Genomic DNA, 72,089 nt, shown 5'->3' on the forward strand with positions numbered 1-72,089 from the left:
ACACGAAATCCATAACTATTAGTCGGCACAGTCTGGAGATGATACGATTCGATTTTGGTGAAAATCGGACAAACAGTCTAGGAGGAGTTCGAAAAAGTAGGTTTTGAATGAAAATCAAGATGGCGGACAGGAAGTTTGGCCAAATAAGGAAAACTTGGTATCTATGTTCTCGGCTTGACCCAGGGAATCTATTAAGACCAGTGGGATTTCAATAGCCAGATGTATTCAAAAGTTATTATCAGTTTTCTAAATTTTGTTATAACTTTTGACCAATAGGTGGCGCTGTCTCGAAATATTTTGAGTACTTTCAGGGGATGGTGCTGATGGCACATTCTGAGTTTCGTAATATTACACCAATGCATTTGTTTAGTATAGCATTTTATTTCACAAAACTGTATTGAAGTCAATGGGAATTGCATGTTTTGTTCTATTATAGCACCACCAAGAGGCTGAGTCCCACCATTTTTTTTACGTGTCCTCAGAGTGAGCCCATACATATGTGTGTCGATTTTGGTGAAAATATCTCAATTCGCTTCGGAGTTATAGACATTTATATGAAAAAACACGTAAAAAATGACTGACACATGACTTTGATTGGAATTTACTACCCCTAAACATCAATATTTTTGCATTTGGGCATTGGCGTATAGCTATCGACCTATGTTTCCAAACTTCTGACGGTGGTTTCGTCTTGATCGGACTAGCGGTTTCAAAGATATAGCCAAATGTTTTTTAAGCGCTAAATCACAACACTACACAAACCGTAAGGCGAAACCTAGCATGTTTGGTATCGTGGGACTCGGCAATGATTCAGGACTCTAATGAGATGAGTCTCGTGAAAATAAGTCGACCACACCCAAAGTTATAAGCATTTGGAAGCATTTGGTGAAAAAAATTCACCACTAGGAGGCACTGTTTCGAAACTTCTCAGGCTCCTTCAGGGCATCGTGCTGATGATCCATTCCGAGTTTTGTAACGATACGTTCACGCGTTCATAAAATACAGCATTTTAGCACATAATTTAAAATGGCCGACAGCCAAAATGGCTGATCAGGGAAAATTGGATATCAGTCGACTCAGCATGACGCCCTGAATCTAACGAGACCACTTTTATGATTTTTGGACAAACCATTCAGAAGTTATAAGCAAAAATAGCCATTTTTCATATCTCCGGACCAGTAGGTGGCACTGCGCCGAAACGCAGCATGTTGCCTCAGGTCATGCTTGTGATGAGATGTACCAAGTTTGGTCTGAATACGATAAACCGTTGCGGAGATACTGGCTTGTGTCTGTTTTCGCAAGCGCTACATAAAATTTGTTTGCGCGGTATTCGAGAACGGTTTGACGAATCAACACGAATTGCATAACTTTTTGTCGGCATGGTCTGAAGATGATCTGATTCAATTTTCGTGGAAATTGGAGCAACGGCCTAGGAGGAGTTCGAAAAAGTAGCTTTTTCGGAAAATTCAAAATGGCGGAAAAATTATAATGACGGAAAATGACGTCATATGGTGCAATCGAATCGCCATGAGCTCACGAATCAGAGGAAAAAAGAATTTTGTTTCTAGCCCTTGTGGTTCAAAAGTTATTAGCAGAAACATGAGTGAAACTTTGGACAGTTGGTGGCGCTAGAGGGAATGACTTAGACACACCAAAATTGGTGTATTTAATGTTGGGACTGTCCTCTATCAGAATGTCAAACCATTACAACTTTCCCGCAATCGGTTCTATGGGCTGCCATAGACTCCCAGTCGGAACAATGAAGAATAATAATAATAATAAGAAGAACGCGAACGAAAACAATAGGTGCCTCCGCACCTTCGGTGCTTGGCCCCTAATAAGAACGCGAACGGATACAATAGGTGCCTCCGCACCTTCGGTGCTTGGCCCCTAATAAATATAGCTGCAAGCAGCCATTATCGGGGCCAAGCGCAAGCAGATGACAGGATATGCCAACATGGCTGAAGGTGTCAGACCATCTGCAACAATGAGCAATTAAAGAAATTTAAAGAGGATTTTAGGCGAAATGGCTGAAAAATCATATAAAAAGTCATTCAAAATATGATTTAATGGATTATCACTTTCGACCAATAGGTGGCGCAGTTACAAATGTGATGTGATGTGGTCAGAGTGAAGTGACAATGACACATACAAAGTTTGGTGTCAATATGTCAAGGCATTGCAGAGATAAAGCCTGAATAGTGCTTTTAGCATCATGCCTCAAGTTTGCTGCTACGCTATACGAAAACGGTTTCGTCTATAGACAAGAAATCCATAACTTTTAGTCAGCACAGTCTGGAGATGATACGATTCGATTTTGGTGAAAATCGGACAAACGGTCTAGGAGGAGTTCGAAAAAGTAGGTTTTGAATGAAAATCAAGATGGCGGACAGGAAGTTTGGCCAAATAAGGAAAACTTGGTATCTATGTTCTCGGCTTGACCCAAGGAATCTATTAAGACCAGTGGCATTTCAGTAGCCAGATTTATTCAAAAGTTATTAGCCTTTTTGGAAATGTTGTTATAACTTTTGACCACTAGGTGGCACTGTCTTGAAATATTTTGGGTACCTTCAGGGAATGGTGCTGATGGCACATTTTGAGTTTCGTAATATTACACCAATGCATTTGTTTAGTATAGCATTTTATTTCACAAAACTGTATTGAAGTCAATGGGAATTTCATGTTTTGTTCTATTATAGCGCTACCAAGAGGCTGAGTCCCACCATTTTTTTTACATGTCCTCAGAGTGAGCTCGTACATATGTGTGTCGATTTTGGTGAAAATATCTCAATTCGCTTCGGAGTTATAGACATTTATATGAAAAAACACGTAAAAAATGACTGACACATGACTTTGATTGGAATTTACTACCCCTAAACATCAATATTTTCGCATTTGGGCATTGGCGTATAGCTATCGACCTATGTTTCCAAACTTCTGAAGGTGGTTTCGTCTCGATCGGACTAGCGGTTTCGAAGATATAGCCAAATGTTTTTTAAGCGCTAAATCACAACGCTACACAAACCGTAAGGCAAAACCTAGCATGTTTGGTATCGTGGGACTCGGCAACGATTCAGGACTCTAATGAGATGAGTCTCGTGAAAATAAGTCGACCACACCCAAAGTTATAAGCATTTGGAAGCATTTGGGAAAAAAAATTCACCACTAGGTGGCACTGTTTCGAAACTTCTCAGGCTCCTTCAGGACATCGTGCTGATGACCCATACCGAGTTTCGTAACGATAGGTTCATGCATTCCTAAAATACAGCATTTTAGCACATAATTCAAAATGGCCGACAGCCAAAATGGCTGATCTGGGAAAATTGGATATCAGTCGACTCAGCATGATGCCCTGAATCTAACAAGACCACTGTTATGATTTTTGGACAAACCATTCAGAAGTTATAAGCAAAAACAGCCATTTTTCATATCTCCGGACCAGTAGGTGGCACTGCGCCGAAACGCAGCATGTAGGCTCAGGTCATGCTTGTGATGATATGTGCTTAGTTTGGTGTGAATACGATAAAGCGTTGCGGAGATACAGGCTTGTGTCTGTTTTCGCAAGCGCTACATAAAATTTGTTTGCGCGGTATTCGAGAACGGTTTGACGAATCAACACGAATTGCATAACTTTTTGTCGGCATGGTCTGAAGATGATCTGATTCAATTTTCGTGGAAATTGGAGCAACGGCCTAGGAGGAGTTCGAAAAAGTAGCTTTTTCGGAAAATTCAAAATGGCGGAAAAATTATAATGACGGAAAATGACGTCATATGGTGCAATCGAATCGCCATGAGCTCACGAATCAGAGGACAAAAGAATTTTGTTTCTAGCCCTTGTGGTTCAAAAGTTATTAGCAGAAACATGAGTGAAACTTTGGACAGTTGGTGGCGCTAGAGGGAATGACTTAGACACACCAAAATTGGTGTATTTAATGTTGGGACTGTCCTCTATCAGAATGTCAAACCATTACAACTTTCCCGCAATCGGTTCTATGGGCTGCCATAGACTCCCAGTCGGAACAATGAAGAATAATAATAATAAATATAGCTGCAAGCAGCAATTACCGGGGCCAAGCAGAATAAGACGACAAGACATTTCGACATGTTTGAAAGTGTCAGACCAACTGCAACAATGAGCAATTAAAGACATTTAAAGAGGATTTTAGGCAAAATGGCTGAAAAATCATAGAAACAATAATTAAAAATAATTTGTAATGGATTATCACTTTCAACCAATAGGTGGTGCAGTTTCAAAACTGATGTGATGTGGTCAGAGTGAAGTGACAATGACACATGCAAAGTTTGGTGTCAATATGTCAAGGCATTGCAGACATAAAGCCTGAATAATGCTTTTAGCATCATGCCTCAAATTTGCTGCTGCGCTATACGAAAACGGTTTCGTCAATTGACACGAAATCCATAACTTTTAGTCGGCACAGTCTGGAGATGATACAATTCGATTTTGGTGAAAATCGGACAAACGGTGTGGGAGGAGTTCGAAAAAGTAGATTTTGAATGAAAATAGCATTTTATATCACAAAACTGTATTGAAGTCAATGGGAATTTCATGTTTTGTTCTATTATAGCGCCACCAAGAGGCTCAGTCCCACAATTTTTTTTACGTGTCCTCAGAGTGAGCCCATACATATGTGTGTCAGTTTTGGTGAAAATATCTCAATTTGCTTTAGAGTTATAGACATTTATATGAAAAAACACGTAAAAAATGACTGACACAAGACTTTGTTTGAATTTTACTACCCCTAAACATCAATATTTTCGCATTTGGGCATTGGCGTATAGCTATCGACCTATGTTTCCAAACTTCTGACGGAGGTTTCGTCTCGATCGGACAATCGGTTTCGAAGATATAGCCAAATGTTTTTTAAGCGCTAAATCACAACGCTACACAAACCGTAAGGCGAAACCTAGCATGTTTGGTATCGTAGGACTCGGCAAGGTTTCAGGATACTAATTAGATGAGTCTCGTGAAAATAAGTCGACCACACCCAAAGTTATAAGCGTTTGAAAAAAAAAATTCACCACTAGGTGGCGCTGTTTCGAAACTTCTCAGGCTCATTCAGGGCATTGTGCTGATGACCCATACCACGTTTCGTAACAATCTGTTCATGCGTTCATAAAATACAGAATTTTAGCACAAAATTCAAAATGGCCGACAGCCAAAATGACCGATATGGTCAAATTGGATATCAGTCGACTCGGCATGTTGCCCTGAATCTAACGAGACCAATTGTATGATTTTTGGACAAACTGTTCAGAAGTTATAAGCAAAAATAGCCATTTTTCATAACTCCGGACCAGTAGGTGGCGCTGCGCCGAAACACAGCATGTAGCCTCAGGTCATGCTTGTGAGTACAAGTACCAAGTTTGGTCTGAATACGATAAACCGTTGCGGAGATACGGCCTTACGACTGTTTTTGCTAGCGCTACGTAAAATGTATTTGTGCGTTTATTGAAAACGGTTTGACGAATCCATTTGAATTCCATAACTTTTTGTCAGCACTACCTGAAGATGATCTGGTTCAATTTTCGTGCAAATCGGACAAACCGTCTAGGACGAGTTCGAAAAAGTAGCTTTTTTTGAAAATTCAAGATGGCGGCCATATTTTTATGACGTCAAATGACGTCATAGGGTGCAATCGAATCGGCATGAGCTCAGAAATAAGAGGAAAAAAGAATTTTGTTGATTGGCCTTACGGTTCAAAAGTTATTAGCAAAATAAAAGTGAAACTTTGGACAGGTGGTGGCGCTAGAGGGAATGACTTAGAAACACCAAAATTGGTGTATTTAATGTTGGGACTGTCCTCTATCAGAACGTCAAACCAAAACAACTTTCCCGCAATCGGTTCTATGGGCTGCCATAGACGCCCAGTCGGAAGAAGAATAATAATAATAATAATAATAATAATAAGAACCGGAACAAACACAATAGGTGCCTCCGCACCTTCGGTGCTTGGCCCCTAATAAATATAGCTGCAAGCAGCAATTATCGGGGCCAAGCGCAAGCAGATGACAGGATATGCCAACATGGCTGAAGGTGTCAGACCAACTGGAACAATGAGCAATTAAATACATTTAAAGAGGATTTTAGATGAAATGGCTGAAAAATCATATAAAAAGTCATTTAAAATATGATTTAATGGATTATCACTTTCGACCAATAGGTGGCGCAGTTAAAAAAGTGATGTGATGTGGTCAGAGTGAAGTGACAATGACACATACAAAGATTGGTGTCAATATATCAAGGCATTGCAGAGATAAAGCCTTAATTATTGCTATTAGCATCATGCCTCAACTTTGCTGCTGCGCTATACGAAAACGGTTTCGTCTATCGACACGAAATCCATAACTTTTAGTCGGCACAGTCTGGAGATGATACGATTCGATTTTGGTGAAAATCGGACAAACAGTCTAGGAGGAGTTCGAAAAAGTAGGTTTTGACTGAAAATCAAGATGGCGGACAGGAAGTTTGGCCAAATAAGGAAACCTTGGTATCTATGTTCTCGGCTTGACCCAGGGAATCTATTAAGACCAGTGGCATTTCAATAGCCAGATTTATTCAAAAGTTATTAGCCTTTTTGGAAATTTTGTTATAACTTTTGACCACTAGGTGGCGCTGTCTCGAAATATTTTGGGTACCTTTAGGGGATGGAGCTGATTGCACATTCTGAGTTTCGTAATATTACACCAATGCATTTGTTTACTATAGCATTTTATTTCACAAAACTGTATTGAAGTCAATGGGAATTTCATGTTTTGTTCTGTTATAGCGCCACCAAGAGGCTCAGTCCCACCATTTTTTTTATGTGTCCTCAGAGTGAGCCCATGCATATTTGTGTCGATTTTGGTGAAAATATCTCAATTCGCTTCGGAGTTATAGACATTTATATGAAAAAACACGTAAAAATTGACTGACACATGACTTTGATTGGATTTTACTACCCCTAAACATCAATATTTTCGCATTTGGGCATTGGCGTATAGCTATCGACCTATGTTTCCAAACTTCTGAAGGTGGTTTCGTCTCGATCGGACAAGCGGTTTCAAAGATATAGCCAAATGTTTTTTAAGCGCTAAATCACAACGCTACACAAACCATAAGGCGAAACCTAACATGTTTGGTATCGTTGGACTCGGCAACGATTCAGGAGTCTAAAGAGATGAGTCCTGTGAAAATAAGTTGACCACAACCAAAGTTATAAGCATTTGGAAGCATTTGGGGAAAAAAATTCACCACTAGATGGCACTGTTTCAAAACTTCTCAGGCTCCTTCAGGACATCGTGCTGATGACCCATACCGAGTTTCGTAACGATAGGTTCATGCATTCCTAAAATACAGCATTTTAGCACATAATTCAAAATGGCCGACAGCCAAAATGGCTGATCTGGGAAAATTGGATATCAGTCGACTCAGCATGATGCCCTGAATCTAACAAGACCACTTTTATGATTTTTGGACAAACCATTCAGAAGTTATAAGCAAAAACAGCCATTTTTCATATCTCCGGACCAGTAGGTGGCACTGCGCCGAAACGCAGCATGTAGGCTCAGGTCATGCTTGTGATGATATGTGCTTAGTTTGGTGTGAATACGATAAAGCGTTGCGGAGATACAGGCTTGTGTCTGTTTTCGCAAGCGCTACATAAAATTTGTTTGCGCGGTATTCGAGAACGGTTTGACGAATCAACACGAATTGCATAACTTTTTGTCGGCATGGTCTGAAGATGATCTGATTCAATTTTCGTGGAAATTGGAGCAACGGCCTAGGAGGAGTTCGAAAAAGTAGCTTTTTCGGAAAATTCAAAATGGCGGAAAAATTATAATGACGGAAAATGACGTCATATGGTGCAATCGAATCGCCATGAGCTCACGAATCAGAGGAAAAAAGAATTTTGTTTCTAGCCCTTGTGGTTCAAAAGTTATTAGCAGAAACATGAGTGAAACTTTGGACAGTTGGTGGCGCTAGAGGGAATGACTTAGACACACCAAAATTGGTGTATTTAATGTTGGGACTGTCCTCTATCAGAATGTCAAACCATTACAACTTTCCCGCAATCGGTTCTATGGGCTGCCATAGACTCCCAGTCGGAACAATGAAGAATAATAATAATAATAATAAGAACGCGAACGAAAACAATAGGTGCCTCCGCACCTTCGGTGCTTGGCCCCTAATAAGAACGCGAACGAAAACAATAGGTGCCTCCGCACCTTCGGTGCTTGGCCCCTAATAATAATAAGAACGGGAACGAAAACAATAGGTGCCTCCGCACCTTCGGTGCTTGGCCCCTAATAAGAACGCGAACGGATACAATAGGTGCCTCCGCACCTTCGGTGCTTGGCCCCTAAATATAGCTGCGAGCAGCGATTGCGGGCCCAAGCCGGTGGCACCGCAACCCCGGTGCCTTTAGTTACCTAAAGGCACCGGGGATGGCGGTGCCGCCGGCTTTGGCCCTCCATCGCTGCTCGCAGCTATATTTTTATATATATATATATATATATATATATATATATATATATATATATATATGTATGTATATATATATATATATATATATATGTATATAAATATCTATCTATCTATCTATATCTATATCTAACTATCTATCTATATATATATATATATAAGACAGAAAATATTACTTGTCTTACCTTATTCTGATTTCATGATACACTCAAAATATTCCACAACAAATCCTTTAAATTTAATGTAAAAATAAAAACGAAAGTAAGCAGTGTTGGTCTCACGTAACCCTCTCATTAGAATCAAAATGTTTCAATATTTGCGATGTATTTGGATGCTAAACTATTCTTTATTATAGGCTTTGTACTTCACTCGTGTTCCAATATCGATGGAAAAAATCATCCTCTTCACACGCGCAAAAATGTTCTTGGAAACATCACAGTGGAGCTCTGCTTACTGTGAATGGTACAGATTGTACTACTGACTATTTAAACAGAGCAGTGTAATTCGTTTATGTTAGGTTGACTATTTTTATTATTATATTGTATTAGGGCTATAATGAACAGGCTGCGATGTCAAGATTGCAATTCTGGAATGTGTGTGTGTGTGTGACGCGGTTGCGGTTGAACAGTGGACACAAAAACATAAATAAAATGTTTTAGTTAATTCCTACATCCATAGGAATAAATTGAAAATGCTCGCTCTACTCCGCACCATTATCAATGTCTGTGCGGACGTCTGTATTTTACTAGTATATAGTATACTATAGTTAGCGATTTAAAAGCGCTCAGTGGTGTCACACGTCGATTAACCGGTGGGAAAATGTTATCACAGTCACATCCCTAATATATTTATATATAAATACAATAGGCCTACCTGAAAGAGAATTTTACTTGCCCGACCAGAGTATAGCCTGATTAGAACGTCAATAACAAAAAAATAACTTGGGAATCACTAAAACGAGAGATTATTCTAATTTCATTACATTCATTTTAAGTTGCAATCATCAGTTAATAATAAATGTATTACTGATCAATGGTAACAAGGTTGCACTGCTGAGGCTCATGCTGCTTCTCCAGGAGAATTGTAAACAAATGAGCGCAGCACACAAAAAAGCAACCCAGTTAACAACATACTGACTATAAAAATGACAAATATGGAGTTTTTATATATTTTATAACATATGATAGAGTTAAGCAACCTCACTTGACGAGTAGGCAACTATTTCCTGAATACAATCACGATTGAAACTGTGACATTGATTTCATACAACAGGTTAATAAACAGTTACAATTAAGTCACTTACATTTTAGATGCAATATTGACTGTTTTTGTTCTGTTTCAGCAGCAAAAATAGTTAAACAAAGATCACAGCAACTTGTTTTCTCATTACTGAATGATTCAGCATTTTGAAACGAATCACTTGACTCAAAGATTCAATGGTCAATCCATAAACATCTGTCTCAATCATGAATGACTCAGTCATTGGAACAAATCATTTGAACGAATGAATCAATGACTCGCTCATTAAGATGGTCGCCTGGCGACACCTAATGGCGGTTTAGTGTTATGTTTAAAAGTATCATTCTTTCCAACGTGCACCATTATCAATGTCCGTGCGGACGTCCGTTTTTTTACTTTCACTTTTATATTAGCGATTTAAAAGCACCCACTCGTGTCACACGTCGATTAACCGGTGGGAAAATATCCTCAGACACATACCTAATAAATGTATATTTAAATACAATATTGGCCTACCTGGTAAAAAGTTTTATATACTATTTTGATGTCCTTTTGGACACAAGAGGGCAGTATAGCCCTATGTTTGCTTTTTTGTTGAACCAAATAGCACTAAATAGCCTGTTTTTAACTTTTTCATTCTTCTTGAATTGCAAAAACAGAATAAAATGGGTTTAGTTGTGATATTTGTATACTTTTATATAGAAATAAATGGTATATAATTACATTTTTAGAAGATTTTTAGTGTTTCCTTTTTGGACATTAATCCCTCGCCATAGCAAAACCGTTTGAGATATTTATTATCCATTCACAACTTAGCATATTTAATGTAGTTTCATCATGTTGAAAAAGTTTGGTACGAATAAAATAAATAGTTTAAGAGGAGTGGCTAAAAATTCAGAGGCTGATTTTGCAAAAAAAATCACATTCAGACCAAAATATCTGACTTCCTGATGGCCAGAGCTATTGAATGTAAATTAGAAAGTTGTCCGGCTTGATGAGAACAATATAAAAACTATTTTTTCTTTACTGTAGTTAAAACTAACCCCCCCACTTTTGTCTAAAGCATGTTGAAAGTGACACACTTCCTGCTGCCAGTTGGTGGCGCTATAACTTTGACTCACAATAGCTACATCCATCTGATCGGCCTCTTACCACGAACACACTGCTGAAGTTTCATCAAGATCAGTTAATGTATGCAGAAGTTATTCCACTTCCGTGTTTCTCTTTTCTCGCCATAAATTCGATTCCTCGCCACAGCCAAACCGTTCGAGATATCAAAAATCCGTCCGCAATTTAGCATCCTCAAAGTCTTGACTACATGCACACCGAGTTTGAAGGGGACACGGTGAATTTTCTAGGAGGAGTATTTCACATTCCACAGCAAGCGTTTTCCAAACAACCCATAATAGCCGACTTCCTGTTGGGCTGGCGTAAAACTTGACCGGGGTAAAGTTGTTCGGCCCGATGAGATCTATATGTGTACCGAGTTTCATATTAATTCATGCGAGCGTGTTTGATATATGGATCAAGTTTTAGAACCCCGTTCAAGGGGGCGCTGTTGAGCCCCCCAGCCACGCCCGGGTACCAGCTTCAGCCCGGCCCTGATGGCCGTGGGTTTTGACCTGTGTGCAAAGTTTCAAGAGTTTTTGAGCACGTTAAGGACCCCAAAAGCCCCTGAAACCTTGATTAACAATATAAAAGCAAGAGTCAAATCCCCCCCTCCCCTCACACACACACAGACACAGAGAGAGGGAGAGAAAATTCTTCAGAAAATCCACATTCAAACCAAAATATCTCTCTTCCTGTTGGTCGGAGATGGTTCATGTAAATTAGAAAGTTGTCCGTCTTGATGAGAACAATACACATACCAAGTTTTGTGATTCTAGGAAAAACTAAGCCCCCATTTTTGACTAAAGGTGGCGCTACTGAGCCATTCCACCACGCCCGTTTCTGAAACTTTGCACATGTCTACTGGCTAAAAAAATGTGATGTGTCTGTTGAGTTTCATGCAATTTCAAGTATGTTAAGAGTCTCAAAAGCATCAAAAAAGAATATTAAAGTTTGATGCGTTGCCACGGTAACAGTATCTAAGATATCAATAATCCTTTCACAGGTTTACATCTGCCATGTGTCTACATTGTACACATAAAGTTTGAAGCAAATCGGGTAAAAATAAGACACTGATTTCAAAGCATTTTGAAAGTGACATATTCCTGCTGCCAGTTGGTGGCGCTATAACTTTGACTCACAATAGTCACATCCATGTGATCGGCCTCTTACCACGAACACACTGCTGAAGTTTCATCAAGATCAGTTAATGTATGCAGAAGTTATAACACACTTCCTGTTTCATTTTTTCGCCATAAATTTGTTTCCTCGCCACGGCCAAACCGTTCGAGATATCAAAAATCCGTCCGCAATTTAGCATCCTCAATGTCTTAACTTCATGCACACCGAGTTTGAAGGCGAATCGATGAATTCCCTAGGAGGAGTACATTAAATTCCACAGCATGCGTTTCCAAACAACGCTAAATAGCCAACTTCCTGTTTGGCTGGCGTAAAACTTAGAGCACGAAAGTTGTTCGGCCCGATGAGATCTATATGTGTACCGAGTTTCATATTATTACATGCAAGCGTGTTTGATTTATGGACACGTGTTCGGATCCCGTTCCAGGGGGCGCTGTCGAGCCCCCCTGCCACGCCCGGGTACCAGCTTCAGTCCGGACCTGATGGCCGCGGGTTCTGACGTGTGTGCAAAATTGCAAGAGTTTTCGAGCATGTTAAGAGCCCCAAAAGTGCCCGAAAGGTTGACAAAATAATAATAATAATAATAAATATAGCTGCGAGCAGCGATTACGGGCCCAAGCCGGTGGCACCGCAACCCCGGTGCCTTTAGTTACCTAAAGGCACCGGGGTGGCGGTACCGCCGGCTTTGGCCCTCCATCGCTGCTCGCAGCTATATTTATATATATATATATATATATATATATATATATATACATACATACATACATACACATACATATATATATATATATATATATATATATATATATATATATATTATTGTTCAAAAGTTTGGGGTCAGTAAGATTTTTAATGTTTTTAGGAGAAGTCTCTTCTGCTCACCAAGGCTGCATTTATTGATTAAAAATACAAACAAAAACAGTAATATTGTGAAATATTATTCCAATTTAAAACAGCTGTTTTCAATTTTAAATATTTTACATAGTAATTCATTTCTGTGATCAAAGTTGAGTTTTCAGCATCATTACTCAAGTCTTCAGTGTCACATGATCCTTCAGAAATCATACTAATATGATGATTGATGCTCAATAAATATTCATTATTATTTTCAATGTTGAAAACAGTTGTGTACAGATTTTTTTTTTTTCAAAATGCTTTGATGAATGTAAAGTTCAAAAGAACAGCATATATTTCAAATATATATATTTTTAACATTATAAATGTCTTTACTGTAACTGTTGATCAGTTTAACTCATCCTTCATAAATAAAAGTACTGATTTATTTTATTTCTTTCCCCCAAAAATAAAATTTTAATTATTACTAACCACAAACTTTTGAGCGGTAGTGTTTAACGTTACAAAAGCTTTAGATTTCAGATAAATGCTGTTCTTTTGAACTTTCTATTCATCAAAGACTGTAAACAACTGTTTTCGACATTTAAAATAATAATGAATGTTTCTTGAGTATCAATCATCATATTAGAATAATTTCTGAAGGATCATGTGACAGTGACGACTGGAGTAATGATGCTGAAAACTCAGCTTTGATCACAGGAATAAATAACAGTTTAAAATATATTAAAATAGAAAGCAGCTGTTTTAAATTGGAATACTATTTTACAATATTACTGTTTTTGTTTGTATTTTTAATCAAATAAATGCAGCCTTGGTGAGCAGAAGAAACTTCTCTGTTATGTGCGCGCCACAGACTGCACGCACTCCCGCTTAGAGTTCCGCCTTTTGCCTTCCGTCAATATTACGTTATTAGAAAAATATTTTTTTAGAGAATCGATTTTTTGACATTTGTGAATCGATTCAGAATCGTCCACGTCCGCATCGCGATGCATCTAAGAATCAATTTTTTCTCCCACCCCTAGATTTCATACAACAGGTTAATAAACAGTTACAATTAAGTCACTTACATTTTAGATGCAATGTTGACTGTTTTTGTTCTGTTTCAGCAGCGAAAATAGTTAAACAAAGATCACGGCAGAACCATCACGCATCACGTGTTTTCTCATAACTGAACGATTCAGCATTTTTAACGAATCGGTTGACTCAAAGATTGAATGATCAATCCATAAACATCTGTCTTAATCATGATCGACTCATTCGAACGAATCGTTTGAACGAATGAATCAATGACTCGCTTATTAAGATGGATGCCTGGCGACACCTAATGGCGGTTTAGTGTTGTTTAAAAGCATCATTCTTTCCCACATGTGTGTGATTTGTGTGTGCAACATTATCATTATTTTTCTTTTACCCCCAGCCACGCCCGGGTACCAGCTTCAGCCCGGCCCTGATGGCCGTGGGTTCTGACCTGTGTGCAAAGTTTCAAGAGTTTTTGAGCACGTTAAGGACCCCAAAAGCCCCTGAAACCTTGATTAACAATATAAAAGCAATAGTCAAATCCCCCCCTCCCCTCACACACACACAGACACAGAGAGAGGGAGAGAAAATTCTTCAGAAAATCCACATTAAAACCAAAATATCTCTCTTCCTGTTGGTCGGAGATGGTTCATGTAAATTAGAAAGTTGTCCGTCTTGATGAGAACAATACACATACCAAGTTTTGTGATTCTAGGAAAAACTAAACCCCCATTTTTGACTAAAGGTGGCGCTACTGAGCCATTCCACCACCCCCGTTTCTGAAACTTTGCACATGTCTACTGGCTAATAAATGTGATGTGTCTGTTGAGTTTCATGCAATTTCAAGTATGTTAAGAGTCTCAAAAGCATCAAAAAAGAATATTAAAGTTTGATGCGTTGCCACGGCAACAGTATCTAAGATATCAATAATCCTTTCACAGGTTTACATCTGCCGTGTGTCTACATTGTACACATAAAGTTTGAAGCAAATCGGGTAAAAATAAGACACTGATTTCAAAGCATTTTGAAAGTGATGTACTTCCTGCTGCCTGTTGGTGGCGCTATAACTTTGACTCACAATAGTCACATCTGTGCGATCGGCCTCTTACAACGAACACACTGCTGAAGTTTCATCAAGATCAGTTAATGTATGCAGAAGTTATAACACACTTCCTGTTTCATTTTTTCGCCATAAATTTGTTTCCTCGCCACGGCCAAACCGTTCGAGATATCAAAAATCCGTCCGCAATTTAGCATCCTCAATGTCTTGACTTCATGCACACCGAGTTTGGAGGCGAATCGATGAATTCCCTAGGAGGAGTACATTAAATTCCACAGCATGCGTTTCCAAACAACGCTAAATAGCCAACTTCCTGTTTGGCTGGCGTAAAACTTAGAGCACGAAAGTTGTTCGGCCGGATGAGATCTATATGTGTACCGAGTTTCATATTATTACATGCAAGCGTGTTTGATTTATGGACACGTGTTCGGATCCCGTTCCAGGGGGCGCTGTCGAGCCCCCCTGCCACGCCCGGGTACCAGCTTCAGTCCGGCCCTGATGGCCGCGGGTTCTGACGTGTGTGCAAAATTTCAAGAGTTTTCGAGCATGTTAAGAGCCCCAAAAGTGCCCGAAAGGTTGACAAAATAATAATAATAATAATAATTAAAGCTGCAAGCAGCATTTAGCGGGGTTCAAGCATTTAGGGTCTTTAAGCACATAAGTTTGGTGAAGATATCTAATTTCATTCTCGAGTTATAGCCATTTTAGTAAAATAGGCTCCTCCTACAACATTAATTTATCACCCCCTGGCGATCAGGAATCGAAATTTCGACTTTTTTTCGATAATTATTGATATTCAGACTCCAGAGAACATTTCTGCACTGTTTTGGATCCGATTGGACAAAAAACCTAGGACTAGTTCGCAAAAGTAGGTTTTTAACTAAATTCAAAATGGCGGACAATTTACATACCGGAAATGAAATCGGAGATATACGTTTTGACCTTCAGGTGTCCAGCTTTCCAGTGATATAAGACACTTGAGTCTACGTCATACGGTCTAGGAGTTATGAGCAGTTTCGCGCTTTTGGTTGCTATAGCGCCACCTATGGGCCAATTGGGGTCATATTCTCTGAACCTCTCCTCGATTTTTGTACTACCATCTGGCAAAGTTTCAAAGCTCCAGCTCTTACGGTTTGGGCTGCACGATGAGTTTTACGGCAGAAGAAAAATAATAATAATAATAATAATAATAATAATAATAATAATAATAAAAATCAGTACAATTACAATAGGGTTTCAGCACTTCGTGCTTGAACCCCTAATAATAATAATAATAAAATATAGCTGCGAGCAGCGATGGCGGGCCCAAGCCGGTGGCACCGCCATCCTGGTGCCTTTAGTTACACTAAAGCCACCGGGGTGGTGGTGTCACCGGCTTGGCCCCTCCATCGGTGCTCGCAGCTATATTTATATATATATTTATATATATATATATATATATATATATATATATATATATATATATATATATATATATATATAACAAAAAATATATAATATATACATTATATATATGTAACAAAAAATAAATAAATAAATATATATATATATATATATATATATATATATATATATATATATATATATATATATATATATATATATATATATATATATATATATATATATATATATATATATATATATATATATATATATGGCGAGGCGAGGAACGGGCAGAGAAGAGCGAACGTTTTTGGACATTCATCATATTGCATTGGTTTTCATTTCTTGTCCTCAAACCGAGCACTAATCTGTTTATTTTTAAGTCACACATTCTCCATTGATTAAAAAAGACAATCAAATGTATTTTTTAATGGTAGTATTATTTTATACAGAAATAAATTATTTATAATTCAGATGAGAATAAAGTTAGTGTTAATTAAAATTGTAAGGAAAACAAATATATTGATCTAAAATCTACTATCATTTGCTGCAAATAGGTTGACTATTTATATTTATTATTATATTTTATCACGGCTGTAATGAACCGGCTGCGATGTCAAGATTGCAATGCTGGAATGCACAGTGTGTGTGTGTGTGTGTGTGTGTGTGTGTGTGTGTGTGTGTGTGTGTGTGTGTGTGTGTGTGTGTGTGTGTGTGTGTGTGTGTGTGTGTGTGTGTGTGTGTGTGTGTGTGTGTGTGTGTGTGTGTGTGTGTGTGTGTGTGTGAGGCGTGGGCACGATTGAACAGTGGAAACATAAAAACATAGGCTACTCCGTCGGTTTGTTCATACAGGACATCATTTAAACTGCACTGTGTTTACTTATATTTATGTACACTCGCAATAAAACACAACATTGTGCTTTTGTAAAAAAAACATTCAAGCAATCCCACCCCCGAAATGGCGCTATTTTTTAAATGAAACTAAAATGCTCACGGCTGCATGGGCAATAACGCGTCTACAGCGAGGAACGAGCAGAACAGAGTGAATGTTTTTTAGTTCATTCCTACTGGACGACCGTATTTCACTTTCGCTTTTAAAGGGATACTCCACTTTAAAATGAAAATTCTGTCACCATATACTCACCCTCATGTTGTTTTAATCCTTTATGAATTTCTTTCTTCTGCTGAACAGAAAGGAAGATATTTAGGAGAATGTCAGTAACCAGACAGTTTCTGATCCCATTGACTTCCATAGTAGGAAAAAAATGTATACTATGGAAGTCAATGAGACCAGAAACTGTCTGGTTACTGACATTCTTCTAAATATCTTCCTTTCTGTTCAGCAGAAGAAAGAAATTAATAAAGGATTGAAACAACATGAGGGTGAGTATATGATGACAGAATTTTCAATTTAAAGTGGAGTATCCCTTTAAGTTAGCGATTTAAAAGCCCCCGCCGCGGTGTCACACATCGATTAACCAGTGGGAAAAAATTCTCAGTCACATCGCTATTATATTTATATATAAATACAATATACAATGGGCCTACCTGATTTTGAACACAAGAGGGCAGTATAGCCCTATGTATGACTTTTTTTTTTTACTAAATAGCGCATTCTGGCTGATTTTAAACTTGTACATAATTCTTGAATTGAAAAAAACTGAATAAACCCAAAACTAGTTCTGTTTCAGTTTAGTTCTGATATTTGTATAATTTTATATAAAAATAAATGGTGTATAATTAAATTTTAAGAAGATATGAGATGTTTTCTGATTCCTTTTTTGACATTATTTTAATCCCTCGCCATGTCAAAACCGTTTGAAATATTTAATATCCGTTCACAATTTAGCATCTTTAATGTATTTTCATCGTGTTAAAAAAGTTTGGTGTGAATAAAAAAAAAATCACTTAGCAGGAGTGGGTAAAAAGCAGAGGCTGAATTTGCAAATTAATCCACATTCAAACCAAAATATCTGACTTCCTATTGGTCGAAGCTAATAACTGTATATTAGAAAGTTGTCCGGCTCGATGAGACCAATGTACGTACTGATTTTTGTAACTGTGGGTAAAACTAACCCCCCCACTTTTGTCAAAAGCATTTTGAAAGTGACACACTTCCTGCTGCCAGTTGGTGGCGCTATAACTTTGACTTACAATAGTTACATCCATCTGATCGGCCTCTTACCACGAACACACTGGTGAAGTTTCATCAAGATCAGTTAATGTATGCAGAAGTTATACCACTTCGTGTTTCTCTTTTCTCGCCATAAATTCGTTTCCTCGCCACGGCCAAACCGTTCGAGATATCAAAAATCCGTCCGCAATTTAGAATCCTCAATGTCTTGACTTCATGCACACCGAGTTTGGTGGGGATTGGATGAATTCTCTAGGAGGAGTACTTCGCATTCCACAGCAAGCGTTTTCCAAACAACCCATAATAGCCGACTTCCTGTTGGGCTGGCGTAAAACTTGACCGGGGGAAAGTTGTTCGGCCCGATGAGATCTATATGTGTACCAAGTTTCATATTAATTAATGCAAGCGTGTTTGATCTATGGACCAAGTTTTGGGACCCCGTTCAAGGGGGCGCTGTTGAGCCCCCCTGCCACGCCCGGGTACCAGCTTCAGCCCGTCCCTGATGGCAGGGGGTTCTGACTTGTGTGCAAAGTTTCAAGAGTTTTTGAGCACGTTAAGGACCCCAAAAGCCCCTGAAACCTTGATTAACAATATAAAAGCAATAGTCAAATTCCCCCCTCCCCTCTCACACACAGAGACACAGAGAGAGGGAGAGAAAATTCTTCAGAAAATCCACATTCAAACCAAAATATCTCTCTTCCTGTTGGTCGGAGGTAGTTAATGTCAATTAGAAAGTTGTCCGTCTTGATGAGAACAATACACATACCAAGTTTTGTTGCTGTTGATAAAACTAACCCCCCCACTTATGACTAAAGGTGGCGCTACTGAGCCCCTCACCACGCCCGTTTCTGAAACTTTGCACATGTCTACTGGCTAATAAATGTGATGTGTCTGTCGAGTTTCATCCAATTTCAAGTATGTTAAGAGTCTCAAAAGCATCAAAAAAGAATATTAAAGTTTGAAGCGTTGCCACGGCAACAGTATTAAAGATATCAAAAATCCTTTCACAGGTCTACATCTGCCGTGTGTTTACATTATACACATAAAGTTTGAAGCAAATCGGGTAAAAATAAGAGGGTGATTTCAAAGCATTTTGAAAGTGACACACTTCCTGCTGCCAGTTGGTGGCGCTATAACTTTGACTCACAATAGTCACATCCATGTGATCGGCCTCTTACAACGAACACACTGCGGAAGTTTCATCAAGATCAGTTAATGTATGCAGAAGTTATAACACACTTCCTGTTTATCTTTTCTCGCTATAAATTCGTTTCATCGCCACGGCCAAACCGTTCGAGATATTAAAAATCCGTCCGCAATTTAGCATCCTCAATGTCTTGACTTCATGCTGACCGAATTTGGTGTGGATCGGATCAATTCCCTAGGAGGAGTACATTAAATTCCACAGCATGCGTTTTTCAAACAACCCATAATAGCTGACTTCCTGTTGGGCAGAGCTAATAACTTAGAGTGCAAAAGTTGTTCGGCCCAATGAGATCTATATGTGTACCGAGTTTCATACTAATACGTTCTTGTATGTGTCCAAGATTTAAGATTGTGTTCTAGGGGGCGCTGTTGAGCCCCCCTGCCACGCCCGGGTACCAGCTTCAGCCCGGCCCTAATGGCCACGGGTTCTGACCTGCGTGCAAAGTTTCATGAGTTTTTGAGCACGTTAAAGGCCCCAAAAGCCCCCGAACCCTTGAAGAACAATAATAATAATAATAATCCTAACGAAAACAATAGGGCCTTCGCCCCTTCAGGGCTTGGGCCCTAATAATCCTACCGGAAACAATAGGGCCTTCGCCCTTTCAGGGCTTGGGCCCTAATTAAAGCTGCAAGCAGCATTTATCGGGGTTCAAGCAGTTAAGGCCTTTAAGCACAAAAGCATCAAAAGTGATTAAGTTTTATTTACCAAGAATGTAACTACTGACATAATAGATGAAAAAGACCATTTACAGGAAATACCATAGGAAATATATGGTTTTAAAGCTTTTTAGCAGTTATAGCGCCACCTATCCTCCGATCTCCATAAAAATTGGCATGCTTGTTAATGATGTTATGTCACATATGCTCACCAATTTTTGTGAAGTTCTGAGTTTTCATTTAGGATTTATAGGCTTTTTAATGTTTTTTTTTGCCACGCCCATTTTCTAAATGACCCTATTACAGCCATCTACATGCAAAAGTTCAACTTTTTTTTGATAATTATTCATCTAGAGCACATGTGTCATACTCAAGGCCCGCGGGCCTAATCCGGCCCGCCACATTATTTTATATGCCCCGCGAGAGCATATGGGTGTCTTAAAATTAGGGATGCAACGAAATTTAGGCTGCCAAAATTTTTTGGCCGAAAATAACATTTTCGGTTTTTGGCCGAAAGATACTAAAAAGCCGCCGCGCCCCTACGTGTTCGGCGATGGTTTGACTCTGGCTCAGCGTGTTTTATGACTTTGCGTGCGAGTCCGCTTCCGAAGAAGCATAACTTCAAAGCGCGTTCTGTGTGTGCGCGCTGTGCTCTCCGCTCCGTGTTCACAGCGCGTTCTGCTCAATGTCCCGCAAGCAACCTCCGTGTGTGTGTGTGTGTGTGTGTGTTTGTGTTGCGAGCTCTGCTCACGCTCACCGGAAAGGCAAAGTCCACTGAAAAAAACGTGCCGACATGAAATTTATTTGGACTTGTTTCTTTTTGCAATAGCACTACTGTGCTGTAACATGGTGTGTATAGCCGTGCTGGTGCTGGGCAACACTGGTAAAATTACACGAATCACGATCCTCTCGTTCACTGGTCCTCTCCCTGCTCTGCTCATGCTCTGATAAAAAATAGCTTTGTAGGACTATACTTATTTTGACAATTGGTCAAAAAATAAATCTGTTAAATGTGATTCTGCTGCATAGAACTGATTGAAGAATAATATATTGATATTTTATATTATTTTAATATAGGTACCAGTATTAGCCTTTTCACCATTTGTATCACTCCGCTTGTCTGTGTTTGCGCCACTTGCATCATTAAGCCAGTAGGTGGCGACAAGTGACTGTTTTTATGAGTGAACAATTGAACTTTAAGCTGATTAGTGCCAAAAACATTGATTAACTTTCATTGATTAAATCTTTAATGCTAATATAAATTGCTCATTTGCCTCTGGACACAAAAAGATTGCACTGGTTTTTGATTGAAATGTAACATCTATGCAAAATAATCCTTGAAAGATTTCTCATTTAAGGCCGTTCCTGTTTGGAATATGTGATTGTGTCCACAATAAGCAGAAACATTCTGCATTTCCATTTTGTAGTGTGGATAATTCATTGCAACATTTATCCTCATTCTCATTTTTAAGAATCTGTTATCTTGACAAATAATTTATGCTACTGCCCACTGACATAGCTTTTAAAGCTATTGTTAGACAAATTTTTTGGACTTTAAACACCTTAAAATGCACATATGTAGGTCCGAGAAATCCAAATTTTATCGGGGGAGCATGTCCCCGATCCCCCTAAGTACCTCACATTTGAATACGCGTGACTGTGTGGTAATGTGTGCTGGTGTGGCTACAGTGCCAAGGCTGAATTTTTGAGCCAGTCTGCCCCCCTGCATATATACAATATACATTATTCTCTGTATCAAATCATTATTACCCAGCTCCTGATGTTTCGGGCTCATCCCCTGATGTTTTTAAAACCTAGAAACACCCCTGCAAATGCATATACAATATTTGTAACTTAAATAAGTAATAATCAAATAAAGAGACAATATATAATTAAAAATGTTAAAAGTCTTACAGTTACAACCGGCCCTTTGAGGGCAGCCATAATGCTGAAGTGGCCCTCAATGAAAATGAGTTTGACACCCCTGATCTAGAGTGTCCAGAGAATTGTCCTAGACTGGTCTGGTTTCGATCGGGTGAAAAACCTAGGACTAGTTTGCAAAAGTAGGTTTATAACATAATTACGAATATTTAATAACCGGTTTAATTGACAGCATTAGTTCTTGAGGCAAAGTTGTTCAGCATGAGCAGATCTATCAGATGATATGCATTTTGTGACGATAAGTGTAACACCACGTGATTACAGAGCCATAAAACTCGTTAGCGCCAACTAGTGGCCGATTTCTTTCAAAACTCTTACAGACCTCTAGGGCCATGAGTCGAACATGCCCATCGAGTTTCGTTCCGATCGGCCTCCGTTAACCTTGTCTAATAGGTGCTCAAATTTCATTGGTCGATGGCGGCCATGTTTTTCGAGATACGCCAATGTCCTCATAGACATACATGGCACCTTGGACCAAGACACTGCATACCAATTTTCAAGTCAATCGGACTAACGGTCACGTGGTCATAGCCGTTTTCATGTTTTTTTCCTGTTATAGCGCCACCTAGTGTTCAATCGTCGCGATTTTTTTTACTGTGACCCCAGATTGAACTCATACACATGTGCACCAAGTTTGGTGAAGATGTCTAATTTCCTTCTCGAGTTATAGCCATTTTAGTAAAATAGGCTCCTCCCACAACATTAATTTATCACCCCCTGGCGATCAGGAATCGAAATTTCGACTTTTTTTCGATAATTATTGATATTCAGACTCCAGAGAACATTTCTGCACTGGTTTGGATCCAATTGGACAAAAAACCTAGGACTAGTTCACAAAAGTAGGTTTTTAACAAAATTCAAAATGGCGGACAATTTGCATACAGGAAATGAAATCGGAGATATACGTTTTGACCATCAGGTTTCCAGCTTTCCAGTGATATAAGACACTTGAGTCTACGTCATACGGTCTAGGAGTTATGAGCAGTTTCGCGCTTTTGGTTGCTATAGCGCCACCTATGGGCCAATTGGGGTCATATTCTCTGAACCTCTCCTCGATTTTTGTACTACCATCTGGCAAAGTTTCAAGGTTCCAGCTCTTACGGTTTGGGCTGCACGATGCGTTTTACGGCAGAATAATAATAATAATTAAAGCTGCAAGCAGCATTTATCGGGGTTCAAGCAGTTAAGGCCGTTAAGGACTTTAAGCACAAAAGCATCAAAAGTTATAAAGTTTTATTTAGGAAGCATGTAACCATTGACATCATAGATGGAAAAGACCATGTTCTAGCATCATTTACCATGATATACCACATTCTAGCATGATTTACCATAGTTTATCATGATTTACCATGGCTTACCATGATTTACCTTGTTCTAACATAGTTTACCATGAATTTATCTGTTTACCTTGATTTACCATGTTCTAGCATGATTTACCATGATATACCACATTCTAGCATGATTTACCATAGTTTATCTTGATTTACCATGGTTTACCATGATTTACCCTGTTCTAGCATAGTTTACCATGAATTTATTTTAGTTTACCTTGATTTACCATGTTCTAGCATAATTTACCATGATATACCACATTCTAGCATGATTTACCATAGTTTATCATGATTTACCATGGTTTACCATGATTTACCCTGTTCTAGCATGATATACCATGATATATCACGTTCTAGAATGATTTACCAGGATTCTAGCATGATTTACCTTGATACACCACATTCTAGTATGATTTACTATGATTTACCATGTTTCTAGCGTGATTTACCATGATTTACCACATTACTAGCAATTATGTGAAGTGTCAGTGCAAATGAAGTGATAAACACTGTCAAAATATGATTTTGTTATAATAGTTATTGTTATATAAGTGATTTGCACAAAGCACATGTGAAAAGACTTCATAAGTAGAATGGCCAGCAGAGGGCACTAGAAGACCACTTATTGGCTCAGTTTCACTTTGAATGTCATTATTTTTACCAGTTTTCTGCACTAAATCAAACCAGTTTTTCCATGTTAACTCAATAATGCATGCTTACACACACACACAAAGACAAATGTTGTTGTTTTTTCAATGCTATTGGGATATGTCATTATGAAAATGTATTTCAATGGTCTATAAACATTTCACAAAGTCTTTGTAAGCTATTAAGCAGAGATTATTCAGAATTTATTCAGAAACCTAAGACTACACACACACATTATGTTGTAGATACAGATATTTGAAATATATAATGTGATCAAACTGTCAATACTAATATTTTAACAGATGGATTTTGAGTAAATGTAATTGTAAATGTTAAAATAGGGATTTTATAAAGTCTAAATATAAATTATAGAACAATATGACAAAATGACTATTTTAAACAGCAGGGGGCAGTAAAATACCACTTATTGGCTTAATATGCCATTATATCCATATCCTTTTCACCTTTTTAACTGTTATAGAGGCAAATTTTGTCTGATCTGTCTGAAAATTTTCATGCATGTTCAGAGTGATATTTCACATGTTCTGACTTGTTGTTAAGAAGGTTTGAACATTCATTAAAGAGATATAGGCTTTCGGGGACACTTGGTAAAGGCTACATTTTGAAGTGAACCTATTATAGCTATCCAAATGAAGTAGTTCAACTTTTTCTGTCAATTATTGTTCTAGTGAGTCCAGAGAATTGTATTGCACTAGTTTTTAACATTATGATATGACAATTATATGATCAGAGATGGAAAAGACCATTTATAGCCAATACAGGCAGTTTACCATAGGAAATATATGTTTTTAAAGCCTTTTAACAGTTATAGCGCCAACTATTGTCCGATCTCCATAAAATTTTGTATGCTTGTTAAAGATGGTATGTCACATATGCTCACCAATTTTTGTGAAGTTCTGAGTTTTTGTTTAGGATTTATAGGCTTTTGATTGCATTTTGCCAAGCCCATTTTATAAATTACCCTATTACAGCAATCCAAATGCAAAAGTTCAACTTTTTTTTGATAATTATTGATCTAGAGAGTCCAGAGAATTGTCCTAGACTGGTCTGGTTCCGATCGGGCGAAAAACCTAGGACTAGTTCGCAAAAGTAGGTTTTCAACATATTCATGAATATTTAATGAACTGTTTGATTGACAGCAATGGTTCTGGAGGCAAAGTTGTTCAGCATGAGCAGATCTATCATATGATATGCATTTTGTGACGATAAGTGTAACACCACGTGATTACAGAGCCATAAAACTCGTTAGCGCCAACTAGTGGCCGATTTCTTTCAAAATTCTTACAGACCTCTAGGGGCTTGAGCCGAACATGCCCACTGAGTTTCGTTCCGATCGGCCTCCGTTAACCTTGTCTAATAGGTGCTCAAACTTCATTGGCCGATAGCGGCCATGTTTTTTGAGATACACCAATGTCCTCATAGACATACATGGCACCTTGGACCAAGACACTGCATACCAATTTTCAAGTCAATCGGACTAACGGTCAGGTGGTTATAGCCTGTTTTATGTTTTTTTCATATTATAGCGCCACCATGAGGCCAATCACCGCGATTTTTTTACTGTGACCTCAACTTGAGCTCATACATATGTGTACCGAGTTTGGTGAAAATATCTCATTTCGTTCACGAGTTATAGCCATTTTCGTATAATTAGCTCCGCCTCCTGAGAACGTTTTGATGCCCCTTAGCAACCGTGGATCGAAATTTTAACTTTTTTTCGATAATTATTGATCTTCAGACTCCTGTGAATATTTCTGCACTGGTTTGGTTCCGATCGGGCAAAAAACCAGGGACTAGTTCGCAAAAGTAGGTTTTGGACAAAATCCAAAATGGCGGAAAAATTTGCATACCGGAAATGAAATCCTTGAGGCCTTTTTTGTTCGGCTTGACCCAAGGATTCCAAATATATAAGACACTTGAGTCTGTGACAAAGGGTTGATGAGATTTAAGCAAAAATATGCAATTTTTTTGTTTTTTGCACTGTAGCGCCACCTATTGGCCAATCTAGCTCATATTCTCTGAACCTCTCCTCGATTTTTGTACTACCTTCTGGCCAAGTTTCAAGTCTCTAGCACTTACGGTTTAGGCTGCACGATGCGTTTTAGGGCGGAATAATAATAATAATTAAAGCTGCAAGCAGCATTTATCGGGGTTCAAGCAGTTAAGGCCTTTAAGCACAAAAGCATCAAAAGTGATTAAGTTTTATTTACCAAGAATGTAACTACTGACATAATAGATGAAAAAGACCATTTACAGGAAATACCATAGGAAATATATGGTTTTAAAGCTTTTTAGCAGTTATAGCGCCACCTATCGTCCGATCTCCATGAAAATCGGCATGCTTGTTAATGATGTTATGTCACATATGCTCACCAATTTTTGTGAAGTTCTGAGTTTTCATTTAGGATTTATAGGCTTTTTAATGTTTTTTTGCCACGCCCATTTTCTAAATGACCCTATTACAGCCATCTACATGCAAAAGTTCAACTTTTTTTGATAATTATTCATCTAGAGTGTCCAGAGAATTGTCCTAGACTGGTCTGGTTTCGATCGGGCGAAAAACCTAGGACTAGTTTGCAAAAGTAGGTTTATAACATAATTACGAATATTTAATAACCGGTTTAATTGACAGCATTAGTTCTTGAGGCAAAGTTGTTCAGCATGAGCAGATCTATCAGATGATATGCATTTTGTGACGATAAGTGTAATACCACGTGATTACAGAGCCATAAAACTCGTTAGCGCCAACTAGTGGCCGATTTCTTTCAAAACTCTTACAGACCTCTAGGGCCATGAGTCGAACATGCCCATCGAGTTTCGTTCCGATCGGCCTCCGTTAACCTTGTCTAATAGGTGCTCAAATTTCATTGGTCGATGGCGGCCATGTTTTTCGAGATACGCCAATGTCCTCATAGACATACATGGCACCTTGGACCAAGACACTGCATACCAATTTTCAAGTCAATCGGACTAACGGTCACGTGGTCATAGCCGTTTTCATGTTTTTGTCATGTTATAGCGCCACCTAGTGTTCAATCGTCGCGATTTTTTTACTGTGACCCCAGATTGAACTCATACACATGTGCACCAAGTTTGGTGAAGATATCTAATTTCCTTCTCGAGTTATAGCCATTTTAGTAAAATAGGCTCCTCCCACAACATTAATTTATCACCCCCTGGCAATCAGGAATCGAAATTTCGACTTTTTTTCGATAATTATTGATATTCAGACTCCAGAGAACATTTCTGCACTGGTTTGGATCCAATTGGACAAAAAACCTAGGACTAGTTCGCAAAAGTAGGTTTTTAACAAAATTCAAAATGGCGGACAATTTGCATACAGGAAATGAAATCGGAGATATACGTTTTGACCTTCAGGTTTCCAGCTTTCCAGTGATATAAGACACTTGAGTCTACGTCATACGGTCTAGGAGTTATGAGCAGTTTCGCGCTTTTGGTTGCTGTAGCGCCACCTATGGGCCAATCGGGGTCATATTCTCTGATCCTCTCCTCGATTTTTGTACTACCATCTGGCAAAGTTTCAAGGTTCCAGCTCTTACGGTTTGGGCTGCACGATGCGTTTTACGGCAGAAGAAAAATAATAATAAAAATCAGGACAATTACAATAGGGTTTCAGCACTTCGTGCTTGAACCCCTAATAAAAATCAGTACAATTACAATAGGGTTTCAGCACTTCGTGCTTGAACCCCTAATTAAAGCTGCAAGCAGCATTTATCGGGGTTCAAGCAGTTAAGGCCTTTAAGGCATTTAAGCACAAAAGCATCAAAAGTTATTCAGATTTATTTAGCAAGCATGTAACCACTGACATAATAGATGGAAAAGACCATTTACAGCCAATACAGGCAATTTGCCATGGGATATATATGGTTTTAAAGCTTTTTAACAGTTATAGCGCCACCTATGGTCCGATCTCCATAAAATTGTTTACTGTGACCTCAAATTGAACCCATACACATGTGTACTGAGTTTGGTGAAGATATCTCATTTACTTCTTGAGTTATAGCCATTTGAGTAAAATAGGCTCCTCCCACAACGATTTGCCACATTCTAGAATTATTTAATATGATTCTAGCATGATTTACTATCATATACCATGTTCCAGAATGATTTATTAGGATTCTAGCATGATTTACCTTGATACACCTCATTTCAGTATTATTTACTATGATTTACAATGTTTCTAGCATGATTAACCACATTACTAGCAATTATGTGAAGTGTCAGTGCAAATGAGGTGATGAACACTGACAAAATATTATAGTGTTATAATAGTTAGTTATATACGTGATTTTTAGTGTGTCCAAGTATGAATGCAAAAGCACATGTAAAATATTTCATTATTAAGTAGAATGGCCAGCAGAGGGCACTAGAAGACCACTTATTGGCTCACTTTCACTTTAAACCAGTTTTCTGCACTAAAGCAAACCAGTTTTTCCATGTTAACTCAATGCATGCTTACACACACACACACACACACACACACACACACACACACACACACACACACACACACACACACACACACACACACACACACACACACACACACACACACACACACAGCATAGTTAACCATGATTTACCATGATATACCACGTTCTAGTATTATTTACCAGGAGATAAACGACAATCTAGTATTATTTACTTTGATTTACCATGTTTCTAGCCTGATTTACCACATTACTAGCAATTATTTGAAGTGTCAGTGCAAATAAAGTGATTAACACTGACAAAATATGATTGTGTTATAATAGTTATTGCTATATAAGTGATTTTTTTAGTGTGTATTCAAGTATGAATGCAAGCACATGTTGAAATGTTTCATTAATAAGTAGAATGGCCAGCAGAGGGCACTAGAAGACCACTTATTGGCTCACTTTCACTTTAAACCAGTTTTCTGCACTAAAGCAAACCAGTTTATCCATGTTAACTCAATGCATGCTTACACACACACACACACACACACACACACACACACACACACACAGCATAGTTAACCATGATTTACCATGATTTACCACATTACTAGCAATTATTTGAAGTGTCAGTGCAAATAAAGTGATTAACACTGACAAAATATGATTGTGTTATAATAGTTATTGCTATATAAGTGATTTTTAGTGTGTATTCAAGTATAAATGCAAGCACATGTGGAAAAATTTAATTAATAAGTAGAATGGCCAGCAGAGGGCAGTAGAAGACCACTTATTGGCTCACTTTCACTTTAAACCTCATGATTTTGACCAGTTCTCTGCACTAAAGCAAACCAGTGTTTCCATGTTAACTCAATAATGCATACTTGCTACATATGCTACACACAATAATGCTACACACACACACACACACACACACACACACAAACACACACACACACAAATGTTTCAGTGATATTGGTGTCACATTCACCTTCATCACATTCACCTTCTGTCTTCATCACATTCACCATCTGTCGTCATCACCTGCACCTGCTCCTCATCACCCTCCTCATCATCACCTGCTCCTCATCATCATAACCGTCACCTGTTGCCCTTGTCTTGATCTGTGTATTTAAATTCCCCTCTCATCCATTATCATTGTCGGTTATTGTTTGTGCACTAGCACTCTGTTATGTTTGTTTTCATGTTGGAAAATAAAACCTTTGTTATATTTGTACCACACACACACACACACACACACACACACACACACACACACACACACACACACACACACACACACACACACACACACACACACACACACACACCATCATTTATCATGATTTACCATGGCTGATACCAATACCAATATGAGAAAATGACTATTTTAAACAGCAGGGGGCAGTAAAATACCACTTATTGGCTTAACATGCCATTAATTCATATCATTTTCACCTTTTTAACTGTTATAGAGGCAAATTTTGTCTGATCTGTCTGAAAATTTTCATGCTTGTTCAGGGTGATATTTCACACGTTCTGACTTGTTTTTAAGAAGGTCTGAGCATGGATTAAAGAGATATAGGCTTTCGGGGACACTTGGTAAAGGCCAGATTTTGAAGTGAACCTATTATAGCTATCCAAATGAAGTAGTTCAACTTTTTCTGACAATTATTGATCTAGTGAGTCCAGAGAATTGTATTGCACTAGTTTTGAACATTATGATATGAAAATTATATGATCAGAGATGGAAAAGACCATTTACAGCCAATACAGGCAGTTTACCATAGGAAATATATGATTTTAAAGCTTTTTAACAGTTATAGCGCCACCTATCGTCCGATCTCCATAGAATTTTTCATGTTTGTTAATGATGTTATGTCACATATGCTGACCAATTTTTGTGAAGTTCTGAGTTTTTATTTAGGATTTATAGGCTTTTTAATGTATTTTGACACGCCCATTTTATAAATTACCCTATTACAGCCATCCAAATGCAAAAGTTCAACTTTTTTTTGATAATTATTGATCTAGAGAGTCCAGAGAATTGTCCTAGACTGGTCTGGTTCCGATCGGGCAAAAAACCTAGGACTAGTTCGCAAAAGTAGGTTTTTAACATATTAATGAATAATTAATGAACAGTTTGATTGACAGCAATAGTTCTTGAGGCAAAGTTGTTCAGGATGAGGAGATCTATCAAATGATATGCATATTGTGTGGATATTTGTAACACCACGTGATTACAGAGCCGTAAAACTCGTTAGCGCCAACTAGTGGCCGATTTCTTTCAAAATTCTCACAGACCTTTAGGGCCATGAGCCGAACATGCCCATTGAGTTTCGTTCCGATCGGCCTCCGTTAACCTTGTCTAATAGGTGCTCAAACTTCGTTGGCCGATGGCGGCCATGTTTTTTGAGATACGCCAATGTCCTCATACACATACATGGCACCTTGGACCAAGACACTGCATACCAATTTTCAAGTCAATCGGACTAACGGTCAGGTGGTTATAGCCTGTTTTATGTTTTTTTCATTTTATAGCGCCACCATGAGGCCAATCGTCGCGATTTTTTTACTGTGACCCCAGAGTAAGCTCATACACATGTGTACCAAGTTTGGTGAAGATACCTCATTTACATCGGGAGTTATAGCCATTTTAGTAAAATAGGCCCCTCCCACAACGTACGTTTTGGCGCCCCTTAGCGACCGTGAATCGAAATTTCCACTTTTTTTCGATAATTATTGATATTCAGTCTCCAGAGAACATTTCTGCACTAGTTTGGTTCCAATCGGGCAAAAAACCAGGGACTAGTTCGCAAAAGTAGATTTTTGACAAAATTCAAAATGGCGGAAAATCTATCATGGCGGAAATGAAATCGGAGATATACGTTTTGTTCGTCAGGCGTCCAGCTTTCCAATGATATAAGACACTTGAGTCTACGACATACGGTCTAGGAGTTATGAGCAGTTTTGCGCTTTTGGTTGTTATAGCGCCACCTATGGGCCAATCGGGGTCATAATCTCTGAACCTTTCCTCGATTTTTGTACTACCATCTGTCAAAGTTTCAAAGTTCCAGCTCTTACGGTTTGGGCTGCACGATGCGTTTTACGGCGGAATAATAATAATAATTAAAGCTGCAAGCAGCATTTATCGGGGTTCAAGCAATTAAGGCCTTTAAGGCCTTTAAGCATAAAAGCATCAAAAGTTATTAAGATTTATTTAGCAAGCATGTAACTACTGACATAATAGATGAAAAAGACCACTTACCATAGGAAATATATGGTTTTAAAGCTTTTTAACAGTTATAGCGCCACCTTTGGTCCAATCTCCATAAAATTTTGAATGCTTGTTAATGATGGTATGTCACATATGCTCACCAATTTTTGTGAAGTTCTGAGTTTTTGTTTAGGATTTATAGGCTTTTGATTGCATTTTGCCACGCCCATTTTATAAATGACCCTATTACAGCAATCCAAATGCAAAAGTTCAACTTTTTTTTGATAATTATTGATCTAGAGAGTCCAGAGAATTGTCCTAGACTGGTCTGGTTCCGATCGGGCGAAAAACCTAGGACTAGTTCGCAAAAGTAGGTTTTTAACATATTCATGAATATTTAATGAACTGTTTGATTGACAGCAATGGTTCTAGAGGCAAAGTTGTTCAGCATGAGCAGATCTATCATATGATATGCATTTTGTGACGATAAGTGTAACACCACGTGATTACAGAGCCACAAAACTCGTTAGCGCCAACTAGTGGCCGATTTCTTTCAAAATTCTTACAGACCTCTAGGGGCTTGAGCCGAACATGCCCACTGAGTTTTGTTCCAATCGGCCTCTGTTAACCTTGTCTAATAGGTGCTCAAAGTTCATTGGCCGATAGCGGCCATGTTTTTCGAGATACACCAATGTCCTCATAGACATACATGGCACCTTGGACCAAGACACTGCATACCAATTTTCAAGTCAATCGGACTAACGGTCAGGTGGTTATAGCCTGTTTTATGTTTTTTTCATATTATAGCGCCACCATGAGGCCAATCACCGCGATTTTTTTACTGTGACCTCAACTTGAGCTCATACATATGTGTACCGAGTTTGGTGAAAATATCTCATTTCGTTCACGAGTTATAGCCATTTTCGCATAATTAGCTCCGCCTCCTGCGAACATTTTGATGCCCCTTAGCAACCGTGGATCGAAATTTTAACTTTTTTTCGATAATTATTGATATTCAGACTCCTGTGAATATTTCTGCACTGGTTTGGTTCCGATCGGGCGAAAAACCAGGGACTAGTTCGTAAAAGTAGCTTTTGGACAAAATCCAAAATGGCGGAAAAATTTGCATACCGGAAATGAAATCCTTGAGGCCTTTTTTGTTCGGCTTGACCCAAGGATTCCAAAGATATAAGACACTTGAGTCTGTGACAAAGGGTTGATGAGATTTAAGCAAAAATATGCAATTTTTTTGTTTTTTGCACTGTAGCGCCACCTATTGGCCAATCTAGCTCATATTCTCTGAACCTCTCCTCGATTTTTGTACTACCTTCTGGCCAAGTTTCAAGTCTCTAGCACTTACGGTTTAGGCTGCACGATGCGTTTTACGGCAGAATAATAATAATAATAATAAAAATCAGCACAATTACAATAGGGTTTCAGCATTTCATGCTTGAACCCCTAATTAAAGCTGCAAGCAGCATTTATCGGGGTTCAAGCAGTTAAGGCCTTTAAGGCATTTAAGCACAAAAGCATCAAAAGTTATTAAAATTTATTTAGCAAGCATGTAACCACTGACATAATAGATGGAAAAGACCATTTACAGCCAATACAGGCAATTTGCCATGGGATATATATGGTTTTAAAGCTTTTTAACAGTTATAGCGCCACCTATGGTCCGATCTCCATAAAATTGTTTACTGTGACCTCAAATTGAACCCATACACATGTGTACTGAGTTTGGTGAAGATATCTCATTTACTTCTTGAGTTATAGCCATTTGAGTAAAATAGGCTCCTCCCACAACGATTTGCCACATTCTAGAATTATTTAATATGATTCTAGCATGATTTACTATCATATACCATGTTCCAGAATGATTTATTAGGATTCTAGCATGATTTACCTTGATACACCTCATTTCAGTATTATTTACTATGATTTACAATGTTTCTAGCATGATTAACCACATTACTAGCAATTATGTGAAGTGTCAGTGCAAATGAGGTGATGAACACTGACAAAATATTATTGTGTTATAATAGTTAGTTATATACGTGATTTTTAGTGTGTGTCCAAGTATGAATGCAAAAGCACATGTAAAATATTTCATTATTAAGTAGAATGGCCAGCAGAGGGCACTAGAAGACCACTTATTGGCTCACTTTCACTTTAAACCAGTTTTCTGCACTAAAGCAAACCAGTTTTTCCATGTTAACTCAATGCATGCTTACACACTCACACACACACACACACACACACACACACAGCATAGTTAATCATGATTTACCATGATATACCACGTTCTAGTATTATTTACCAGGAGATAAACGACAATCTAGTATTATTTACTTTGATTTACCATGTTTCTAGCCTGATTTATCACATTACTAGCAATTATTTGAAGTGTCAGTGCAAATAAAGTGATTAACACTGACAAAATATGATTGTGTTATAATAGTTATTGCTATATAAGTGATTTTTAGTGTGTATTCAAGTATAAATGCAAGCACATGTGGAAAAATTTAATTAATAAGTAGAATGGCCAGCAGAGGGCAGTAGAAGACTACTTATTGGCTCACTTTCACTTTAAACCTCATGATTTTGACCAGTTTTCTGCACTAAAGCAAACCAGTGTTTCCATGTTAACTCAATAATGCATACTTGCTACATATGCTACACACAATAATGCTACACACACACACACACACACACACACACACACACACACAAATGTTTCAGTGATATTGGTGTCACATTCACCTTCATCACATTCACCTTCTGTCTTCATCACATTCACCATCTGTCGTCATCACCTGCTCCTCATCACCCTCCTCATCATCACCTGCTCCTCATCATCATAACCGTCACCTGTTGTCCTTGTCTTGATCTGTGTATTTAAGTTCCCCTCTCATCCATTATCATTGTCGGTTATTGTTTGTGCACTAGCACTCTGTTATGTTTGTTTTCATGTTGGAAAATAAAACCTTTGTTATATTTGTACCACACACACACACACACACACACACACACACACACACACACACACACACACACACACACACACACACACACACACACCATCATTTATCATGATTTACCATGGCTGATACCAATACCAATATGAGAAAATGACTATTTTAAACAGCAGGGGGCAGTAAAATACCACTTATTGGCTTAACATGCCATTAATTCATATCATTTTCACCTTTTTAACTGTTATAGAGGCAAATTTTGTCCGATCTGTCTGAAAATTTTCATGCTTGTTCAGGGTGATATTTCACACGTTCTGACTTGTTTTTAAGAAGGTCTGAGCATTGATTAAAGAGATATAGGCTTTCGGGGACACTTGGTAAAGGCCAGATTTTGAAGTGAACCTATTATAGCTATCCAAATGAAGTAGTTCAACTTTTTCTGACAATTATTGATCTAGTGAGTCCAGAGAATTGTATTGCACTAGTTTTGAACATTATGATGTGAAAATTATATGATCAGAGATGGAAAAGACCATTTACAGCCAATACAGGCAGTTTACCATAGGAAATATATGATTTTAAAGCTTTTTAACAGTTATAGCGCCACCTATCGTCCGATCTCCATAGAATTTTTCATGCTTGTTAATGATGTTATGTCACATATGCTGACCAATTTTTGTGAAGTTCTGAGTTTTTATTTAGGATTTATAGGCTTTTTAATGTATTTTGACACGCCCATTTTATAAATTACCCTATTACAGCCATCCAAATGCAAAAGTTCAACTTTTTTTGATAATTATTCATCTAGAGAGTCCAGAGAATTGTCCTAGACTGGTCTGGTTCCAATCGGGCAAAAAACCTAGGACTAGTTCGCAAAAGTAGGTTTTTAACATATTAATGAATAATTAATGAACAGTTTGATTGACAGCAATGGTTCTTGAGGCAAAGTTGTTCAGGATGAGGAGATCTATCAAATGATATGCATATTGTGTGGATATTTGTAACACCACGTGATTACAGAGCCGTAAAACTCGTTAGCGCCAACTAGTGGCCGATTTCTTTCAAAATTCTTACAGACCTTTAGGGCCATGAGCCGAACATGCCCATTGAGTTTCGTTCCGATCGGCCTCCGTTAACCTTGTCTAATAGGTGCTCAAACTTCGTTGGCCGATGGCGGCCATGTTTTTTGAGATACGCCAATGTCCTCATACACATACATGGCACCTTGGACCAAGACACTGCATACCAATTTTCAAGTCAATCGGACTAACGGTCAGGTGGTTATAGCCTGTTTTATGTTTTTTTCATTTTATAGCGCCACCATGAGGCCAATCGTCGCGATTTTTTTACTGTGACCCCAGATTGAACTCATACACATGTGTACCAAGTTTGGTGAAGATACCTCATTTACATCGGGAGTTATAGCCATTTTAGTAAAATAGGCCCCTCCCACAACGTACGTTTTGGCGCCCCTTAGCGACCGTGAATCGAAATTTCCACTTTTTTTCGATAATTATTGATATTCAGACTCCAGAGAACATTTCTGCACTGGTTTGGTTCCAATCGGGCAAAAAACCAGGGACTAGTTCGCAAAAGTAGGTTTTTGACAAAATTCAAAATGGCGGAAAATCTATCATGGCGGAAATGAAATCGGAGATATACGTTTTGTTCGTCAGGCATCCAGCTTTCCAATGATATAAGACACTTGAGTCTACGACATACGGTCTAGGAGTTATGAACAGTTTCGCGCTTTTGGTTGCTATAGCGCCACCTATGGGCCAATCGGGGTCATAATCTCTGAACCTTTCCTCGATTTTTGTACTACCATCTGTCAAAGTTTCAAAGTTCCAGCTCTTACGGTTTGGGCTGCACGATGCGTTTTACGGCGGAATAATAATAATAATAATAATAATAAAAATCAGCACAATTACAATAGGGTTTCAGCACTTCGTGCTTGAACCCCTAATTAAAGCTGCAAGCAGCATTCATCGGGGTTCAAGCAGTTAAGGCCTTTAAGCACAAAAGCATCAAAAGTGATTAAGTTTTATTTAGCAAGCATGTAACTACTGACATAATAGATGGAAAAGACCATTTACAGGAAATACCATAGGAAATATATGGTTTTAAAGCTTTTTAGCAGTTATAGCGCCACCTATCGTCCGATCTCCATAAAAATTGGCATGCTTGTTAATGATGTTATGTCACATATGCTCACCAATTTTTGTGAAGTTCTGAGTTTTCATTTAGGCTTTATAGGCTTTTTAGTGTTTTTTTGCCACGCCCCTTTTCTAAATGACCCTATTACAGCCATCTACATGCAAAAGTTCAACTTTTTTTTTGATAATTATTGATCTAGAGTGTCCAGAGAATTGTCCTAGACTGGTCTGGTTTCGATCGGGCGAAAAACCTAGGACGAGTTCGCAAAAGTAGGTTTTTAACATAATTACAAATATTTAATAAACGGTTTAATTGACAGCATTAGTTCTTGAGGAAAAGTTGTTCAGCATGAGCAGATCTATCAGATGATATGCATTTTGTGACGATAAGTGTAACACCACGTGATTACAGAGCCATAAAACTCGTTAGCGCCAACTAGTGGCCGATTTCTTTCAAAACTCTTATAGACCTCTAGGGGCTTGAGCCGAACATGCCCACCAAGATTCGTTCTGATCGGACTTCGTTAACCTTGTTTAATAGGTGCTCAAACCTCATTGGCCAATGGCGGCCATGTTTTTCGAGATACGCCAATATCCTTTTAGGCATACATGGCCCCTTGGGCCAAGACACTGCATACCAAATTTCAAGTTAATCGGACTAACGGTCAGGTGTCTATATGTTTTTTTTGTTTTATAGCGCCACCATGTGGCCAATCGACGCAATTTTTTTACTGTGACCTCAGATTGACCTTCTACACATGTTTACCAAGTTTGGTGAAGTTTACTGAATTAATTCTTGAGTTATAGCCATTTTAGTAAAATAGGCTCCTCCCACAACGTTAATTTTGCACCCCCTAGCGACCGTGAATCGAAATTTCAACTTTTTTTCGATAATTATTGATCTTCAGACTCCACAGAACAATTCTGCACTGGTTTGGTTCCGATCGGGCAAAAAACCAGGGACTAGTTCGCAAAAGTAGGTTTTCGACAAAATTCAAAATGGCGGAAAATCTATTATGGCGGAAATAAAATCGGAAATATACGTTTTGTTCGTCAGGCGTCCAGCTTTCCACTGATATAAGACACTTGAGTCTATGACTTACGGTCTAGGAGTTATGAGCAGTTTCGCGCTTTTGGTTGCTATAGCGCCACCTATGGGCCAATCGGGGTCATAATTTGATAACCTCTCCTCGATTTTTGTACTACCATCTGGCAAAGTTTCAAAGCTCCAGCTCTTACGGTTTGGGCTGCACGATGCGTTTTACGGCAGAAGAAAAATAATAATAATTAAAGCTGCAAGCAGCATTTATCGGGGTTCAAGCATTTAAGGCCTTTAAGCACATAAGCATTTAAGACATTAAAATTTATTTAGAAATCTTTTAACCACTGAAATAATAGATGGAAAAGTCAATTTACAGCCAATACAGGCATTTTACCATAGGAAATACATGGTTTTAAAGCTTTTTAACAGTTATAGCGCCACCTATCATCCGATGTCCATAACATTGTTCATGCTTGTTAATGATGTTATTGTACATATGCTCACCAATTTTTGTGAAGTTCTGAGTTTTCATTTAGGATTTATAGGCTTTTTAGTGTATTTTGCCACGCCCATTTTCTAAATGACCCTGTTACAGCCACCCAAATGTAAAAGTTCAACTTTTTTTTGATAATTATTGATCGAGAGAGTCCAGAGAATTGTCCTAGACTGGTTTGGTTCTGATCGGGCGAAAAACCTAGGACTAGTTCGCAAAAGTAGGTTTTTAACATATTCATGAATATTTAATGAACTGTTTGATTGACAGCAATAGTTCTTGAGGCAAAGTTGTTCAAGATGAGGAGGTCTATCAAATGATATGCATTTTGTGACAATAAGTGTAACACCACGTGATTACAGAGCCATAAAACTCGTTAGCGCCAACTAGTGGCCGATTTCTTTCAAAATTCTTACAGACCTCTAGGGCCATGAGTCGAATATGCCCATCGAGTTTCGTTCCGATTGGCCTCCGTTAACCTTGTCTAATAGGTGCTCAAACTTCATTGGCCGATGGCGGCCATGTTTTTCAAGATACGCCAATGTCCTCATACACATACATGGCACCTTGGACCAAGACACTGCATACCAATTTTCAAGTCAATCGGACTAACGGTCAGGTGGTTATAGCCTGTTTTATGTTTTTGTCATGTTATAGCGCCACCATGTGGCCAATCGCCGCGATTTTTTTACTGTGACCTCAGATTGACCTCTTACACATGTGTACCGAGTTTGGTGAAGATACCTGATTTACTTCTGGAGTTATAGCCATTTTAGTAAAATAGGCTCCGCCTTCTTCGAACGTTTTGGCGCCCCTTAGTGACCGTGAATCGAAATTTCAACTTTTTTTCAATAATTATTGATATTCAGACTCCAGACAACATTTCTGCACTGGTTTGGTTCCGATCGGGCGAAAAACCTAGGACTAGTTCGCAAAAGTAGGTTTTGGACAAAATCCAAAATGGTGGAAAAATTTGCATACCGGAAATGAAATCCTTAAGGCCAATTTTGTTCGGCTTGACCCAAGGATTCCAATGATATAAGACACTTGAGTCTGTGACAAACGGTTAATGAGATTTAAGCAAAAATGTGCAATTTTTTTGTTTTTTGCGCTGTAGCGCCACCTATTGGCCAATCTGGGTCATATTCTCTGAACCTCTCCTCGATTTTTGTACTACCTTCTGGCCAAGTTTCAAGTCTCTAGCACTTACGGTTTGGGCTGCACGATGCGTTTTAGCGGAGAAGAAAAATAATAATAATAAAAATCCTTACAATTACAATAGGGTTTCAGCATTTCATGCTTGAACCCCTAATAATTAAAGCTGCAAGCAGCATTTATCGGGGTTCAAGCAGTTAAGGCCTTTAAGACCTTTAAGCACAAAAGCATCAAAAGTTATTAAGTTTTATTTAGCAAGCATTTAACCACTGACATATATGACTCCAACGTCACAGTCAGTGTTATGGTGGGATTCACTCATTTTTCAGCGGTCTTTTGCAAACAGGAGATTTACACATGAAGGAGAAAACAATGGTGTTTGAGGCTCACGGTATGTCAGTTCCATGTCCAGAACTCTTATCATTCAACTATGCCAAGATAAATACAGTTTTCAATTGTATGGCACCTTTAAAATAGATGATTAGTAATGTAATGCTTACTTGCAGTCTGAAATGGCTTTAACAAAAGAAGAAAAATATTCTTAGATTTCTGTTCATTCTAATCATGTACAAATAAAGTAGCACAGTAAGATTACATTTATTTGAATGCATTAGTGAGTGTGTGATTGTGCTGTGTGTGCAGCTTATCAATACTAAAAGTGAAGGTGTAGTTGATATCTTTGGTGATAATATCTGTAATCATAAAAAACAAAAACAATTAAGAAATAAAGAATTAAAATTACAAATAATATTCTATTAAGATATGAGTTGCAATAACATGATTTGTAATAGTAATAATATCAATAATATATGCACAATACACACAGTTTAGACTATCAGGTCTGTGTTTTACAAAAACATTAGTATTGCAGCCAATGTGAGTCTGTGGGATTTATAAACAGACAAAATATGATTTGAAATGTTATTTTAATGATTTTATTAAGTTTAAACAATATTTCAAATGGGAAAAAAAAATGAAAAATAATATTTTAGTGGGTAGAATGAACCAATGAGTGTTCTTCTTCTGGTGGTTAAAATGTAAATGAAAACAATAATACTTAAACAATAATACTTAATACACTAACCATGCTTGAACACACACATGCACACACATTTTGTTGTAGATGTAGATATTTAAAATAAAAGATAGGTAACAAAATGATAATTGCAAATCTCCTCTGTATAACACCATTTTCAGATTTCAAATTAATCACTGAGAGGCAGAATTGTTCAAACTGAGAGCTCAGTACAAATGAAGTGATAAACTTTGACAAAACATGATTGTGTTATAATAGGTGGTTTTCATGCAAGTAATTTTATATAGTCCAAAACTTAATGCAAAAGCACAGATGAAAATATTTTATTAAGTAGAATGTCCTGCAGAGGGCAGTAGAAGACCACTAATTGACTCACTTTCATTTGAAAGACTTTTTTATCCACCAGTAAAACAAAGCAGTTTCTCCATGTTCTTTCCATTAAGCATGCTTACACACACAGACACACACACAGACACAAACACATCCACACACACAAAGACAAATGTTTTCAATGTTTTTAGGATGTGATATTGTGAAAATATCTTCATCTCCTCATCCTGAACAACTTTGACTCAAGAATTACTAATGTCAATCAAACCGTTCATAATCATAATAAAAAAAAACTATATATATATATACAAATATCATAATAAAATAAAAAAAACATCATAATAAAAAAAGATTGCTTCTTAAAGCATTTGTTTATTTCCCAATACTGAAAGCGAATTAAAAGATCATGCGTAATCCTGCTGCTCCCTCTAGTGGACAACAGTGGAATTACAGTCTCCATCTTACAGTTGAAGTGTTTGAATGAATGAATGGGAATTTGGTTTTTCACTTATATCTCGGGAACCAGAAGGCGAAAAATTCTGAAACTCAGAGCATAGATAGTGCTTGAGGAGTCCTGTTGAATGAGACCATCGCAGTGTTTTTGGGCGATTGGGCCCGGGAGTTATGAGGCATATTATTTTGGGGCTTTTATCTCTGGAATGCCCAGGGCAAATTACACCACATTTGAATCGATGCTAGCCAAGGACGCGCCCTTTCCAACGAGCTCTCACACAAGGTTCGGGGTGGTCTGGGTCGGGAGTTACGGGCGTTCAAAGTCGGGGTCCCGCGGACTAACGATCCGCGGGGTGGGGGGGGCGCTCCCGAGGCCCGCGACCATACGTTTCGATCAAGAGCCCGGAGACGTCCTTACCATCAAAATTTGAACGCGCAGCGACTTTCCGTTTTCGAGTTATGAGTGAATTTGTACTGGGGGGGCGTGGCCTAAATGGCGGCCTCCGTTTTTACTTTCGTTTCTGGATTCCATTCATTAATGTGACACAATTGTCAATAGTAATACTTCAATAGATGAGTTTTGACAAAATGTGATTGTAAATGTTAAAATAATGATTTTATAAAGTCTAAATATGAATTATATAGCAATATTAGGGAGTAGTATGATGAAATGACAGCAGGGGGCAGTACAATACCACTTATTGGCTTAATATGCCATGTTATATATTTTTTTACATTTTTAACTGTTATAGAGGCAAATTTTGTCCGATCTGTCTGAAATTTTTCATACTTCTTAAGAGTCACATGTTCTGACTTGTTTTTATTAAAGAGATATAGGCTTTTGGAGACACTTGGTCAAGGCTACATATTGAAGTGACACTATTATAGCCATCCAAATGAAGAAGTTATACTTTTTCTGATAATTATTGATCTAGAGAGTCCAGAGAATTGCACTGCACTGGTTTTGAACATTATTATATGAACATTATATGATTATAGAAGGAAAATACCATTTACAAGCAATACGGGCAATTTACCATATAATATATGATTTTAAAGCGTTTTAACAGTTATAGCGCCACCTATTGTCCGATCTCCATGAAATGTTGCATGCTTGTTAAGGATGTTATGTCACATATGCTCACCAATTTTTGTGAAGTTCTGAGTTTTTATTTAGGATTTATAGACTTTTTAGTGTATTTTGCCACGCCCATTTTATAAATGACCCTATTACAGCCATTCAAATGCAAAAGTTCAACGTTTTTTCGATAATTATTGATCTAGAGAGTCCAAAGAATTGTCCTAGACTGGTTTGGTTCCGATCGGGCGAAAAACCAGGGACTAGTTCGCAAAAGTAGGTTTTTAACATGTTCGCGAATATTTAATGAACGGTTTGATTGACAGCAATGGTTCTAGAGGCAAAGTTGTTCAGCATAAGGAGATCTATCAAATGATATGCATTTTGTGATGATAAGTGTAACACCACGTGATTACAGAGCCATAAAACTCATTAGCGCCAACTAGTGGCCGATTTCTTTCAAAATTCTTACAGACCTCTAGGGCCATGAGCTGAACATGCCCATTGAGTTTCGTTCCGATCGGCCTCCGTTAACCTTGTCTAATAGGTGCTCAAACTTCATTGGCCGATGGCGGCCATGTTTTTTGAGATACGCCAATGTCCTCATACACATACATGGCACCTTGGACCAAGACACTGCATACCAATTTTCAAGTCAATCGGACTAACGGTCAGGTGGTTATAGCCTGTTTTATGTTTTTTTCATTTTATAGCGCCACCATGAGGCCAATCGTCGCGATTTTTTTACTGTGACCCCAGATTGAACTCATACACATGTGTACCAAGTTTGGTGAAGATACCTCATTTACATCGGGAGTTATAGCCATTTTAGTAAAATAGGCCCCTCCCACAACGTACGTTTTGGCGCCCCTTAGCGACCGTGAATCGAAATTTCCACTTTTTTTCGATAATTATTGATATTCAGACTCCAGAGAACATTTCTGCACTGGTTTGGTTCCAATCGGGAAAAAAACCAGGGACTAGTTCGCAAAAGTAGGTTTTTGACAAAATTCAAAATGGCGGAAAATCTATCATGGCGGAAATGAAATCGGAGATATACGTTTTGTTCGTCAGGCATCCAGCTTTCCAATGATATAAGACACTTGAGTCTATGACATACGGTCTAGGAGTTATGAACAGTTTCGCGCTTTTGGTTGCTATAGCGCCACCTATGGGCCAATCGGGGTCATAATCTCTGAACCTTTCCTCGATTTTTGTACTACCATCTGTCAAAGTTTCAAAGTTCCAGCTCTTACGGTTTGGGCTGCACGATGCGTTTTACGGCGGAATAATAATAATAATAATTAAAGCTGCAAGCAGCATTTATCGGGGTTCAAGCAGTTAAGGCCTTTAAGCACAAAAGCATCAAAAGTTATTAAGTTTTATTTAGCAAGCATGTAACCACTGAAATAATAGATGGAAAATACCATTTACAGCCAATACATACAATGTACCATAGGAAATCTATGGTTTTAAAGCTTTTTAACAGTTATAGCGCCACCTATGGACCGATCTCCATGAAATTTTGCATGCTTGTTAAGGATGTTATGTCACATATTCTCACCAATTTTTGTGAAGTTCTGAGTTTTCATTTAGGATTTATAGGCTTTTGAGTGTATTTTGCCACGCCCATTTTATAAATGACCCTATTACAGCCATCCAAATGCAAAAGTTAAACTTTTTTTTGATAATTGTTGATCTAGAGAGTCCAGAGAATTGTCCTAGACTGGTCTGGTTCCGATCGGGCAAAAAACCTAGGACTAGTTCGCAAAAGTAGGTTTTAGACATATTCGTGAATATTTAATGAACGGTTTGATTGACAGCAATGGTTCTTGAGGCAAAGTTGTTCAGCATGAGCAGATCTATCAAATGATATGCATTTTGTGACAATAAGTGTAACACCACGTGATTACAGAGCCATAAAACTCGTTAGCGCCAACTAGTGTCCGATTTCTTTCAAAATTCTTACAGACCTATTGGGCCATGAGTCGAACATGCCCATCGAGTTTCGTTCCGATCGGCCTCCGTTAACCTTGTCTAATAGTTGCTCAAACTTCATTGGCCAATGGCGGCCATGTTTTTTGAGTTACGCCAATGTCCTTTTAGACATACATGGCCCCTTGGGCCAAGACACTGCGTACCAAATTTCAAGTCAATCGGACTAACGGTCAGGCGTCTATAAGTTTTTTTTGTTTTATAGCGCCACCATGTGGCCAATCGACGCAATTTTTTTACTGTGACCTCAGATTGACCTCCTACACATGTGTACCAAGTTTGGTGAAGTTTACTGAATTACTTCTTGAGTTATAGCCATTTTAGTAAAATAAGCTCCTCCCACAACGTTAATTTTGCACCCCCTAGCGACCGTGAATCGAAATTTCAACATTTTTTCGATAATTATTGATCTTCAGACACCAGAGAACAATTCTGCACTGGTTTGGTTCCGATCGGGCGAAAAACCAGGGACTAGTTCGTAAAAGTAGGTTTTCAACATAATTCAAAATGGCGGAAAATCTATCATGGCGGAAATAAAATCGGAGATATACGTTTTGTTCATCAGGCGTCCAGCTTTCCAATGATATAAGACACTTGAGTCTATGACTTACGGTCTAGGAGTTATGAGCAGTTTCGCGCTTTTGGTTGCTATAGCGCCACCTATGGGCCAATCGGGCTCATAATTTGATAACCTCTCCTCGATTTTTGTACTACCATCTGGCAAAGTTTCAAAGCTCCAGCTCTTACGGTTTGGGCTGCACGATGCGTTTTAGCGGAGAAGAAAAATAATAATAATAATAAAAATTAAAGCTGCAAGCAGCATTTATCGGGGTTCAAGCATTTAGGGTCTTTAAGCACATAAGGCAGTTTAGTGAGTTGTCTGAGTTTTTGTTTAGGATTTACAGGCTTTTGAGTGTTTTTTGCCATACCCATTTTCTAAATGATCCTGTTATGGCTACCCAATGGGTAAAGTTAAAGTTTTTTTTATATAATTAATAATCTAGAGCTTCCAGAGAATTGTACTGCACTGGTATATTTCCGATCGGGCGAAAAACCTAGGACTAGTTCGCAAAAGTAGGTTTTTTAACATAATCGCAAGTATTTAATGAACAAATTGATTGACAGCAGTAGTTCTTGAGGCAAAGTTGTTCAGTATGAGGAGATCTACCAAATGATATGCATCACGTGATTACATAGCCGTAAAACCTGTTAGCGTCAACTAGTGGCTGATTTTTCAAAATTCTTACAGACCTCTAGGGCCACGAGTCGAACATGCCCACCGAGTTTCGTTCTGATCGGCCTCCGTTAAGAGCAAACTAACAGCTTTGAATTAGACTTTGAATTTGAACTGTTGACAGTTCTCTTTTGTGGGAAGGGAATGAAAAGTTCTCAAATCCGCAGCACAGCCTCAGACATAACATTTATATCCATGATCTGCCATTTTCACTATTGTCCTTGCTTGCTTCTTCACAATACCTGCAGATCTTCTGATGATTTGGCTGTGCAGGTCCACATTAACACTGCCTGGCCTAGAACATGGACTGGAAAATGCAAATTTGGGGGGTATAAATATTAATGATCCTGACTCCAACGTCACAGTCGGTGTTATGGTGGGATTCACTCATTTTTCAGCGGTCTTTTGCAAACAGGAGATTTACACATGAAGGAGGAAACAATGGTGTTTGAGGCTCACGGTATGTCAGTTCCATGTCCAGAACTCTTATCATTCAACTATGCCAAGATAAATACAGTTTTCAATTGTATGGCACCTTTAAAATAGATGATTAGTAATATAATGCTTACTTGGAGTCTGAAATGGCTTTAACAAAAGAAGAAAAATATTCTTAGATTTCTGTTCATTCTAATCATGTACAAATAAAGTAGCACAGTAAGATTACATTTATTTGAATGCATTAGTGAGTGTGTGATTGTGCTGTGTGCAGCTTATCAATACTAAAAGTGAAGGTGTAGTTGATATCTTTGGTGATAATATCTGTAGTAATCATAAAAAAACAATTAAGAAATAAAGAATTAAAATTACAAATAATATTCTATTAAGATATGAGTTACAATAACATGATTTGCAATTGTAATAATATCAATAATATATGCACAATACACACAGATTATCAGGTCTGTGTTTTACAAAAACATTAGTATTGCAGCCAATGTGAGTCTGTGGGATTTATAAACAGACAAAATATGATTTGAAATGTTATTTTAATGATTTTATTAAGTTTAAACAATATTTCAAATGGAAAAAAAATGAAAAATAATATTTTAGTGAGCAGAATGAACCAATGAGTGTTCTTCTTCTGGTGGTTAAAATGTAAATGAAAACAATAATACTTAAACAATAATACTTAATACACTAACCATGCTTGAACACACACATGCACACACATTTTTTTGTAGATGTAGATATTTAAAATAAAAGATAGGTAACAAAATGATAATTGCAAATCTCCTCTGTATAACACCATTTTCAGATTTCAAATTAATCACTGAGAGGCAGAATTGTTCAAACTGAGAGCTCAGTAAAAATGAAGTGATAAACTTTGACAAAACATGACTGTGTTATAATAGGTGATTTTCATGCAAGTAATTTTATATAGTCCAAAAACTAATGCAAAAGCACAGATGAAAATATTTTATTAAGTAGAATGTCCTGCAGAGGGCAGTAGAAGACCACTAATTGACTCACTTTCATTTGAAAGACTTTTTTTATCCACCAGTAAAACAAAGCAGTTTCTCCATGTTCTTTCCATTAAGCATGCTTACACACACAGACACACACACAAACACAAACACATCCACACACACACACAAAGACAAATATGTTTTCAATGTTTTTAGGATGTGATATTGTGAAAATATCTTCATCTCCTCATCTTGAACAACTTTGCCTCAAGAATCACTAATGTCAATCAAACCGTTCATAATCATAATAAAAAATAAAATATATACAAATATCATAATAAATAAAAAAACATCATAATAAAAAAGATTACTTCTTAAAGCATTTGTTTATTTCCCAATACTGAAAACGAATTAAAAGATCATGCGTAATCCTGCTGCTCCCTCTAGTGGACAACAGTGGTATTATAGCTTACATTTTACAGTTGAAGTGTTTGAATGAATGGGAATTTGTTTTTTTACTTATATCTCAGGAACCAAATGGCGAAAAATTCTGAAACTCAGAGCATAGATAGTGCTTGAGGAGCCCTGTTGAATGAGACCATCAAGGTGTTTTTGGGCGATTGGGGCTGGGAGTTATGACTGTTATAAGGCACATCTGTTCGGGCTATTATCTCTGGAATGCCCAGGGCAGATAACACCACATTTGAATCGAAGCTAGCCAAGGACGTGCCCTTTCCAACGAGCTCTTACACAATGTTCGGGGTGGTCTGGGTCGGGAGTAATGGGCGTTCAAAATCGGGGGTCCCGCGGGCTGGCGATGCGCGGGGGGCGCGCTCCCGAGGCCCGCGACGACCCGTTTCGATCAAGAGCCCGGAGAGGTCCTCACCATCAAAATTTGAGCGCGCAACGACTTTCCGTTTTCGAGTTATGAATGAATTTGTATTCGGGGGCGTGGCTTAAATGCCGTTATACTTTCGTTTCATTTCATTCACTTACTTTCGTCCATTTCCATATCTCAGTGTAACACAATTGTCAATAGTAATACTCAATAGATGAGTTTTGACAAAATGTGATTGTAAATGTTAAAATAATGATTTTATAAAGTCTAAATATGAATTGTATAACAATATTAGGGAGTAGTATGATGAAATGACAGCAGGGGGCAGTAAAATACCACTTATTGGCTTAATATGTCTTTATATTCATATAAAATCACCTTTTGAAGAAGTTAAACTTTTTTTCTGATAATTATTGATCTAGAGAGTTCAGAGAATTGTGCTGCACTGGTTTTGAACATTATGATATGAACATTATACGATAATAGATAGAAGACACCATTTACAGCAAATACAGGCAATTTACCATAGGAAATATATGGTTTTAAAGCGTTTTAACAGTTATAGCGCCAACTATGGTCCGATCTCCATAAAATTTTCCATGCTTCTTTAGCAGGTTATGACACATATGCTCATCAATTTTTGTGAAGTTCTGAGTTTTCGTTTAGGATTTATAGTTATAACTATATAGTTATAGTTTAGCAGTTTTCTGCACTAAAGCAAACCAGTTTTTCCATGTTAACTCAATCATGCATGCTTACACACACACACACACACACACACACACACACACAAAGACAAATGTTGTTGTTGTTTTTTCAATGCTATTGGGATATGTCATTATGAAAATATATTTGAATGGTCTATAAACATTTCACAAAGTCTTTGTTAGCTATTAATCAGAAGATTCAGAATTTATTCAGAAACCTAAGACTACACAAACACATTATGTTTTAGATACAGACATTTGAAATATATGATGTGATAAAACTGTCAATACTAATACTTTAACGGACGGATTTTGACTAAATGTAATTGTAAATGTTAAAATAGTGATTTTATAAATTTTAAACAGCAGGGGGCAGTAAAATACAACTTATTGGCTTAATATGCCATTATATTCATATAATTTTCACCTTTTTAACTGTTATAGAGGCAAATTTTGTCCGATCGGTCTGAAAATTTTCATGCATGTTCAGAGTGATATTTCACTGGCTTTTTAAGAAGGTCTGAGTCATTCATTAAAGAGATATAGGCTTTCGGGGACACTTGGTAAAGGCTACATTTTGAAGTGAACCTATTATATCTATCCAAATGAAGTAGTTCAACTTTTTCTGACAATTATTGACCTAGTGAGTCCAGAGAATTGTATTGCACTAGTTTTGAACATTATGATATGAGAACTATATGATCAGAGATGGAAAAGACCATTTACCACCAATACAGACAGTTTACCATAGGAAATATATGGTTTTAAAGCTTTTTAACAGTTATAGTGCCACCTTTGGTCCAATCTCCATAAAATGTTGCATGCTTGTTAATGATGTCATGTCACATATGCTCACCAACTTTTGTGAAGTTTTGAGTTTTCATTTAGGATTTATAGGCTTTTTAGTGTATTTTGCCACGCCCATTTTATAAATGACCCTATTACAGCCATACAAATGCAAAAGTTCAACTTTTTTTTGATAATTATTGATCTAGAGAGTCCAGAGAATTGTCCTAGACTGGTCTGGTTCCGATCGGGCGAAAAAACAGGGACTAGTTCGCAAAAGTAGGTTTTTAACATATTCATGAATATTTAATGAACGGTTTGATTGACAGCAATGGTTCTAGAGGCAAAGTTGTTCAGGATGAGCAGATCTATCAAATGATATGCATTTTGTGACGATAAGTGTAACACCACGTGATTACAGAGCCATAAAACTCGTTAGCGCCAACTAGTGGCCGATTTCATTCAAAATTCTTACAGACCTTTAGGGCCATGAGTCGAACATGCCCATCGAGTTTCGTTCCGATCGGCCTCCGTTAACCTTGTCTAATAGGTGCTCAAACTTCATTGGCTGATGGCGGCCATGTTTTTTGAGATACACTAATGTCCTCATAGATATACATGGCACCTTGGACCAAGACACTGCATACCAATTTTCAAGTCAATCGGACTAACGGTCAGGTGGTTATAGCCCATTTTATGTTTTTTTCATGTTATAGCGCCACCATGTGGCCAATCGCCGCGATTTTTTTACTGTGACCTCAGATTGACCTCTTACACATGTGTACCGAGTTTGGTGAAGATACCTCATTTACTTCTGGAGTTATAGCCATTTTAGTAAAATAGGCTCCGCCTTCTTCAAACGTTTTGGCGCCCCTTAGCGACCGTGAATCGAAATTTCAACTTTTTTTCGATAATTATTGATATTCAGACTACTGTGAACATTTCTGCACTGGTTTGGTTCCGATCGGGCGAAAAACCAGGGACTAGTTCGCAAAAGTAGGTTTTGGACAAAATCCAAAATGGCGGAAAAATTTGCATACCGGAAATAAAATACCTCCTATATTTCTTGTTCGGCTTGAGCCAAGGATTCCAATGATGTATGACACTTGAAGCTGAGACAAATGGTTATTGAGATATGAGCAAAATAGTGATTTTTTTTTGTTTTTTGCGCTATAGCGCCACCTATTGGCCAATCGGGCTCATACTTTGATAACCTCTCCTCGATTTTTGTACTACCTTGTGGCCAAGTTTCAAGTCTCTAGCTCTTACGGTTTGGGCTGCACGATGCGTTTTAGCGGAGAAGAATAATAATAATAATAATAAAAATCCTTACAATTACAATAGGGTTTCAGCACTTCGTGCTTGAACCCCTAATCAGTACAATTACAATAGGGTTTCAGCACTTCGTGCTTGAACCCCTAATTAAAGCTGCAAGCAGCATTTATCGGGGTTCAAGCAATTAAGGCCTTTAAGACTTTTAAGCATAAAAGCATCAAAAGTTATTAAGATTTATTTAGCAAGCATGTAACTACTGACATAATAGATGAAAAAGACCATTTACCATAGGAAATATATGGTTTTAAAGCTTTTTAACAGTTATAGCGCCACCTATTGTCCGATCTCCATGAAACTTTGCACGCTTGTTTACAATGTTATGGCACATATGCTCACCAATTTTTGTGAAGTTCTGAGTTTTCGTTTAGGATTTATAGGCTTTTGAGTGCATTGTGCCACGCCCATTTTCTTTATTACCCAATATACCCATGCGAAATATGCTAAAGTTCAACTTTTTTTTTGATAATTATTTATCTAGAGAGTCCATAGAATTGTCCTAGACTTGTTTGGTTCCGATCGGGCGAAAAACCTAGGACTAGTTCGCAAAAGTAGGTTTTTAACATGTTTGCGAATATTTAATGATCGGTTTGATTGACAGCAGTAGTTCTTGAGGCAAAGTTGTTCAGGATGAGGAGATCTATCAAATGATATGCATCACGTGATTACATAGCCGTAAAACCTGTTAGCATCAACTAGTGGCTGATTTTTCAAAATTCTTACAGACCTCTAGGGCCACGAGTCGAACATGCCCACCGAGTTTCGTTCTGATCGGCCTCCGTTAAGAGCAAACTAACAGCTTTGAATTAAAATGGTGAGGTATCCTGTTGTAAACATCAACCATGCCTGTTGACAGTTCTCTTTTGTGGGAAGGGAATGAAAAGTTCTCAAATCTGCAGCACAGCCTCAGACATAACATTTATATCCATGATCTGCCATTTTCACTATTGTCCTTGCTTGCTTCTTCACAATACCTGCAGATCTTCTGATGATTTGGCTGTGCAGGTCCACATTAACACTGCCTGGCCTAGAAAATGGACTGGGAAATGCAAATTTGGGGGGTATAAATATTAATGATCCTGACTCCAACGTCACAGTCGGTGTTATGGTGGGATTCACTCATTTTTCAGCGGTCTTTTGCAAACAGGAGATTTACACATGAAGGAGGAAACAATGGTGTTTGAGGCTCAAGGTATGTCAGTTCCATGTCCAGAACTCTTATCATTCAACTATGCCAAGATAAATACAGTTTTCAATTGTATGGCACCTTTAAAATAGATGATTAGTAATATAATGCTTACTTGGAGTCTGAAATGGCTTTAACAAAAGAAGAAAAATAGTCTTAGATTTCTGTTCATTCTAATCATGTACAAATAAAGTAGCACAGTAAGATTACATTTATTTTAATGCATTAGTGAGTGTGTGATTGTGCTGTGTGTGCAGCGTGTCAATACTAAAAGTGAAGGTGTAGTTGATATCTTTGGTGATAATATCTGTAGTAATCATAAAAAAACAATTAAGAAATAAAGAATTAAAATTACAAATAATATTCTATTAAGATATGAGTTATAATAACATGATTTGCAATAGTAATAATATCAATAATATATGCACAATACACACAGATTAGACTATCAGGTCTGTGTTTTACAAAAACATTAGTATTGCAGCCAATGTGAGTCTGTGGGATTTATAAACAGACAAAATATGATTTGAAATGTTATTTTAATGATTTTATTAAGTTTAAACAATATTTCAAATGGAAAAAAAAATGAAAAATAATATTTTAGTGAGCAGAATGAACCAATGAGTGTTCTTCTTCTGGTGGTTAAAATGTAAATGAAAACAATAATACTTAAACAATAATACTTAATACACTAACCATGCTTGAACACACACATGCACACACATTTTGTTGTAGATGTAGATATTTAAAATAAAAGATAGGTAACAAAATGATAATTGCAAATCTCCTCTGTATAACACCATTTTCAGATTTCAAATTAATCACTGAGAGGCAGAATTGTTCAAACTGAGAGCTCAGTAAAAATGAAGTGATAAACTTTGACAAAACATGACTGTGTTATAATAGGTGATTTTCATGCAATAATTTTATATAGTCCAAAAACTTATGCAAAAGCACAGATGAAAATATTTTATTAAGTAGAATGTCCTGCTTCCATAGTAGAAGACCACTAATTGACTCACTTTCATTTGAAAGACTTTTTTTATCCACCAGTAAAACAAAGCAGTTTCTCCATGTTCTTTCCATTAAGCATGCTTACACACACAAACACATCCACACACACACACACACACACACATACACACACACACACAAATATGTTTTCAATGTTTTTAGGATGTGATATTGTGAAAATATCTTCATCTCCTCATCTTGAACAACTTTGCCTCAAGAATCACTAATGTCAATCAAACCGTTCATAATCATAATAAAAAAATAAAATATATACAAATATCATAAAAAAAAAAAAAAATCATAATAAAAAAGATTGCTTCTTAAAGCATTTGTTTATTTCCCAATACTGAAAGCGAATTAAAAGATCATGCGTAATCCTGCTGCTCCCTCTAGTGGACAACAGTGGTATCATAGCTTACATTTTACAGTTGAAGTGTTTGAATGAATGAATGGGAATTTGTTTTTTTACTTATATCTCAGGAACCAAAAGGCGAAAAATTCTGAAACTCAGAGCATAGATAGTGCTTGAGGAGCCCTGTTGAATGAGACCATCAAGGTGTTTTTGGGCGATTGGGGCTGGGAGTTATGGCTGTTATAAGGCATATCTGTTCGGGCTATTATCTCTGGAATGCCCAGGGCAAATAACACCACATTTGAATCGAAGCTAGCCAAAGACGGGACCTTTCCAACGAGCTCTCACACAATGTTCGGGGTGGTCTGGGTCGGGAGTAATGGTCGTTCAAAATCGGGGGTCCCGCGGACTGGCGATGCGCGGGGGGCGCGCTCCCGAGGCCCGCGACGACACGTTTCGATCAAGAGCCCGGAGATGTCCTCACCATCAAAATTTGAGCGCGCAACGACTTTCCGTTTTCGAGTTATGAATGAATTTGTATTCGGGGGCGTGGCTTAAATGCCGTTATACTTTCGTTTCATTTCATTCATTTACTTTCGTCCATTTCCATATCTCAGTGTAACACAATTGTCAATAGTAATACTCAATAGATGAGTTTTGACAAAATGTCATTGTAAATGTTAAAATAATGATTTTATAAAGTCTAAATATGAATTTTATAACAATATTAGGGAGTAGTATGATGAAATGACAGCAGGGGGCAGTAAAATACCACTTATTGGCTTAATATGTCATTATATTCATATAAAATCACCTTTTGAAGAAGTTAAACTTTTTTTCTGATAATTATTGATCTAGAGAGTTCAGAGAATTGTGCTGCACTGGTTTTGAACATTATGATATGAACATTATATGATGATAGAAGACACCATTTACAGCAAATACAGGCAATTTACCATAGGAAATATATGGTTTTAAAGCGTTTTAACAGTTATAGCGCCAACTATGGTCCGATCTCCATAAAATTTCCCATGCTTCTTTAGCAGGTTATGACACATATGCTCATCAATTTTTGTGAAGTTCTGAGTTTTCGTTTAGGATTTATAGGCTTTTGAGTGCATTTTACCACGCCCTTTTTCTAAATGACCCTATTACAGCCATACTCATGCAAAAGTTAAACTTTTTTTTGATAATTATTGATCTAGAGAGTCCAGAGAATTGTCCTAGACTGGTGTGGTTCCGATCGGGCGAAAAACCAGGGACTAGTTCGCAAAAGTAGGTTTTTAACATATTCATGAATATTTAATGAACGGTTTGATTGACAGCAATGGTTCTAGAGGCAAAGTTGTTCAGGATGAGCAGATCTATCAAATGATATGCATTTTGTGACGATAAGTGTAACACCACGTGATTACAGAGCCATAAAACTCGTTAGCGCCAACTAGTGGCCGATTTCTTTCAAAATTCTTACAGACCTTTAGGGCCATGAGTCGAACATGCTCATCGAGTTTCGTTCCGATCGGCCTCCGTTAACCTTGTCTAATAGGTGCTCAAACTTCATTGGCCGATGGCGGCCATGTTTTTTTAGATACGCCAATGTCCTCATACACATACATGGCACCTTGGACCAAGACACTGCATACCAATTTTCAAGTCAATCGGACTAACGGTCAGGTGGTTATAGCCTGTTTTATGTTTTTTTCATTTTATAGCGCCACCATGAGGCCAATCGTCGCGATTTTTTTACTGTGACCCCAGAGTAAGCTCATACACATGTGTACCAAGTTTGGTGAAGATACCTCATTTACATCGGGAGTTATAGCCATTTTAGTAAAATAGGCCCCTCCCACAACGTACGTTTTGGCGCCCCTTAGCGACCGTGAATCGAAATTTCCACTTTTTTTCGATAATTATTGATATTCAGTCTCCAGAGAACATTTCTGCACTAGTTTGGTTCCAATCGGGCAAAAAACCAGGGACTAGTTCGCAAAAGTAGGTTTTTGACAAAATTCAAAATGGCGGAAAATTTATCATGGCGGAAATGAAATCGGAGATATACGTTTTGTTCGTCAGGCGTCCAGCTTTCCAATGATATAAGACACTTGAGTCTACGACATACGGTCTAGGAGTTATGAGCAGTTTCGCGCTTTTGGTTGTTATAGCGCCACCTATGGGCCAATCGGGGTCATAATCTCTGAACCTTTCCTCGATTTTTGTACTACCATCTGTCAAAGTTTCAAAGTTCCAGCTCTTACGGTTTGGGCTGCACGATGCGTTTTACGGCGGAATAATAATAATAATAATAATAATAATAATAATAAAAATCAGCACAATTACAATAGGGTTTCAGCACTTCGTGCTTGAACCCCTAATAATAATTAAAGCTGCAAGCAGCATTTATCGGGGTTCAAGCAGTTAAGGCCTTTAAGCACAAAAGCATCAAAAGTGATTAAGTTTTATTTAGCAAGCATGTAACTACTGACATAATAGATGGAAAAGACCATTTACAGGAAATACCATAGGAAATATATGGTTTTAAAGCTTTTTAGCAGTTATAGCGCCACCTATGGTCCGATCTCCATAAAAATTGGCATGCTTGTTAATGATGTTATGTCACATATGCTCACCAATTTTTGTGAAGTTCTGAGTTTTCATTTAGGATTTATAGGCTTTTTAGTGTTTTTTTGCCACGCCCCTTTTCTAAATGACCCTATTACAGCCATCTACATGCAAAAGTTCAACTTTTTTTTGATAATTATTGATCTAGAGTGTCCAGAGAATTGTCCTAGACTGGTCTGGTTTCGATCGGGCGAAAAACCTAGGACTAGTTTGCAAAAGTAGGTTTTTAACATAATTACGAATATTTAATAAACGGTTTAATTGACAGCATTAGTTCTAGAGGCAAAGTTGTTCAGCATGAGCAGATCTATCAGTTGATATGCATTTTGTGACGATAAGTGTAACACCACGTGATTACAGAGCCATAAAACTCGTTAGCGCCAACTAGTGGCCGATTTCTTTCAAAACTCTTACAGACCTCTAGGGCCATGAGTCGAACATGCCCATCGAGTTTCGTTCCGATCGGCCTCCGTTAACCTTGTCTAATAGGTGCTCAAATTTCATTGGTCGATGGCGGCCATGTTTTTCGAGATACGCCAATGTCCTCATAGACATACATGGCACCTTGGACCAAGACACTGCATACCAATTTTCAAGTCAATCGGACTAACGGTCACGTGGTCATAGCCGTTTTCATGTTTTTTTCATGTTATAGCGCCACCTAGTGATCAATCGTCGCGATTTTTTTACTGTGACCCCAGATTGAACTCATACACATGTGCACCAAGTTTGGTGAAGATATCTAATTTCATTCTCGAGTTATAGCCATTTTAGTAAAATAGGCTCCTCCTACAACATTAATTTATCACCCCCTGGCGATCAGGAATCGAAATTTCGACTTTTTTTCGATAATTATTGATATTCAGACTCCAGAGAACATTTCTGCACTGTTTTGGATCCGATTGGACAAAAAACCTAGGACTAGTTCGCAAAAGTAGGTTTTTAACTAAATTCAAAATGTCGGACAATTTACATACCGGAAATGAAATCGGAGATATACGTTTTGACCTTCAGGTGTCCAGCTTTCCAGTGATATAAGACACTTGAGTCTACGTCATACGGTCTAGGAGTTATGAGCAGTTTCGCGCTTTTGGTTGCTATAGCGCCACCTATGGGCCAATTGGGGTCATATTCTCTGAACCTCTCCTCGATTTTTGTACTACCATCTGGCAAAGTTTCAAAGCTCCAGCTCTTACGGTTTGGGCTGCACGATGAGTTTTACGGCAGAAGAAAAATAATAATAATAATAATAATAATTAAAGCTGCAAGCAGCATTTATCGGGGTTCAAGCAGTTAAGGCCTTTAAGCACAAAAGCATCAAAAGTGATTAAGTTTTATTTAGCAAGCATGTAACTACTGACATAATAGATGGAAAAGACCATTTACAGGAAATACCATAGGAAATATATGGTTTTAAAGCTTTTTAGCAGTTATAGCGCCACCTATGGTCCGATCTCCATAAAAATTGGCATGCTTGTTAATGATGTTATGTCACATATGCTCACCAATTTTTGTGAAGTTCTGAGTTTTCATTTAGGATTTATAGGCTTTTTAGTGTTTTTTTGCCACTCCCCTTTTCTAAATGACCCTATTACAGCCATCTACATGCAAAAGTTCAACTTTTTTTTGATAATTATTGATCTAGAGTGTCCAGAGAATTGTCCTAGACTGGTCTGGTTTCGATCGGGCGAAAAACCTAGGACTAGTTTGCAAAAGTAGGTTTTTAACATAATTACAAATATTTAATAAACGATTTAATTGACAGCATTAGTTCTTGAGGCAAAGTTGTTCAGCATGAGCAGATCTATCAGTTGATATGCATTTTGTGACGATAAGTGTAACACCACGTGATTACAGAGCCATAAAACTCGTTAGCGCCAACTAGTGGCCGATTTCTTTCAAAACTCTTACAGACCTCTAGGGCCATGAGTCGAACATGCCCATCGAGTTTCGTTCCGATCGGCCTCCGTTAACCTTGTCTAATAGGTGCTCAAATTTCATTGGTCGATGGCGGCCATGTTTTTTTAGATACGCCAATGTCCTCATAGACATACATGGCACCTTGGACCAAGACACTGCATACCAATTTTCAAGTCAATCGGACTAACGGTCACGTGGTCATAGCCGTTTTCATGTTTTTTTCATGTTATAGCGCCACCTAGTGATCAATCGTCGCGATTTTTTTACTGTGACCCCAGATTGAACTCATACACATGTGCACCAAGTTTGGTGAAGATATCTAATTTCATTCTCGAGTTATAGCCATTTTAGTAAAATAGGCTCCTCCCACAACATTAATTTATCACCCCCTGGCGATCAGGAATCGAAATTTCGACTTTTTTTCGATAATTATTGATATTCAGACTCCAGAGAACATTTCTGCACTGTTTTGGATCCAATTGGACAAAAAACCTAGGACTAGTTCGCAAAAGTAGGTTTTTAACTAAATTCAAAATGGCGGAAAATTTGCATACAGGAATTGAAATCGGAGATATACGTTTTGACCTTCAGGTTTCCAGCTTTCCAGTGATATAAGACACTTGAGTCTACGTCATACGGTCTAGGAGTTATGAGCAGTTTCGCGCTTTTGGTTGCTATAGCGCCACCTATGGGCCAATTGGGGTCATATTCTCTGAACCTCTCCTCGATTTTTGTACTACCATCTGGCAAAGTTTCAAAGCTCCAGCTCTTACGGTTTGGGCTGCACGATGAGTTTTACGGCAGAAGAAAAATAATAATAATAATAATAATAATAATAATAATAATAAAAATCAGTACAATTACAATAGGGTTTCAGCACTTCGTGCTTGAACCCCTAATTAAAGCTGCAAGCAGCATTTATCGGGGTTCAAGCAGTTAAGGCCTTTAAGCACAAAAGCATCAAAAGTGATTAAGTTTTATTTACCAAGAATGTAACTACTGACATAATAGATGAAAAAGACCATTTACAGGAAATACCATAGGAAATATATGGTTTTAAAGCTTTTTAGCAGTTATAGCGCCACCTATCGTCCGATCTCCATAACAATTGGCATGCTTGTTAATGATGTTATGTCACATATGCTCACCAATTTTTGTGAAGTTCTGAGTTTTCATTTAGGATTTATAGGCTTTTTAATGTTTTTTTGCCACGCCCATTTTCTAAATGACCCTATTACAGCCATCTACATGCAAAAGTTCAACTTTTTTTTGATAATTATTCATCTAGAGTGTCCAGAGAATTGTCCTAGACTGGTCTGGTTTCGATCGGGCGAAAAACCTAGGACTAGTTTGCAAAAGTAGGTTTATAACATAATTACGAATATTTAATAACCGGTTTAATTGACAGCATTAGTTCTTGAGGCAAAGTTGTTCAGCATGAGCAGATCTATCAGATGATATGCATTTTGTGACGATAAGTGTAACACCACGTGATTACAGAGCCATAAAACTCGTTAGCGCCAACTAGTGGCCGATTTCTTTCAAAACTCTTAGAGACCTCTAGGGCCATGAGTCGAACATGCCCATCGAGTTTCGTTCCGATCGGCCTCCGTTAACCTTGTCTAATAGGTGCTCAAATTTCATTGGTCGATGGCGGCCATGTTTTTCGAGATACGCCAATGTCCTCATAGACATACATGGCACCTTGGACCAAGACACTGCATACCAATTTTCAAGTCAATCGGACTAACGGTCACGTGGTCATAGCCGTTTTCATGTTTTTTTCATGTTATAGCGCCACCTAGTGTTCAATCGTCGCGATTTTTTTACTGTGACCCCAGATTGAACTCATACACATGTGCACCAAGTTTGGTGAAGATATCTAATTTCCTTCTCGAGTTATAGCCATTTTAGTAAAATAGGCTCCTCCCATAACATTAATTTATCACCCCCTGGCGATCAGGAATCGAAATTTCGACTTTTTTTCGATAATTATTGATAGTCAGACTCCAGAGAACATTTCTGCACTGGTTTGGATCCAATTGGACAAAAAACCTAGGACTAGTTCGCAAAAGTAGGTTTTTAACAAAATTCAAAATGGCGGACAATTTGCATACAGGAAATGAAATCGGAGATATACGTTTTGACCATCAGGTTTCCAGCTTTCCAGTGATATAAGACACTTGAGTCTACGTCATACGGTCTAGGAGTTATGAGCAGTTTCGCGCTTTTGGTTGCTATAGCGCCACCTATGGGCCAATTGGGGTCATATTCTCTGAACCTCTCCTCGATTTTTGTACTACCATCTGGCAAAGTTTCAAGGTTCCAGCTCTTACGGTTTGGGCTGCACGATGCGTTTTACGGCAGAATAATAATAATAATTAAAGCTGCAAGCAGCATTTATCGGGGTTCAAGCAGTTAAGGCCTTTAAGCACAAAAGCATCAAAAGTGATTAAGTTTTATTTAGCAAGCATGTAACTACTGACATAATAGATGGAAAAGACCATTTACAGGAAATACCATAGGAAATATATGGTTTTAAAGCTTTTTAGCCGTTATAGCGCCACCTATCGTCCGATCTCCATAAAAATTGGCATGCTTGTTAATGATGATATGTCACATATGCTCACCAATTTTTGTGAAGTTCTGAGTTTTCATTTAGGATTTATAGGCTTTTTAGTGTTTTTTTGCCACACCCCTTTTCTAAATGACCCTATTACAGCCATCTACATGCAAAAGTTCAACTTTTTTTTGATAATTATTGATCTAGAGTGTCCAGAGAATTGTCCTAGACTGGTCTGGTTTCGATCGGGCGAAAAACCTAGGACTAGTTTGCAAAAGTAGGTTTTTAACATAATTACGAATATTTAATAAACGGTTTAATTGACAGCATTAGTTCTTGAGGCAAAGTTGTTCAGCATGAGCAGATCTATCAGATGATATTCATTTTGTGACGATAAGTGTAACACCACGTGATTACAGAGCCATAAAACTCGTTAGCGCCAACTAGTGGCCGATTTCTTTCAAAACTCTTACAGACCTCTAGGGCCATGAGTCGAACATGCCCATCGAGTTTCGTTCCGATCGGCCTCCGTTAACCTTGTCTAATAGGTGCTCAAATTTCATTGGTTGATGGCGGCCATGTTTTTCGAGATACGCCAATGTCCTCATAGACATACATGGCACCTTGGACCAAGACACTGCATACCAATTTTCAAGTCAATCGGACTAACGGTCACGTGGTCATAGCCGTTTTCATGTTTTTTTCATGTTATAGCGCCACCTAGTGATCAATCGTCGCGATTTTTTTACTGTGACCCCAGATTAAACTCATACACATGTGCACCAAGTTTGGTGAAGATATCTAATTTCATTCTCGAGTTATAGCCATTTTAGTAAAATAGGCTCCTCCCACAACATTAATTTATCACCCCCTGGCGATCAGGAATCGAAATTTCGACTTTTTTTCGATAATTATTTATATTCAGACTCCAGAGAACATTTCTGCACTGTTTTGGATCCAATTGGACAAAAAACCTAGGACTAGTTCGCAAAAGTAGGTTTTTAACTAAATTCAAAATGGCGGACAATTTGCATACAGGAAATGAAATCGGAGATATACGTTTTGACCTTCAGGTTTCCAGCTGTCCAGTGATATAAGACACTTGAGTCTACGTCATACGGTCTAGGAGTTATGAGCAGTTTCGCGCTTTTGGTTGCTATAGCGCCACCTATGGGCCAATTGGGGTCATATTCTCTGAACCTCTCCTCGATTTTTGTACTACCATCTGGCAAAGTTTCAAAGCTCCAGCTCTTACGGTTTGGGCTGCACGATGAGTTTTACGGCAGAAGAAAAATAATAATAATAATAATAATAATAATAATAATAATAATAAAAATCAGTACAATTACAATAGGGTTTCAGCACTTCGTGCTTGAACCCCTAATAAAAATCAGCACAATTACAATAGGGTTTCAGCATTTCATGCTTGAACCCCTAATAATAATAATAATAATAATAATAAAAATCAGCACAATTACAATAGGGTTTCAGCACTTCGTGCTTGAACCCCTAATTAAAGCTGCAAGCAGCATTTATCGGGGTTCAAGCATTTAAGGCCTTTAAGCACATAAGCATTTAAGACATTAAGTTTTATTTAGAAAGCTTTTAACCACTGAAATAATAGATGGAAAAGTCCATTTACAGCCAATACAGGCAATTTACCATAGGAAATATATGGTTTTCAAACCTTTTTAACAGTTATAGCGCCACCTATGGTCCGATCAACATGAAATTTGGCATGCTTGTTTAGAATATTATGGCACATATGCTCACCAATTTTCGTGAAGTTCTGAGTTTTCGTTTAGGATTTATAAGCTTTTGAGTGCATTTTGCCACGCCCATTTTCTTTATGACCCAATTATAGCCATACGAAAAATTCAAAAGTTCAACTTTTTTTCGATAATTATTGATCTAGAGAGTCCAGAGAATTGTCCTAGACTGGTCTGGTTCCGATCGGGCGAAAAACCAGGGACTAGTTCGCAAAAGTAGGTTTTTAACATATTCGCGAATAATTAATGAACGATTTGATTGACAGCTATGGTTCTTGAGGCAATGTTGTTCAGCATGAGCAGATCTATCAAATGATATGCATTTTGTGACAATAAGTGTAACACCACGTGATTACAGAGCCGTAAAACTCGTTAGCGCCAACTAGTGGCCGATTTCTTTCAAAATTCTTACAGACCTCTAGGGCTATGAGTTGAACATGCCCATCGAGTTTCGTTCCGATCGGCCTCCGTTAACCTTGTCTAATAGGTGCTCAAACTTCATTGGCCGATGGCGGCCATGTTTTTTGAGATACACCAATGTCCTCATAGACATACATGACACCTTGGGCCAAGACACTGCATACCAATTTTCAAGTCAATCGGACTAACGGTCAGGTGGTTAAAGCCTGTTTTATGTTTTTTTCAAGTTATAGCGCCACCATGTGGCCAATCGCCGCGATTTTTTTACTGTCACCTCAGATTGACCTCTTACACATGCGTACCGAGTTTGGTGAAGATACCTCATTTACTTCTGGAGTTATAGCCATTTTAGTAAAATAGGTCCCTCCCACAACGTACGTTTTGGCGCCCCTTAGCGTCCGTGAATCGAAATTTCAACTTTTTTTCGATAATTATTGATATTCAGACTCCAGAGAACATTTCTGTACTGGTTTGGTTCCGATCGGGCGAAAAACCTAGGACTAGTTCGCAAAAGTAGGTTTTTGACAAAATTCAAAATGGCGGAAAATCTATCATTGCGGAAATGAAATCGGAGATATACGTTTTGTTCGTCAGGCATCCAGCTTCCCAATGATATAAGACACTTGAGTCTACGACATACGGTCTAGGAGTTCTGAGCAGTTTCGCGCTTTTGGTTGCTGTAGCGCCACCTATGGGCCGATTTGGCTAAGTCCGTGTATCTGAGTAGCGAGCAATACTACTACCATTTGACCAAGTATCACGTCTCTAGGCCTTACGGTTTTGGCTGCACGATGCGTTTTAGGGAAGAATAATAATAATAATTAAAGCTGCAAGCAGCATTTATCGGGGTTCAAGCAGTTAAGGCCGTTAAGGACTTTAAGCACAAAAGCATCAAAAGTTCTAAAGTTTAATTTAGGAAGCATGTAACCATTGACATCATAGATGGAAAAGACCATGTTCTAGCATCATTTACCATGATATACCACATTCTAGCATGATTTACCATAGTATATCGTGATATACCATGGTTTACCATGATTTACCATGAATTTATCTCAGTTTATCCTGATTTACCATGTTCTAGCATGATTTACCATGATATACCACATTCTAGCATGATTTACCATAGTTTATCATGATTTACCATGGCTTACCATGATTTACCTTGTTCTAACATAGTTTACCATGAATTTATCTGTTTACCTTGATTTACCATGTTCTAGCATGATTTACCATGATATACCACATTCTAGCATGATTTACCATAGTTTATCTTGATTTACCATGGTTTACCATGATTTACCCTGTTCTTGCATAGTTTACCATGAATTTATTTTAGTTTACCTTGATTTACCATGTTCTAGCATAATTTACCATGATATACCACATTCTAGCATGATTTACCATAGTTTATCATGATTTACCATGATTTACCATGATTTACCCTGTTCTAGCATGATATACCATGATATATCACGTTCTAGAATGATTTACCAGGATTCTAGCATGATTTACCTTGATACACCACATTCTAGTATGATTTACTATGATTTACCATGTTTCTAGCGTGATTTACCATGATTTACCACATTACTAGCAATTATGTGAAGTGTCAGTGCAAATGAAGTGATAAACACTGTCAAAATATGATTTTGTTATAATAGTTATTGTTATATAAGTGATTTGCACAAAGCACATGTGAAAAGACTTCATAAGTAGAATGGCCAGCAGAGGGCACTAGAAGACCACTTATTGGCTCAGTTTCACTTTAAATGTCATTATTTTTACCAGTTTTCTGCACTAAATCAAACCAGTTTTTCCATGTTAACTCAATAATGCATGCTTACACACACACACACACACACACACAAAGACAAATGTTGTTGTTTTTTCAATGCTATTGGGATATGTCATTATGAAAATGTATTTCAATGGTCTATAAACAAAAACAAAAGTATTTGTAAGCTATTAAGCAGAGATTATTCAGAATTTATTCAGAAACCTAAGACTACACACACACATTATGTTGTAGATACAGATATTTGAAATATATAATGTGATCAAACTGTCAATACTAATATTTTAACAGATGGATTTTGAGTAAATGTAATTGTAAATGTTAAAATAGGGATTTTATAAAGTCTAAATATAAATTATAGAACAATATGACAAAATGACTATTTTAAACAGCAGGGGGCAGTAAAATACCACTTATTGGCTTAATATGCCATTATATCCATATCCTTTTCACCTTTTTAACTGTTATAGAGGCAAATTTTGTCTGATCTGTCTGAAAATTTTCATGCATGTTCAGAGTGATATTTCACATGTTCTGACTTGTTTTTAAGAAGGTTTGAACATTCATTAAAGAGATATAGGCTTTCGGGGACACTTGGTAAAGGCTACATTTTGAAGTGAACCTATTATAGCTATCCAAATGAAGTAGTTCAACTTTTTCTGTCAATTATTGTTCTAGTGAGTCCAGAGAATTGTATTGCACTAGTTTTTAACATTATGATATGACAATTATATGATCAGAGATGGAAAAGACCATTTATAGCCAATACAGGCAGTTTACCATAGGAAATATATGTTTTTAAAGCCTTTTAACAGTTATAGCGCCAACTATTGTCCGATCTCCATAAAATTTTGTATGCTTGTTAAAGATGGTATGTCACATATGCTCACCAATTTTTGTGAAGTTCTGAGTTTTTGTTTAGGATTTATAGGCTTTTGATTGCATTTTGCCAAGCCCATTTTATAAATTACCCTATTACAGCAATCCAAATGCAAAAGTTCAACTTTTTTTTGATAATTATTGATCTAGAGAGTCCAGAGAATTGTCCTAGACTCGTTTGGTTCCGATCGGGCAAAAAACCTAGGACTAGTTCGCAAAAGTAGGTTTTCAACATATTCGTGAATAATTAATAAACTGTTTGATTGACAGCAATGGTTCTAGAGGCAAAGTTGTTCAGCATAAGCAGATCTATCAAATGATATGCATTTTGTGATGATAAGTGTAACACCACGTGATTACAGAGCCATAAAACTCATTAGCGCCAACTAGTGGCCGATTTCTTTCAAAATTCTTACAGACCTCTAGGGCCATGAGCCGAACATGCCCATTGAGTTTCGTTCCGATCGGCCTCCGTTAACCTTGTCTAATAGGTGCTCAAACTTCATTGGCCGATGGCGGCCATGTTTTTTGAGATACGCCAATGTCCTCATACACATACATGGCACCTTGGACCAAGACACTGCATACCAATTTTCAAGTCAATCGGACTAACGGTCAGGTGGTTATAGCCTGTTTTATGTTTTTTTCATTTTATAGCGCCACCATGAGGCCAATCGTCGCGATTTTTTTACTGTGACCCCAGATTGAACTCATACACATGTGTACCAAGTTTGGTGAAGATACCTCATTTACATCGGGAGTTATAGCCATTTTAGTAAAATAGGCCCCTCCCACAACGTACGTTTTGGCGCCCCTTAGCGACCGTGAATCGAAATTTCCACTTTTTTTCGATAATTATTGATATTCAGACTCCAGAGAACATTTCTGCACTGGTTTGGTTCCAATCGGGCAAAAAACCAGGGACTAGTTCGCAAAAGTAGGTTTTTGACAAAATTCAAAATGGCGGAAAATCTATCATGGCGGAAATGAAATCGGAGATATACGTTTTGTTCGTCAGGCGTCCAGCTTTCCTATGATATAAGACACTTGAGTCTACGACATACGGTCTAGGAGTTATGAACAGTTTCGCGCTTTTGGTTGCTATAGCGCCACCTATGGGCCAATCGGGGTCATAATCTCTGAACCTTTCCTCGATTTTTGTACTACCATCTGTCAAAGTTTCAAAGTTCCAGCTCTTACGGTTTGGGCTGCACGATGCGTTTTACGGCGGAATAATAATAATAATTAAAGCTGCAAGCAGCATTTATCGGGGTTCAAGCAGTTAAGGCCTTTAAGCACACAAGCATCAAAAGACATTAAGTTTTATTTAGCAGGCATTTAACAATTGACATAATAGACGGAAAAGACCATTTACAGCCAATACAGGCAGTTTACCATGGGAAATATATGGTTTTAAAGCTTTTTAACAGTTATAGCGCCACCTTTGGTCCGATCTCCATAAAATTTGGCATGCTTGTTAATGATGTTATGTCACATATGCTCACCAATTTTTGTGAAGTTCTGAGTTTTCATTTATGATTTATAGGCATTTTAGTGTATTTTGCCAAGCCCCTTTTGTAAATTACCCTGTTACAGCCAGGCAAATGCAAAAGTTCAACTTTTTTTCGATAATTATTTATCTAGAGAGTCCAGAGAATTGTCCTAGACTGGTCTGGTTCCGATCGGGCGAAAAACCAGGGACTAGTTCGCAAAAGTAGGTTTTTAACATATTCATGAATATTTAATGAACTGTTTGATTGACAGCAATGGTTCTAGAGGCAAAGTTGTTCAGCATGAGCAGATCTATCATATGATATGCATTTTGTGACGATAAGTGTAACACCACGTGATTACAGAGCCATAAAACTCGTTAGCGCCAACTAGTGGCCGATTTCTTTCAAAGTTCTTACAGACCTCTAGGGGCTTGAGCCGAACAGGCCCACTGAGTTTCGTTCTGATCGGCCTCCGTTAACCTTGTCTAATAGGTGCTCAAACTTCATTGGCCGATAGCGGCCATGTTTTTTGAGATACACCAATGTCCTCATAGACATACATGGCACCTTGGACCAAGACACTGCATACCAATTTTCAAGTCAATCGGACTAACGGTCAGGTGGTTATAGCCTGTTTTATGTTTTTTTCATATTATAGCGCCACCATGAGGCCAATCACCGCGATTTTTTTACTGTGACCTCAACTTGAGCTCTTACATATGTGTACCGAGTTTGGTGAAAATATCTCATTTCGTTCACGAGTTATAGCCATTTTTGTATAATTAGCTCCGCCTCCTGCGAACGTTTTGATACCCTTTAGCAACCGTGGATCGAAATTTTACATTTTTTTCAATAATTATTGATCTTCAGACTCCTGTGAATATTTCTGCACTGGTTTGGTTCCGATCAGGCGAAAAACCAGGGACTAGTTCGCAAAAGTAGGTTTTGGACAAAATCCAAAATGGCGGGAAAATTTGCATACCGGAAATGAAATCCTTGAGGCCTTTTTTGTTCGGCTTGACCCAAGGATTCCAAAGATATAAGACACTTGAGTCTGTGACAAAGGGTTGATGAGATTTAAGCAAAAATATGCCATTTTTTTGTTTTTTGCACTGTAGCGCCACCTATTGGCCAATCTAGCTCATATTCTCTGAACCTCTCCTCGATTTTTGTACTACCTTCTGGCCAAGTTTCAAGTCTCTAGCACTTACGGTTTAGGCTGCACGATGCGTTTTACGGCAGAATAATAATAATAATAATAAAAATCAGCACAATTACAATAGGGTTTCAGCATTTCATGCTTGAACCCCTAATAATAATTAAAGCTGCAAGCAGCATTTATCGGGGTTCAAGCAGTTAAGGCCTTTAAGCACAAAAGCATCAAAAGTTATTAAGTTTTATTTAGCAAGCATGTAACCACTGAAATAATAGATGGAAAAGACCATTTACAGCCAATACATACAATGTACCATAGGAAATCTATGGTTTTAAAGCTTTTTAACAGTTATAGCGCCACCTATGGACCGATCTCCATGACATTTTGCATGCTTGTTAAGGATGTTATGTCACATATTCTCACCAATTTTTGTGAAGTTCTGAGTTTTCATTTAGGATTTATAGGCTTTTGAGTGTATTTTGCCACGCCCATTTTATAAATGACCCTATTACAGCCATCCAAATGCAAAAGTTAAACTTTTTTTTGATAATTATTGATCTAGAGAGTCCAGAGAATTGTCCTAGACTGGTCTGGTTCCAATCGGGCAAAAAACCTAGGACTAGTTCGCAAAAGTAGGTTTTAGACATATTCGTGAATATTTAATGAACGGTTTGATTGACAGCAATGGTTCTTGAGGCAAAGTTGTTCAGCATGAGCAGATCTATCAAATGATATGCATTTTGTGACAATAAGTGTAACACCACGTGATTACAGAGCCATAAAACTCGTTAGCGCCAACTAGTGGCCGATTTCTTTCAAAATTCTTACAGACCTATTGGGCCATGAGTCGAACATGCCCATCGAGTTTCGTTCCGATCGGCCTCCGTTAACCTTGTCTAATAGTTGCTCAAATTTCATTGGCCAATGGCGGCCATGTTTTTTGAGATACGCCAATATCCTTTTAGACATACATGGCCCGTTGGGCCAAGACACTGCGTACCAAATTTCAAGTCAATCGGACTAACGGTCAGGCGTCTATATGTTTTTTTTGTTTTATAGCCTCACCATGTGGTCAATCGACGCAATTTTTTTACTGTGACCTCAAATTGACCTCCTACACATGTGTACCAAGTTTGGTGAAGTTTACTGAATTACTTCTTGAGTTATAGCCATTTTAGTAAAATAGGCTCCTCCCACAACGTTAATTTTGCACCCCCTAGCGACCGTGAATCGAAATTTCAACATTTTTTCGATAATTATTGATCTTCAGACACCAGAGAACAATTCTGCACTGGTTTGGTTCCGATCGGGCGAAAAACCAGGGACTAGTTCGTAAAAGTAGGTTTTCAACAAAATTCAAAATGGCGGAAAATCTATCATGGCGGAAATAAAATCGGAGATATACGTTTTGTTCGTCAGGCGTCCAGCTTTCCAATGATATAAGACACTTGAGTCTATGACTTACGGTCTAGGAGTTATGAGCAGTTTCGCGCTTTTGGTTGCTATAGCGCCACCTATGGGCCAATCGGGCTCATAATTTGATAACCTCTCCTCGATTTTTGTACTACCATCTGGCAAAGTTTCAAAGCTCCAGCTCTTACGGTTTGGGCTGCACGATGCGTTTTAGCGGAGAAGAAAAATAATAATAATAATAAAAATCAGTACAATTACAATAGGGTTTCAGCACTTCGTGCTTGAACCCCTAATAATTAAAGCTGCAAGCAGCATTTATCGGGGTTCAAGCAGTTAAGGCCTTTAAGGCATTTAAGCACAAAAGCATCAAAAGTTATTAAGATTTATTTAGCAAGCATGTAACCACTGACATAATAGATGGAAAAGACCATTTACAGCCAATACAGGCAATTTGCCATGGGATATATATGGTTTTAAAGCTTTTTAACAGTTATAGCGCCACCTATGGTCCGATCTCCATAAAATTGTTTACTGTGACCTCAAATTGAACCCATACACATGTGTACTGAGTTTGGTGAAGATATCTCATTTACTTCTTGAGTTATAGCCATTTGAGTAAAATAGGCTCCTCCCACAACGATTTGCCACATTCTAGAATTATTTAATATGATTCTAGCATGATTTACTATCATATACCATGTTCCAGAATGATTTATTAGGATTCTAGCATGATTTACCTTGATACACCTCATTTCAGTATTACTTACTATGATTTACAATGTTTCTAGCATGATTAACCACATTACTAGCAATTATGTGAAGTGTCAGTGCAAATGAGGTGATGAACACTGACAAAATATTATTGTGTTATAATAGTTAGTTATATACGTGATTTTTAGTGTGTGTCCAAGTATGAATGCAAAAGCACATGTAAAATATTTCATTATTAAGTAGAATGGCCAGCAGAGGGCACTAGAAGACCACTTATTGGCTCACTTTCACTTTAAACCAGTTTTCTGCACTAAAGCAAACCAGTTTTTCCATGTTAACTCAATGCATGCTTACACACACACACACACACACACACACACACACACACACACACACACACACACACACACACACAGCATAGTTAACCATGATTTACCATGATATACCACGTTCTAGTATTATTTACCAGGAGATAAACGACAATCTAGTATTATTTACTTTGATTTACCATGTTTCTAGCCTGATTTATCACATTACTAGCAATTATTTGAAGTGTCAGTGCAAATAAAGTGATTAACACTGACAAAATATGATTGTGTTATAATAGTTATTGCTATATAAGTGATTTTTTTAGTGTGTATTCAAGTATGAATGCAAGCACATGTTGAAATATTTCATTAATAAGTAGAATGGCCAGCAGAGGGCAGTAGAAGACCACTTATTGGCTCACTTTCACCTTAAACCAGTTTTCTGCACTAAAGCAAACCAGTTTATCCATGTTAACTCAATGCATGCTTACACACACACACACACACACACACACACACACACACACACACACACACACACACACACACACACACAGCATAGTTAACCATGATTTACCATGATTTACCACATTACTAGCAATTATTTGAAGTGTCAGTGCAAATAAAGTGATTAACACTGACAAAATATGATTGTGTTATAATAGTTATTGCTATATAAGTGATTTTTAGTGTGTATTCAAGTATAAATGCAAGCACATGTGGAAAAATTTAATTAATAAGTAGAATGGCCAGCAGAGGGCAGTAGAATACCACTTATTGGCTCACTTTCACTTTAAACCTCATGATTTTGACCAGTTTTCTGCACTAAAGCAAACCAGTGTTTCCATGTTAACTCAATAATGCATACTTGCTACATATGCACACACAATAATGCTACACACACACACACACACACACACACACACACACACACACACAAATGTTTCAGTGATATTGGTGTCACATTCACCTTCATCACATTCACCTTCTGTCTTCATCACATTCACCATCTGTCGTCATCACCTGCACCTGCTCCTCATCACCCTCCTCATCATCACCTGCTCCTCATCATCATAACCGTCACCTGTTGTCCTTGTCTTGATCTGTGTATTTAAGTTCCCCTCTCATCCATTATCATTGTAGGTTATTGTTTGTGCACTAGCACTCTGTTATGTTTGTTTTCATGTTGGAAAATAAAACCTTTGTTATATTTGTACCACACACACACACACACACACACACACACACACACACACACACACACACACACACACACACACACACACACACACACACACCATCATTTATCATGATTTACCATGGCTGATACCAATACCAATATGAGAAAATGACTATTTTAAACAGCAGGGGGCAGTAAAATACCACTTATTGGCTTAACATGCCATTAATTCATATCATTTTCACCTTTTTAACTGTTATAGAGGCAAATTTTGTCCGATCTGTCTGAAAATTTTCATGCTTGTTCAGGGTGATATTTCACACGTTCTGACTTGTTTTTAAGAAGGTCTGAGCATTGATTAAAGAGATATAGGCTTTCGGGGACACTTGGTAAAGGCCAGATTTTGAAGTGAACCTAT

Source organism: Rutilus rutilus (assembly GCF_951802725.1).
Source record: "Rutilus rutilus genome assembly, chromosome: 13".
In the NCBI taxonomy this organism is placed as follows: domain Eukaryota; kingdom Metazoa; phylum Chordata; class Actinopteri; order Cypriniformes; family Leuciscidae; genus Rutilus; species Rutilus rutilus.